The sequence below is a fragment of the Gastrolobium bilobum genome, unplaced genomic scaffold (genome assembly GCF_033153095.1).
Source record: "Gastrolobium bilobum isolate Gb01-03AN ecotype WA unplaced genomic scaffold, APGP_CSIRO_Gbil_v1 utg16124, whole genome shotgun sequence".
In the NCBI taxonomy this organism is placed as follows: Eukaryota; Viridiplantae; Streptophyta; class Magnoliopsida; order Fabales; family Fabaceae; genus Gastrolobium; species Gastrolobium bilobum.
In genome coordinates, this window is record NW_026896110.1 from 124,991 (window position 1) to 195,907 (window position 70,917).

The window sequence follows — 70,917 nt, forward strand, 5'->3', positions numbered from 1 at the left end:
ACCCTCAGCTAGCTTGAGGTTAGTATGATGACTTCACAGAGCTTTGGTATATACCACTGCCTCTCTTGTCTCCATCAGATCAACACCTTACGAGAAACAAGTTCATACCTCATACTTTGATTCAGTTCACCCTTGTACAACTGAAAACTTATTATATTTAAAAAATATTACCACATTTTAATCTTCCAAAGATACCAACGTCATTAGTTTCGTACTTGACATACTTTTGTCATCAATATAATTCCTCAATAACGCAAAGTGTCATTCCTTAAAGATTTTTTACATCAATTTAGTTCCTGAATAATGCAAAGTGTCACAATTTAATCCTTTAATCATGCAAAATATCATCAAATTAGTCTCTAAATTAGGACTCTGTTATACTCATTCTCTAAATCTAACAAAGTAGGACCAATTTACAGGCAGTTTGTATGATTGAGAGATTGATGACAATTTTTTGAGGACTAAAATGATAACACATATATATTTGGATTATGAAATTAGCGGTTTACTCAAATTCTAATTAAGTATCTAATTAATTCATTAATTTTAAAATCAATCTCAATTTCCCATTTACTTGTTAATGGAGGAAGAAACAAACCTTGAAAACTTTAAAAATTTAAAATTTACAAGTAAATTCCCTCGTAGCCAACAAACATGAAACATTTGAAACTTCGAAGATTTAACTTAGATATCCAAAATGGAAAAACAGATGGCAAGCATTGGCGCAATGGTAAGGCTGCTATCTTGTGCCCTACCGGTCATGGTTCCAGCTGAGTCTCGTGCACTGAGCCACTATGTTTTTTTTATCAAATAGCAAAAATCATCTTCAGAAAAATCATAAAGATAATAAAACATGTTAAGAGTTCTTCAATTTAGAACATATACACAAACGGTGATCCGAAAACACGATGCATACAACATCGAAATTAACTAAATTAAAAGATGGGTAGATAGGTATATAAAACCATACTTGATGATGAAGTTGAAGGCACGCCCTCAGAAAAAGTATATTGGTTGGCATCGTCTTCATCATTCCCTTGTCCCATTCCCTATTTTGCTTTCACCCACCACCTCTCCCTGCCTTTCTTTGTGCCTCAATGACTTAGCTCTAAACCCTCTTATAAAGAGGGCATATTTGACATTATTATAAAATACAAGGAAAACACGTAAAGTTGGTTTTCTATTGGTTCCAGATATCGAAAATTTCAAATTTGGAAACAAAAACACATTTGACAACGTCATAAAAGTGAGTATTGTTATGCAAAATCTTACACACCATTTGCACTGTGTTTGAATATTAACAAATTTTAAAATTTGGATATACCCAAGGTGAGGCACAAAGTTCCAAAAAAAGTATTGTTAAGAACCTTGAGGTACACCACCCCAAAAGCTAGCTCACAGGGTGGGAGTGCCCAAGGCCTTATAAACCTCACATTAGTTGCCCATACAACTAATGTGGGACTATATTTCTCAACACGCATCCTCACACGAGAGCCCACTGGGCTTGAAGGGTGGACAACATACAAGCCCACCTACATGTGGAAATTCCACTACAAAGAAAGTGGGAGGCGGTGAGATTTCGAACGCTCTGATACCATGTTAAGAACCTTGAGGTAATTTTTTTTTTTTATTGGAAAAATATTATTATAATTGTGTAATTAATCTGATACAAAGGGGTCTCTATTTATAGAGAATAACAGACCTAATTCTTGACCTAATGGGCTTGGCCCAATACAACAAATAATAATAATAATAAAAACCTAATATTTACAACACTCCCCCTCAAGTTGAGGAATATATATTTATCATTCTCAGCTTGCTAGTAAGTTCTTGAAATCTGTCTGAAGGAAGTCCCTTTGTCAATAGATCAGCTAATTGACGCCCAGTGAGAATGTATGGAGTGGTAATCAACCCGCTATCAAGTTTCTCTTTGATGAAATGGTGGTCAACCTCAATATGTTTAGTCCGATCATGTTGAACCAGATTATGAGCTATACAAATAGCGGACTTATTGTCACATAGCAGCTTCATAGGTCCCTCACAATTTATTTTGAGATCATCGAGTACAATTTTCAGCCACAGTAACTCACAAATGCCTTGAGCCATAGCTCGAAATTCAGCTTCTGCACTTGACCTGACAACCACATCTTGTTTCTTACTTCTCCATGTCACTAAGTTACCACAAAGAAACATGCAATAACCAGTGGCAGATCGACGGTCAGTCACGGATCCAGCATAATCAGCATCAGTGTAGACTTCTAAAGAGAGATTGTCATCACGTCGGAATAATAATCCTTTACCAGGAGTAGCTTTAAGATACTGAAGAATTCTCTCTACTACCTGCATGTGTTTCTCCTTTGGATCGTGTATAAACTGACTGACAACACTAACAACATAAGCTAGGTCTGGTCTAGTATGAGCTAGATATATCAATTTTCCAACTAGCCGTTGATATTGTCCTTTATCAACTGAAGGATTTTCCTCTTCATAGCCTATCTTGTGATTCTGCTCAATAAGAGTATTAGAGGGTTTACACCCGAGCTTTCCTACTTCTTTGAGAAGATCAAGGACATATTTCCTCTGGCTGATAAAAATTCCTTTGCTTGAATGAGCTACTTCTATCCCTAGGAAATATCTCAGTTTCCCAAGGTCTTTGACTTCAAACTCAGAGGCAAGCCGTGTTTGCAGAATCTTTCTCTCCACAAAATCATCACCTGTGATAATAATATCATCAACATATACAAGGAGCACAGTAAGCTTCCCATTTTGGGAGTGCTTGAAGAAAAGAGTGTGATCTCCTTGACTCTGTCTGTATCCTAAGGTCATCATAACCTTAGTAAACCTTCCAAACCAGGCACGAGGTGACTGCTTCAATCCATACAAGGTCTTTTCTAATCTACAAACTTTATTTTCTCCCTTCACAGAATCAAAACCAGGCGGGATTTTCATGTAGACTTCTTCCAACTCACCATTGAGGAAAGCATTTTTCACATCAAATTGATTTATATCCCAATTGTAATGGGCAGTAAGAGATAACAAGACTCTCACCGTATTCATCTTTGCAACTGGAGCAAAGGTTTCTTCATAATCAATGCCATAGGTTTGAGTGTTACCTTTGGCGACTAATCGAGCCTTGTATCTTTCAAGAGTTCCATCAGAATTATATTTCAGGGCATAAACCCATCTGCACCCCACTGCTTTCTTTCCGTTAGGTCTATCAATAACCTCCCATGTTTTATTTTTCTCCAACGCATTCATCTCCTCTTGCATGGCTTGAGCCCAATTCCCATCTTTCAAGGCTTCATGTACTGATTTTGGGATTGAAACAGAATCTAGTGCTGAAACAAAGCTGTTGTGCTGCACAGAAAGATTAGCAGAGGAAACAAAATGGGAGATAGGGTATTGAGTACAAGAGGGACAAGAAGAACAAGATTTCTTGGAACAAGATCTTTTTCCTTTTCTTAGAGCAATGAGTAAATCATCAGAAGCAGTAGAAATGGGTAAGTCATCAGAAGTATTAACATCGTGATCAGAAATATGAGATTCAGGACTTACCAGTGGTTCAGACGATTGAGGTTGCTGTTGAGGCAATGTGGGTTGTTTCCTTCTTTGATATACCAATTCAGGTGTCACAATCTTCCGTATCTCTGGTGTATTTGATGTATCAGTCACAGGAGGATCAGACATGGAAGGAACAGGAACAAGAGGAGGAGACACTGACACAGGTAAAGGAATAGACACTGGAGATTCAGACTCAAAGAAGGAATGTGATGAGTTTTCTGGTGAATTATTTTCCCCCTGAAGATGAGGACCTTGGAAAAAGGAATCAGATTCCTGAAAAATAACATCCATAGTAACAAAAAAAATTCGACTACCAGGGTGATAACACTTGTAGCCCTTCTTATCAGGAACATAACCAAGGAAGACACATTTAATAGCCCTAGGGTCCAACTTACTGTGATGATGTTTATGAACATGAACAAAAGAAACACACCCAAACACTCGTGGAGGAAGACTCATAGTTGGAATAGAAGGAAAAAAAGAAGTTATAGATTGAATAGGACTTACATGGTCAAGTACCCGAGTGGGTAAACAGTTGATCAAGAATGCTGCAGTAAGAATAGCATCTCCCCAATAGTATTTGGGTACATGTGTCTAAAACATTAATGCACGAGCCACTTCAAGAAGGTGACGATTTTTCCTTTCAGCAACCTCATTCTGTTGAGGGGTGTCAACACAAGTAAGTTCATGAATCATACCGTTATTTCGTATAAATTGGGAAAAAATTTGATTAACATATTCAGTACCATTATCTGTCCTTAGTCTCTTGAGTTTTTTTACCAAATTGGGTTTCAACCATTTTATAAAATTGAAAGAACAGTTGTGGTACCTCAGATTTTTCACGCATTAAGTAAACTCAAGTTACACGAGTGCAATCATCAATAAAAGAAACAAACCATTTATTTCCAGAAGAATGAGGGACCTTAGAAGGACCCCAAACATCAGAATGAATAAGATCAAAAGGTTCAACACTCTTAGTAATACTAGAAGGAAAAGTCACACGATGATGCTTAGCAAACTCACAAACATCACAATGAAAAGACTCAACAGACTTAGACAAAAACAATGACGGAAATAAAGACTTGAGTAGACTAAATGGAGGATGTCCCAAGCGCTTATGATGAAGCCAAATCAAAGAATCAGCAGTTGATTGACCATGAGACAGCAAGATGTGATTTGTGACTTTATTTGCGGGAGATTGTGACACCAGATAGTACAGCCCACCTTGCTCTTTAGCACTACCAATCGTCTTCCCCGTGGCGAGATCCTGAAAAACACAATGGGTAGGGAAGAAGGTTACAGTACAACTCAAATCTTTTGTAAATACAACCAATGTGGGACTATATATCTCATCACGCCCCCTCACACAAGAGCCCATTGGGCTTGAAGAGTGGATAATGCAACAGGCCCAACCTACCTGTGCTAAGAAATTCCACAAGAGAAAGTGGGGGGCGGCAAGGCTCTGATACCATGTTAAGAACCTTGAGGTCACCACCCCAAAAGCTAGCTCAAAGGGTGGGAGTGCCCAAGGCCTTATAAACTCCACATTAGTTGCTCATACAACCAATGTGGGACTATATATCGCAACACGTATATCTCAATAAAGAAAGGCATAAACATTAAAAAAAAAAAGAGGTAAAATATTTGACTATTTTGCATTAATTGGCAATATATATTAATTAATCAAGCATTCATAGTATAAAAAATATATTAAAATGTTCAACTTACAAACAGTAAGATGCTTTATACTAAGAATCTAAAAGACTGGACTCTAACTATTTTTTAAAAGTATGACAATGTAGGAAGCATGAATATCTTATTAACTATAAAATAGATGTATAATCAAACAAATAAAGGCATTAAAATGGATAATTTTTTCTGTAGTCAAGGATTTATACACACACACTTTTAGAGTAGTCAAGGATACACAGCACATGCACATTTTCCGAACAGTAGACTTCCATATACACATGGTGGTGTGTACAAGGCCCGAGAATGAATTCCCTACCATATGGCTGACCGGCAATACTAGCGATTTTGGCTTCATGCAATGCTGGCACAAGGACATGGCAAATTCTTAAAAAAAAGAAAGGACGCAACACAGTTAAAGCAAAACAAATAAAATTAATATATGATTAACATGACATAAATCTTAAAGATATATATTTATGATATAAATACAAATCCTAACACATTCAACTGTGTTTAAAATATAACCATTATAACGTAGTCATTACTCATTCAAGCACAAATTTTTCAGATTTAGCATAATATCTCTAACAATGATTCAAAAATAACATTAAAATACAGTAGTCTGTATCCAACGAGTGTCTGAGGAGGATCCAACATGACATGTCCAAGTCCAACACTAGTATGGCAACTATGTTGTGATTGTCCATGCTTCTTTGCTGACTATCATACCCTCTTCAACATCACTAGCAGGACAACTATTTTGAAATTGTGATTTTTGAGTTTTTTTAACAGTTACACAAAACAGAGTTAAAGGCATGCCTCACCTGAACCAGAAAGACGTGCCTAAAGTGCTAGAGGCAGCACTTCGTTGAATGGCTGAGCTACAATCAGCAAGAGGCATTGATCCATTCAGGTGCCTTGCCTCAGTGTCTTTGATTGCATTGAATTAAAATCAACATGTCAGCAGTCAATGAACCAATCTAAAAGCAAGAACAGATTAAGGAAAAACAAATAATAAATAAGAAAGAATAATACCGATACATACTCTAATGTATTTTCACTTCATTAAATCTTAATTTACTACTTTCTCCCAAGTAAGTTCCAGCCAACCTCTTCCTTTCTTTACGGCGCTATCTCAATAAAAAAACTTCTTTTCTTACTAGAGCATTTATTGGTCTTCGAACAACATGCTTAAACCCGATCACTGCACCATTGTATGAACACACAGCCTCTTTGTGAGTGAAAGGTCACGAATTCGAATCCAAGAAATAGTCTTTTTGCAAGTATATAAGGGTAAGGCCATGTACAAGGATTGAACTCCATATAACATTACAGAACCTACTGTTGTTCTATCATATTTTCTATCCAGCATAAGAGGGATTTTAATCACACAAAAATCCCAATCAGTGCACCATTTCATTCAACCTACTCTGATTCCATGGTTTACATCCTTATCAATTAGACTACACTAAGAATTTGATGCAAAAACAGAGTACTGTTAGTCAAACCACCCAATATTGTCTGACCATTCCTTCTTTGTTACTCTAATATTTCTGCCTTAACTTTGAAGTGCAACTCAACAATATATAACTGAATCCCATGAAAAAAAAAAATGATAACTTTAAGAAGCAAGATTTGAAATAACAAAAGGGTTGTTAGTAATTACCATTTACCAAGCTTGATTCCTTCTGGACTTTCCACAAACATAATGTAGGCAGCAAATTAAATCCCACATGAAATAAAAGGAAAATTGATCACTAAATAATATGCCAATTAAGGTATTTACCTTGTATTGCAATGCAGATTTTGAACTAAACAGAAAAAAAAAAAAAAAAAACCATTATGCTAAGGATTACAGGTACCGTCAGGGCTCTGTGTTTCTTCATTCACGGAAATTTCCCAAATGGTAGAAAAGTTCAGCGTAGTTTGTAAACTTAAACGAGAAGGAAAACCCCATTCTGGAGTAGAATCCATAACCAGGAGAATTCTCGGACAGGGTGGTGGAAAATAAAAAAATCAAAGAAAGATCACTTCTGCATGGCCTTTTTTAAAATATAAATTAAAAAAATAGAAAATCATTACCTAAAAAAAAATAATAATTCAGTTTAAGATCCCTTCTCGCTTGACTAACACAAACTTTGGGTGTGTTTGAATGTGTTTTTATTTTTTTGTTTTTAAAACAATGAAGTTTGAAAATTAATTTTGAGAGTAAAAAAACAATAAAATTTGTTTAAATATGATTAATTTTAAAGTTATAAAGAAGATGTAGTTATTTATTAAAATGTCATTAATGAATCCTCGTATTTACAAAATTGCCACTGCAAAATAATGTAAAATAAAATAAAAATCGATCTAATTACGAAAATGCCGTTAATGAATCCCCTTATTTACAAAAATGTCACCGCACTTTACCAAAAACCTTGGAAACACCCTGTAGTTGTTTTGCTTTTTCTATTTCTAAAACCAAAAAACAAAAACGGTTTTTAAAACACGATGAGTGAAAACAGTCTCTTCAATCAAGTTCTTTTATTTTTTTGTTTTTAAAAACAAAAAACTGTTTTACAAAACAGTTAACAAGCAGGCCCTTAATAACTTCTTTCTAATTGTAATTTAGGAAAAAAAAAATTAAAAATGTGGATCCCATCTTTTTGTGAGAGTGAAAGAATATAAAGTGTGTCATTTAAAATGACACTTTTTTCCCTTATGGAATATACAAAAAATTCATGAGTTGACTCATATATTTACCCATTAAAAATTCACTGTATATCACTTTAGTTCCTCATCACATTAACTGTGGATAGTTTAACTTTAACATGATAATTATGAAATTATAACATATACGTCTCATATGTTTTTGAAAACAGAAAATTAAAAACTTAACTTCTTTCTAATTGTAATTTAAAGAAAAAAAACATAATAGAAACAATAATGTTTTCGAGACACATGCCAAGTTCTTTATTCTTTTTATGTCTATTATTTACAGTATGAACTCATTTATGAAAAGTATGCTCTTTGAATTTCAGTCTACTAACATGAAAGAAAAAAAAATAAAACAAAATATGTCTACGTTAAATTAAAGTTACCTTTTTAAAGAATTTAAACACGATTATTAATGATATATGCCACATTCATTCACTCAATTGGTGGCGTTTGTATGCCTAAAAATAAAATAAAATCTTATACAAAGATATTAATATTTACTTTGATGATTAAAAAATAATAATAATAAAAAATAATAGAAAAAATTGAAACAAAAAATTTGGTGATAAAGTGCAATATCAGTGTCTTTTATCAGACCTACACTCCTACAGTTTACCTACAAAAACATGTAAACGATGTCTTCAATTACATGCTCAAATGACTTTAATACAGACATTTCAATTATATAAAATAATATCTAATTAAGACTTGAATGAAATTCATAAAGCATAATTTGTTGGCTTTTTCAAGCCTAAAAATTTCAGAGAATATAGAAGATAAACCAGGAAATTACCAGGGAAACAACCACCCAAAGTCAAATAAAAACCTAAGTTATTGAAACTAGATACCACATGTTTCTCCAGTTTTGTCAAAGTCAAACTACTAGTACACAAAAGGGAAATACAAGGAACAAGGTAAACACACAAGGTCACATGCTGCATGGTGTCAAGTAACAGGTTACTCAACCAGAGAATAATCAACCTCTTCTCGTACACGTCGAAAACACCAATCCAACCAGTAGAATCTTGATCTAGGAGGAGGTCGAAGTCCACTAGGTACAATGCAATTCTTCAGTTCATTATTCAGTGAATATACTTCGCATTCTCGTGATACAGGGGAAATGTAATACAGAGAGTTGCTTTCATATCCACACTTAGCTGGGTTGCTCAATGCATAGCAGCTTCTTCCCTTAGCATAAAACAATGCAAGGTCACCCAAAGTTTCCAACCTGATCCATTCCATGGTTGACAAGTCTATCTTGTACACATCAAATGTTTCCTTTGGTTCAAAATGAACCACTAAAAGCTGCCCATCACTACTAACCAACTTAAGACTTGTGGATTTTACACTGGGAGTATTCTTCAGTTCTAGAAATTTCACACATGCAGAGTTCAGGCCCAATACCCCTATCCTGGCCTTCTCAGTGATAGCATACACAGTATTATTAAAAACCACAAAGTCCACAACCTTCCATGGCTTTCCCCATACTGAATAAGTAACCCAACAAGAATGTCGAGACTGATAGATATGCAAACTCGAATAGTTTTTACAGAAAACCACTATGATGAATTCTTCAGAACCTTTGGCAAAAGCTAGCAAGGGATGGATATAATAATAATTTAAAATACCTTGAATGGCCAACGTACTGATTTCCTTCTTTCTTCTTGTAAAAGGATTCATTAGCAGAAGTTTATCATAACCCGCCATAATTAAATAACCACTGGATGTCCCCGAATAGGATAAACCCCAGAAGTAATCTAGCTTTGAGCGATAAACTTTTTGTTCAGATATGCTAACGAAAAAATAAGCTTTCTTAGCATATGAAGAAGTTAGAACAAGTAGTGGTGCTTCGGACAACATGAAATTTCTCCAGTAAACTTTATGAAATGTCCTCCAGTTCTTGCACACTCCAGCAAATTGAAAGAGGTCATCAAAATCTAGTTTCTTGGAAATGATATCAAGCACATCCCAAGGAAGTTGACTTTTCACTGCTTCCTTTTTCATTAGTTTGCCTGCGTATCACAAAAATAAGAATGATGGGTGATTTCCAATGTCTATAAAAGGAATTCATATACTTTTTTCATTTATATGATAATTTTAAGGGAGATAAGGAGATAAAGAAAAAAATTCTTTTCTCATTTTCACAAACAATATTTAAGTCCAAAATGTAATACAATTATGTACCATTGTCATTTTAAAAATGTGAAATTTTGTTTTCCCCTTTTCAAGTTGGTGCTCCTTAATAGTAAACAAGATCTATCTTTTTTCATCCTCACATGGAAAATAGTATTCTAACTGCAAGCATAAGATATTAACAATAGACATGGAATTTCATTGACTCCTACTCCCAAAGAAAAAGGAAAAAGAAAGGGAATAATAGAAATAGGAAAAGACAAGTAGTGGGGGATAAACATTTCCATGTGATTTTCTTGTTGTCATGTGGGAGAAAACAAATCTATCAGGAATACAATTTGAGTATAATGTAACTGAAATTGTCATGCGTGACACTAGAATACTAACAAAACTGAAAATTGCATTCAATAAGTTCCATTTTCCAGTAGTCATGTGTGACACTAGAATTCTAGTGAAACTGAAAAATGAAATAGTGGATAGGCAACTTCAAAAAGCAATGAGTGGAATTACTGAAGGGTTGAAGACAAACACATAACACCATTTATGCTATCAAAGAAAAAAAGGTATATGAATAACCTACAAGGTGAAAAAGTTTTAGTTGCATGTACATATGTAGTGCAGCAGGAAATATATTTACAAGATTATTCTTCACAGGATTAAAGACACTATTGAATATTTTTCCCTTATCACAGTTGCTTTTTCATTCTTTAATCTCACAATTGCATCAAGTAGCTTCTGATTGTTATTGGCTGTAAGAAAACATTCAAGTCAAACCGTTGTTGAAAGTACTTAACACAACATTGTAACTTACCACCAATAAAAAGTCATCCCTAATAGTTGAAAATTACTGAGTGCTCTTGAAAAGGTGAACCAGGTATAGAGAATGAGATCAACATGTGACGATTACAGAATAACTTTTCCCAAAGAACATTTAATAAATAAGATCAAACCCCTTCAAAAATGTTGATGACAAATTAATCAATAAGACAAAACCCCAGGCAAAACTAATCGGCCCTCCCAGTTCCCTCAACAGGAAGAGAGAGTAAATTAATGCAAGAAACCTGACTTCCTTAGTAGAAGGCAGACTGTTTAACTAGAAAGCATAAACAAAACGAAACACAATTAAGGTATTTCTGAAGCTTTTGATAAGTAGCAAGGATTTATAATGATTTCACATCCATAAATTTCTAGCATATAATTAGCAAACACAAACCACATTAAGCTCATAGACAAGTTATAGTGCATGGACTGGAAAGTATGCTATAGCTTCGAAACATCATACATTCTTAAGGAAACATAGAGCATGAAGGAAAAGAACAGAATGACAAGAGAACTAGAAATTGTTTGCAGTAGGAGTTAGCTACCAAAGCTTTAGAACTTGAGAGGAATATGGAGCCAAGAGCTGAGTATGTGAAGAAACCCAGTATGATCGTATTGCTTAGCAATCAATTTAAATAAGTTTTTGGTCCCAGTGCTGTATAATATGATGAGCAATCTTGACATTAACAGTATAGTGCTCAGATAGGATTCGAGTGAATTCAAGGAAAAAAGTGAAGAAAAGAAACAGAGTATTGTATAGCCATGGCTGATACCGATATGATATCAATATGAAAGGTACAAAAGTATCAGAAAGAAAAAGAAAATGTAATTCCAGAGCATTTGAGAGGCATTGTGTCTCTTGTTGTTCAAACAACAAAAACCCTCTCCAATAAACACCACTCTCCCGCTACATAACTCTTTCTCTCACTCTCGAGCAGTTAGTAACAGCTTCCCCCGATAAAGGGGAGTTATGGGAAGGGGCCAATCCTCTACGGCCCTTTGTAGTGTAAACCCGCATAATAGTTGTAGTCCTATCAATACTTTCCTCAAAGCTTTCACCTTGTCCTCAAGGTCAAAAGCTGGGTGTAGTCCTATCATACTCATACAAGAATTAAAAAAATCCTTCAAAATTGTACTACAATTAGAAACAGTTTGCTGATTGTGGAGGTAACTATAGTATGCCTTTTGCGGCCAAATTTAGTGCAAAGATCATAATATTGCTGCCGTCAATAGCCTTAAGACAGACTAAAAGAGAGTTCTACATTTATGATGGCTGCTATCACCAGCATAAATCAAGATGATGGAAAGAGTTTCGAACAGACACCAACCCCTATTACACCACCATAAAAGCTCAGGAAGGACTAGCATCTACCTGTTAAATACTCACACAAAACAAGAGATATTGTAAGGACATCATAGTTACAAAACATGTCAATCAAGGACAGATGCAAAGGGGCTAGCAGGTGGGGTAATGTCAGCTCCAAGCCTCAACACCTTCATTTTACTTTTTTTTTTCTCTGAAAATATTTCATGCAATTTAATGCTTAGCCATCCCAATTTGAAGTTCTTGGCTCCACCTTAACCCTCTACATGATCGTTTGGAAACACATCAAACTTTTAAACTATGACAAGAAAAAAAAATTAAGATGAGAAGTGATAGAAATAATTGAAAGGACTGTTAAAACAACATGAAGCTCCCACGGGCAATATTAGTCACAATTAGTTTCCCATGGACGTAATAAAATGGATGAACCTGAAAACTTATTCAATTTCAAAAATAAATCAACATTTTGTCCTCCAAAGATACGAGTATCATTAGTTTAGTACTTGACATATTTTTGTCATCAATTAGTTCCTTTATAAAGCAAAGTGTCATCACCTTGATCCCCTAAAGATTTTTCCAAGTCAAATTAGTTCCTGAATAAGCAATGTGTCACAGTTTAATCCCTTAATCATGAAAATTATCATCAAATTAGTCTCTATATTAGGATACTGTAACATTCATTTCTCTCAACCCAACAAAGAAGGACCATTTTAATGATGACACTAATTAAGGGACTAAATCGATGACAAATATTTTGAGGACTAACACGACGATGCTTATATCTTTGGAGGATGAGTTTCGGGGTTTACTCAAACTCTAATTAGGTAACTAAATAATTCGTGAATTTTAAAATCAATCTCAATCACTTGTTTCTTCATCTAAAAGAAACAACCTTTAAAACTTACAACATTTCAAATTTACAAGTAAATTCCCTCATTCCCAACAAGCATGAAACATTTGAAACTTACAAAATTGAACATTGATATCGAAAATGGAAAAACAGAGGGCAAGCATTGGCGCAATGGTAAGGTAATAAAAAAGCCATAGACCCCACAACAGCGGACTGAGCCACGATATCTTTTTATCAAAGAGTGAAAAAGTCTTCAGAAAAACCATAAAGATAATAATAGAAAAAAACAAGTTAAGAGTTCATATGCATCAATTTAGAACATATATACAGAAGTGATATGAAAACATGATGCATACAACATCAAAATTAACTAAATTAAAAGATTGGTAGATAGGCATATAAAACCATACTTGATGATGAAGTCGGAGGCAGGCCCTCAGAATGATTATATTGGTTGGCATCGTCTTCATTCCCTTCCTCCATACCCTACTTTCTTTTCACCCACCACCTCTCACTGCCTTTGTTTGTGCCTCTTCGAATGAGCACTAAACCCTTTTATAAAGGGGGCGAATTTGACACTCTTAATAAAATACAAAGAAAACACGACCACGGTGGGCTTCTATTGGTTCCAAATATCGAAAATTTAAAAATTTGGAAACAAAAGCACATTTGACAATGTGAAAAGCAAAGTTCCAAAAAGACATATATCTCAATAAAGAAAGGCATTGCCACTAAAATAAATAAATAAATAAATAATAATAATAAACTATTTGACTATTTTGCATTAATTATACAAATTACTTAATCAAGCATAACATTCATTGTAAAAATAAAATTTTCAAAACAGTAAAATGCTTAGTGCTAAGAATCTAAAAGACTGAACTCTAATTATTTTTAATAGTCTGACTATGCCCCAGCCTCGCTAATCAGGGGTATAATGGAGAGTGATTTTTATTTTTTTTTACTTTTTAGTCTGACTATGTAGGAAGCATGCATATAAAACAACACTGGCGCAGGAACATGGCAAATTCTAAACAAAAAGAGAAAGGACACAACACAGTTAAAGTACAACATACAAAATTCATATATGACCAACATAAAAACACAAATCTTAAAGATATATATTTATGATATAAATACAAATCCTAACACAGTCAACTTTGCTTAAAATATAAGCATCACAACATATTCATTACTCTTTACTAGCACAAGTCTTTCAGATTTAGTATAATAATTTTAACAATGATTCAAAAATAACATTAAAATACTGTAGTATGTAGACTAGAAGTATCCAACAAGTGTTTGTTTGAGGAGTATCCAACATCACATGTCCAAGTCCAACACCAGTATGGGAACTATGTTGTAATTGACATGCTTCCTTGCTGACTATCTTACCCTCTTCAGCTTCACTAGTAGGGCAACTATTTTGTAATTGTGATTTTTGAGTTTTTTTGACAGCTACAGAAGAAAGTTAAAGGGCATGCCTCGCCTGAACCAGCAAGCCGTGCCTAAAGTGTTTGAGGCGTGTACTTTGCTGCACGGCTGAGCAAGATGCATTCATCAATTAAGGTGCCTCACCTCAGTGACATTAATTGCCTTTTATTAACATCAATATCACATTTTTCTCAAACAAGCTCAGGATGGCAATCGATGAACCCATCTACAAGCAAGAACAAATTAAGGAAAAATAAATAATAAATAAGAAAGAATAATATCTAAACCCACTACAATGTATTTCCACTTCAATAAAACTTAGTTTATAACTTCCCCCAAAATAAGCTTCTGTCAATCTCTTCCTTTTTTATGTCACTATCACGGTAACAAAAATTCTTATACCAGAGCATCTAATGATCTTCAAAGAACATGCCCAAACAATCTCAATCTACGTTTTTTTCCCCCCACCAATACCACTCAAACTTTTCGTCAAATATCTCCATTTCTTATATTATTTAGCCTTGTATGATCACATATCCGTCTAAACATCTTCATTTCCGCTACTCCCATATTATGCTCATATTATTTCAGTGCTAGCAAACATTAAACTCTGTATAACATTGCAAACCATACTATTGTCATATTATCCTTCTAGCCTAGTGATCACACAAAAATCTCGATACGTTGTGCCATTTCATTCAACCCACTCTGATTCTATGGATTTCTTCCTTGTCAATCACTTTCCCCTTTCGAAAGATCGATCCTAGATACCTAAATGCACCTTTTTTTAGTTACCTCCTATCCTATTATATTCACAAATTCATGATCTCCTCCTTTTGGCGTGGCGAATGCACACTCCAAGTAGCCTTACTCCGACTTAACATAAGATCCTTTAGACTCTAATGCGCTTCACCATAATTCCAATTTAGAGTTAACACCAACCCTAGTCTCATCAATAAACACGATATCATTTGCAACTTTATTGCATTGAATATACCACCAAATTATATATGTTTTAAAAGTAAAAAATAATTAAATATATCACTAGGTCCTGTTTGGCTCAATTAAAAATTGGATTTAACAACATAAGAAAATTCAATTTTTAATTTGAAAGAATAATTCACACCCCTATGTTGAGTAAAACTCAATTTTGCCAAACTCCACAAGGGATTATTGATCTTCATTACTTCTACAATCCAACCCAAAAACACAAATATTACTCAACTCCCTTGGGTCCACACTTGTCTATCACAAGACGTGCAATGCCCCAACCAGCAATGCATGTTTATTTCTTGGAAATTAGAAAAAGAATTTAAATATCCATCAAACAAACGCGAAAATTTATTTCTGCGTGGAAATTTATCATGGAAAGTTAGATAAATAATATGTAACCAAATAAAAACACAATTATGAAATACTTGCTTAAAGACAAACAAAGCATTAAGTTTATAACATCTTTTAGAGAATGATAAGAAACTATATTTTTATAAAAGCTTTGAATACAATTTAGCTTGCAACGAAAAATCGGTGGCAAATATAGATTAGATTTGTAAGTATAAACATTAATGTAAATAAACAAATTCCATATGAAATTACCAGTAAGGTATTAATTACAAGATTTCATGAAAGTTAAAACACTGTTATATATCTGTACAAAAATTGAGTCAATGGAAGTTTTCTCTCAAACAAATTGCTCACATTTTAGAGTTTCTTAGGTAAACACAATACTAACAGAGACCTTGCAGCAAATCACTTGAAATTCACTTGTAAATCATAATTAATTCTTGTCAACCCAAATGGAATTACGTTTCAAGCATTAAACTGGTGATTGTATAAATAAAAAGGTATTTGCTAAAAATAAGCACTCAAGGTTTCTATCCTTCGATCAATGAAACGGCATTGAGATGAGGGTAACTTACAAATTTAAAAAGAAAAATTATTTAAAAAGGCTGTAAATGCTCCAACACTTTGTACTTGAGCTTACAGCAGCAAACCCTAAATAAGAGGGTTTTCACCAGCACCAGCCCCAGTCCCACTTGATAATCTGAAGCTACAACTTGGAAATTATTTTTCTTTTCCTTTTGAGGGGGTAGGGTATGAATAAAAACAATTTGGAAATATGAAATGGGCCAGAAATTCCTTGATTATAAGAGATTACTTCATGTATTCATACACCACCAATTTGATGCACTAACAGAGTACTGTTAATAAAACCACCGAATATTTTCTGACCATTCCTTCTTTGTTACTCTAATATTTCTGCCTTAACTTTGAAGTGCAACTTAACAATATATAGCTGAATCCTATGAAAAAAATATTATAACCTCAAGAAGCAAGATTTGTAATAACAAAAGGGTTGTTAGTAATTAACAAGCTTGATTCATTCTGGACTTTCCACAAACATAATGTAGGCAGCAAATGAAATCCCACATGCAATAAAAGAAAAATTGTTCACTGAATAATATGCCAATTAAGGTACATACCTTCTATTGTAATGCAGATTTTGAAACACCATCATGATGCTAAGGATTACAGGTACCGCCATGGTTTTGTGTTTCATTCACGGACATTTCTCAAATGGTAGAAAAGTTCAGTGTCGTTAGTGCACTTAAAGGAGAAGGAAAACCCCATTTTGGAGTAGAATCGAGAACCAGGAGAATTCTCAGACATGGTGGTGGAAAATCAAAAACCAAAGCAAGATCACTGAAATTTTAAGGTTTTTGTTCCTCTGCATGGCCATTTTTATTTTCTTCTTTCACAAACTCTAAAATAAATTTAAAAAAAAATAGAAAACTATTAACTTCAAAAAATAAAATCAGTTTACAAAGATTAGATTTTTTATTTTTATTTTAGAAAAACTTAGAATAATTTATTAAACGATAATAGATGTTAACATAATTTTCAGTTTCAATTACTGAAAATAAAAAGAAGATTAGAAATATGTAAAAACACTATATATTGGGGGTGGAGCTTGAAAGTGCTAGAAAGGTTTCTTAAATCTCACCTATTGTTAATAGATAGGTTGTATAATATAAATTTAGGGTCTAATTATTTTTTTTTGTTATAGTAGATAAAACTTATTTTCAATACATATATAAAGTGTGTGAAATTATATTATCTTTTTCGCTCATTTTTTCGTACATACATTTTTATATATATAAAATATAATTTTATCTATATAATATAAAAAATATTAAACTCGTAAATTTATCACAGCCTTAGGAGAAGAATTTTAATGGGCGTGGACTACCATTTATTCAATGGTCTAGACTAATCAAAATCATACTACCAATAAAGAGAGAAGAAATAAAAAATAACTTTTTGTCCAAATGTCACTTCTTGAATGAAAGGACCACATGAGATATGAGACCTGGAGCACCAAAAAAAAAATTCCCCCGTGAAGGCATAAAATTGGAGAGTTTTTCAAATATTTACATATGAATAAAGTGTGTGTCATTTCAAAAGATATAAAGTTATGTCCTTTTAAGATAGAAAAATAGATAGATAAAGGAGGTGAGAGAGTTAACAAAAAAAAAATAAAGGCGTCAGTCTCATATCTTTATGAGAGTGAAAAAATATAAATTGTGTAATTTAAAAGGATAAATATTTTTCCCTTACATAGATCTATTATCGTATTATTCATGTCTACGTTAGTTTGAATTTTGATTTCTTCTTCCCATTTCATTAACTAATAAGTGTCTCCTTGTCCTAGAACAAAACTGTGAGGACTGACGTGTCATAGGAATGGATCTGCAAAATACTGGAAAAGATGCAAGCGTCAGAGAAGGGCACATATGCAAAAATAGTTTACCAATGTTTATTTATCCAGAAAAAAAAAAGGGGGGCTTTCAAATGTTTATTGATGGGGATTGTTTTAGAATCGCGAACCCACTTATGAAGTTCAAATTTATTAACCAAATATTTCTATCAACAAAAAATCATGTTTTGATAGCTTGAATTGAATGAGAACTGTCCCTGGACTCACAAGTCACAAGCAGACATCCCAAGTACATGTTGTTTGTAGAAGACTTTAGAACTTATTTGAATAAACAATATTTGTGGATCCAAATTTGAGTTATTCACTTCTCTCATGACTTACTCGAGCATATCACCCATCTAATATTTTAAAGGAAACCATTCTTTGGCAAATAAAAAGAATAAAAAGAAAAGAAACTCATTCTTTGACAAGTATGCTGACGTGTCGTTTTCTCCTTCAATTTCAGCTTTGTGTTCACGCTACAAAATATTTAAAACCTTTCCTTCTTTGGTAAAAAGAATAAAAAGAAAATATTAAATAAAATCAAATTTGTAATTAAATTCAATTAAGAAAATATGTTAACAATTGTTGGTGGCAGATAACTCATTTAATGTCCCTCTACTTTCTGCATTGAAATTTCCAAATTAATAATATCTCACTGTTTTCTGAAATCTTGATTTTCAATTTTTAATTTTTAATTTTTAATTTGAATTTTTTAATTTTTAATTTAAATTTTAAAGGGTGGGAAAACATTTGAACAATTGTTGGTGGCAGACAGCTCATTTACTATTCTCTTTCTTTTTTTTTGTAGACATTATCCCATTACTTTCTACATGGGTAATTGTTAATCCTATTAATGCTGCATAAAAAAATATTATTTTGTTAAAAAATAATCCTTAAAAAAACAAAAATATTTTGTAAAAAACGCAAATATTTTGTGTATAAATAGGATATGTGTTATTGGGTTTTTTTCATTTGGTAATTAGCTTCTATGCACATATTTCTTCTCTTATTTATCTTCTTCATCTTCTCAAATTTGATAATTAGCTTATGTGCATATATTTCTTCTCTTATCTATCTGTTTATCTTCTTCATCTTCTCAAATTGTTGTTCTATTACATGAACATGTAATATATTTTTTTTGTTTTTTTTCGCAGCTTTGTTGGAGAACAAAACTGACGGGATGATTTGGAATCACTGGGATATGTGCTTTTATACTTCCTCAGAGGAAGGTACGACATTCTTCTTTATCTGCTTTTCTTCTATAAGTATTTTCTCCATAATCTAATATCATGAATGAATGAGATGATATAATAAAATGTCTTAACTTTTAAATGACTAAATATTTGACTTTAGCCTTCTTTGGAAAGATCTACAAGCTGCAATAAAGAAACAAAAGTATACAACAAGCAATGAGCAATGGCATAATGCGTGGATCATCTCGGCCTTTTAGGAAGTTCTCTCTTCTTCTCTCATGTGTGTTATATGTGCACTTTGGGCACCATCTCAAAATTCAACACCGTAAAAATTTCTCTTTTATCTTAAAGTTCTTCTATTTTCTATCTTTAATTTCTGAAAGAGCAAGATGAGTTTTCCCTTCTATTTTTCCTGTCCATACATAATTTGTTTCGCATTATTGTTGTTGTTCTTTAATTTATGTTTGCTCTTGACAAATATTCTTACCGTGATGATGGGAGTGATGAGTTGGATAGGGATGATACTAATTTGACCCTCATAAAACCATCTTCTATTTCTTCAAAGAATGTTGGAAGTGTGCCAAATGCTAGACCAGTGCAACCCAGCAACATAGTTTCAAAGCAATTTTTCTTTTAGGAATTTTTTGCTTTAATTATCACTATTAATTTATCTTTCTACTTTTTTAAATTTTGTTTGTGTCTATTGTATAAGTGTCTAGCTTAATTCAATGTAATTAGGCATTGAAAAGCTCTGTTTTGCATGCTCATATTCAGAATATGAACTAGCAAAGAAATTGATGGCTCTTCAATTTCAAAATATAATACAGGCATATGAAGCTTTTTATCTTATAATTAAATTTATCATAATTAGCCTTGAAACCAACCTCCTCTACAAAAAAATAAATATTCCAGATTTTTTTAAAAAAATTCAAAAACATAATACAAAAAGAGAAAAGAATTTCGTACAAGTAATTTTTTAAAAAATATATATTCATTTTTTTATGATTAATATATTAATTTTTTAAATTTTGAAATTCAAACTTGATATATGTGGAAAAAGAGTTCAGCATTAATTGGTTGCAAATATTTTTATTTATATCCCACTACTTTTTTGAAAGTCGAATTTTAAATTGATATAGGTGAAAAAAAAGTTCAACATTTTTTAGTGATAGACAACTGTATTATTATATATTTATTTGAAAATATATTCTTATGGTTAGGTTTAATAAATTTTATTATTATGTTATTTGGGCTAATTTTTTCGATCAATTAAAAACAATCATATATTATAATAATGAAATTTCACCTATATATAATAATAAATTTAAATTTAAATTTAATTTTTAGCATTTATTCAACATTTAATGTTTCTGAAGTGCAAAGATATATATATATATATATATATATAATAAATTTAATTTAATATAAAATTATAGATCTTATGAAAAAATATTTAAAAATATATGCATAGTTGTTAAAAAATATAAATTATAAAATTTAAATGCAAAAAATAAATAAGAAATACCACATTTATACTATAACAAAAATAAAAAAATTAACTTAAAAAATTATTACCAAAAGAGAGAAAAATCTGTACAAGTATTTTCTTAAAAAACAATTAACATAAATATTTTAAATATATATGTGTATATCTAATCTAAAAATTATAAATTAAAAGATAAAAAAATTAATTTTTCAAATAATATGTGTAATTAATAAACAAAATTACATTTATCATTATGTATAAAATAAAATATAAAAATTTAATCCCTATAATAACAAATGACCATTCAGTGACCACTGACCATCCAACTCTTGTATCGTAAAAATATGTTTGTCATTAAGTATTTTACAGACTATTTTAATGTTTCTCATTACTTTTTGCATGAAAAATTGTAAAGCCAATTAATAATATATATTTTTGGTAATCAATTAATAATATTATTTATTATATCTATTGGGGGAAAAGTATTTAATTTTTATAATTTAAACTTTTTAAATTTTAATTTTGAACTTGATAGGTGGGAAAAGAGTATAAAGCATAAACTGAAATTATCAAAAATTGAAATTTGATTAAAGAGAGTATTCTAATTACGTTTTTTCTTATGACCGTGTTTCTAATATATATATATATATAAATATAAATATATATATATATATATATATACACTTTTTAATTATGTTTTTGTTTAAATAATAAAATATTTGATTATATTAAATGCAGTTCAATTAAATTCACCAAATATTCGATTTAGTAGAATACTTTTTTGTATCAACTCATATTTGTTCATTATATGTTATAAATATAAAAGAATACACACAATGAAAATAAATGAATATAAATTTATTTACCAAAAAAAATGAATATAAATTTTAAAATTAAATATAAAATAAAAAATGACATGTATCGTTCTGCAAAAATAAATATTAAAATTTAATTATTAGAAAAAAAATTAAATTAATATATAACAAACACATTAAACTTTCCTTCTTCTCATGTAAGAGTATAAATAACACAATTTCATATGCCATAAATGAAAACAAGAAATGTTATAAAAACAGTTATCGAACCGGTCAGAGTATTAGGTCACTGGGTCATTGGTTCAACCAGTGGGTCACTGGTTCAACCGCATGACCCGGATATATATATATATATATATATATATGGGGTTTGATTTTCTCATGTTGCATGACTCAACTAGTGGTGGGCCCTACATTTATTAGAAAAAGAAAAAAAGAAAAGCTTTGCACGAAAATCGAAGGAGTCATACCATGAGAATTAAATTCTTATGCAACATGAGAAAATATTTTCCCTATATATATATATATATAAGAAAAAATAATAAAGGAAGAAAATATGAAAATATAAAACTCATTTAAAAATTATTAAATTTTCTTCTTTTTTTAAATCAACCCTTTCAGTTTCCATTCATGTACTAATAAATGGACTAATTAAATTGACGTTACCGAGGGGCACTCTTCCATCATGTACTAAATACTAACAGTAAATATCATTTTTGGTCCCTAACAAAAAACACGGTCCCCACTTTAGTCCCTTACAAAAAAAATTAGTCAGGTTGTCCCTAACAAATTCAAAATAGATCCATTTAGTTGAAATTGTGGTCCCTCACAAATTCAAAAAAGAGCCATATTAGTCCCTCAAAAGGACTTAAATGGGTCCACTTTGAATTTGTTAGGGACCAACTGACTAATTTATTTTTGTAAGGGACTAAAGTGGGAATCGTATTTTTTGTTAGGGACCCAAAAGGGACTTTACTCAAATACTAATAAATAAATAATTTATTTATAGAAAATTAAAAAACTCATCCAGCTGTAATTAACTTTGGGGGAAAATCAAAAGACTCAATCTTTGTTCACATCAGCGCAAAAAGCACAGTGCTTTCCCCTCTCTCCCTTTTTCCATTCTTCCTTGTTTCTTTTTCTTCTATGGTTAGAACAAAGAAATGGTGAACAGCTCAATCCAGATCTGATTGGTGATGGTAGTACCGTTGAAATGGCGAACAGCTCCTTCTTGACACATCTTTTGCAATGCATGTCCAATTTAAAAACGACAGGGATGGGTCTGTCGTCTTTCTTGGCTCCTCCGTCGGGGTTTTTCTCAGTCTCATTCTTCCCCTGTTCTTTTTTGCTGCCATGGATCTAAATTTGTTACTTTTCTGCTTCTTCACCTATCACATCGATGGAGTATTCTTCTTCTTTGTCTATCACAGATCTTGAAGATGTCCAGAAGAAATTTAGGAAAGTTCACCACGGTTGATTTGTTTGACCCCCCGAGTCACTGGTTTAACCACTAACCGGCCGGTTCAACCCGATTCACACCAGTTCACACCGGTTCACTTGCATATATGATCCTTGTTGTTAACCGGACCGGTCACACCACCGGATTACCGATTTTCGGTTCGAACCGGCCTATAACACTGCAAGAAACTGTTACTTGGAGAATGTGCACATTCTTTTATCCATGTTTTCCACTACTTTCTATATGAAAAATTATTAAGCTTATTAATAATATCAATTATTATGTCTATTGGTTGGAAAAATATTTAATATTGAAAATTTAAATTTTTTAAATTTGAATTTTGAATTTAAGAAGTGAAAAAATAGTTTAGCATTTAATATTTCTATAATGGTAAAAAGATATCTATATAAGAAATTTGAATTTAATATAAAATTATAGATTAAACAAAATTATTAAAAATTATAAAATATATGTATAGTTGATAAAAAAATAATTTAAATTTTAAAATTAAATAAAAAATAAGAAATGACGAATTTATACTTTAAAAGAATATTTATTAAAATTTAAACGTAAAAAAGTAGTACAAAAAGAGAAAAAAATTCCATACAAATATTGTTTTTAGAAAATATTTAACATAAACATTTTGAATATATATGTATAACCAATTTAAAAAAAAATATGAAAATCATAAATTAATACAAAAGAATTTAAATTTTAAATTTAAATAAAAAATAAAATGACATCAATCATTCTGTAAAAAAAATTATAAAAAATTATAAAAATTTAATAACTATAAAAATGAAAATTTTAATCTATTATATAAGAAAGAAATTGAACTTTCATTTTTTTATTGCAAGAGTATAATTAACACAATTTTCTATGTCGTGAATGAACAACTAAAAGCTATTACATGGAAAAAGTGCACAACTTTCCATAGATGTTTTTCACTAGTTTTGGTATGAAAAATTATTAAGTCTATTAATAAAATTTATTATTATATATATTGGGTGAGAAAATATTTAATATTTAAAATTTAAACTTTTTAAATTAGAATTTTGAACTTGATAGGTGGGGAAAGAGTTCAGCATTCAATGTTTCTGCAGTGGAAAAAGGACATATATAATAAAAATATAGATTAACCAAAAAATCTACTTAAAATTATAAAAATATATTTATAGTTTATAAAAAAAAAATTAAATTTGAAATCTAAACTTCATAGGTGGGGAAAAAAGTTTGAAATTTTGTTTGTCAAATAGCTATATTAATATCATACTACTTTTTGCATAGATGATTATTAAACCTATTAATAATACCACAACTTTCTGCGTCAAAAATTGTTAAACCTATTAATAATATTTTGGTAAGCCTATTAATAATATTTATTATTATGTAATTAAACTAACAAATGGTCTTTTAATATTACCTTATTCAACTATAAAGTGTTTGATAGAATATTAAACGTACGAACTCAATTTTTTTTCAACTCTTTATCTCTTATATATGTCACAAATACATAGACTACGAAGAGTCGTTTTAAAGGCAATTGTAAAAAATATAGATATGTAATAATGTAGATGCAAATATAAGAACAATTTTGTGCTGATAATTATAAAAACATATTACATGCATACTGATAGTTAGAGGTGACAAACTGGGTCAGGCCCGGAGGGTCAGCCCACCAACTTATTTTTATAATTAAATTAAAACTTCATCATTATTCATTTATAATTAAATTACTAAATCGATTACCAAAAAAAAAAATTTACTAAATCTGATTTCAATTTTAGTAAATATAAATTATTAAAATTCAAAATACTAAGGACACAAATCCTTGCAAAAAAATTATTATTTACATAAAATGTTGATAGTTAAAGGTTGCAAACTGGGGTTGGCCCGAGGGCCTGCTCGCCCCGCCTGCCAACAAGTTTTTATAATTAAATTAAAATTTCACTATAATTATAAAAAAAATTCATATTCTTCTTTTATAATTAAATTCTTAAATCTTATTTCAATTTTTGTAAATATAAATTTGTAAAATTTTAAATACTAAAGACACAAATCCTTACAAAAAATAATTATTTCTTATTATTTTGTGAATCTAATTATAATAAATGAAAGTTTATCTCTGAGATAAAATATAAAAACCTAGACGCAGCTATAAGAGCCTTATTTGTGGATAAATATAAAAATCTATTACATGCTGATAGTTAGAGGTAGCAAACCAAGCTCGGCTCGGAGGGCCGACCCTCCAACTTATTTTTATTATGAAATTAAAATTTCATACTTCTTCATTTATAATTAAATTCTTAAATCTGATTTCAATTTTTGTAAATACAAATTTGTAAAATTCAAAATACGGAGGACACAAATCCTTGCAAAAAAATAATTATTTATTGTTATTTTATAAATCTGATTGTAATAAATGAATGTCCATATCTGAGATAAAATATAAAAAATTATATGCAACTATAAGAATTTAAAGTTTGGATAAATATAAAAACGTATTACATGTTGGTATATAATGCAGACAATTAGAGGTTGCAAACTGCACTCGGTCCGGAGGACCAGCCCGCCAACATATTTTTATAATTAAATTAAATTTTCGCTCTTCGTCTTTTATAATTAAATTCCTAATTCTGATTTTAATTTTTGTAAATACGAATTTGAAAAATTCCAAATACTAACAACACAAATCTTTGCAAAAAAATATTTATGTATTATTATTTTGTAAATTTGATCTTTCTAAATGAAAGTTCATCTCTGAGAAATACTGAAAGAAGTTGACTCAAACTTTGTAATTTTTGAATAACCACATGACAAGGTAAAAAACAGCAATATACTTTTATGTGTTGCTTTAATTTTTACGAGAGAAACAAATTGATTTTTTTTTCGTGCAACGCACGGATAATACACTAGTATTTACTCAAGTAAATCAAATACTTAAGAAATTGTGAATCAAACGTGATTAAATAAGGACAAATTAATATAATTTTGATAAAGAAAAATATATTTCTCATTTTGCATGAGACAAAATTATCTCATACACACATAAAATGTCATTAATATCCACTTTTTTTATGTGTTACATGAAACAAAATTATCTTATGTAACATGAGACACAGATTCCCCCTTCGTAAAATGTTAAAATTAATATATAATTTACAAAGAGGAGCAAAATGGTAATTCTTTTTAAAACGGGCAATTGTCAATCAGCCTAAAAAGAAATACAAAAAAAAAAAAAAATTGTCTACACTAAATCAAAGTTTCATTTTTATAGAGTTAAAACACGATTATTAATGATAAACACATTTATTCACTTAATTGGTGGATATGCATGCCAAGTATTTTCTTCTTTTTTGGACTAAAAAAAAAATTTACACAAAGATATTAATATTTACTTTGATAATTAGAAAAATAAAGTGGAAATTAAAAAAAAAAACAACGGAAATTGAAAAAAAAAAAGAGTAAAAAAAAGTTGATAAAGTGCAATGTCAATGTCTTTTATCAGACCTACAGTTTACATACATAAACATGTAAACGATGTCTTAAATTAAATTCTGAAATGACTTTAATACAGATATTTTAATTAAATAACATAATATCGAATCAAGACTTTTCAATCAAAGTTAAAAAACATAAAAATTTGGCCTTTTCAAGCCTAAAAACTTCAGAGTATATAGAAGATAAACCAGGAAATTACCAAGTAAACAGCAATCCAAAATCAAATAACAACCTGAGAAAAGTTATTGAAACTAGATACCATCACAAGTTTTTTCCAGTCTAGTCGAATTATGAGCACACAAAAATGAAATACAAAGAACAAGGTACAAACACAAGGTCACTAGCTGCATGGTGTCAAGTAACAGGTTACTCAACCAGAGAATAATCAACCTCCTCATGTACATGTTGAAAACACCAATCCAACCAATAGAATCTTGATCTAGGAGGAGCACGAAGTCCACTAGGTACAATGCATCTTTTCAGTTTACTATTCAGTGAATATACTTGGCATTTCTCTAATGAAGGTGAAATGCAATACAGAGAGTTTCTTTCATAACCCCACCTACAAGGGTAGCTCAATGCATAGCAGCTTCTGCCATTAGCATAAAACAATGCAAGGTCACCCAAAGTTTCCAACTTGATCCATTCCATGGCTGACAAGTCTATCTTGTACACATGCAATATTACCTTAGGTACAAAATGAACCACTAAAAGCTGACCATTATTACTAACCAAGTTAAGCCTTGAGGATGTTACATTGGGAGTATTCTTCAGTTCTAGAAATCTCAAACTTGCAGAATTCAGGCTCAATACCCCTATCTTGGCCTCCTCAGTGATAGCATACAGAGTATTATTCAAAACCACAAAGTCTACAACCTTCCATGGATATCCCATTGTTGAATAAGTAACCCAACAAGAATGTCGAGATTGATAGATATGCAAACTATTATAATGTTTACACAAAACCACTATGATAAATTCTTCAGAACCTTTGGCAAAAGCAAGTAAGGGCTGGCAACACATATAACCTAAATTATGTCGAATGGCCAATGTATTGATTACCTTCTTCTTTCTTCTTGTAAAAGGATTCATTAGCAGAAGTTTATAAGCACCTGCCATAACTAAATAACCACTAGATGACCCTGAATAGGATAAGCCCCTGAAGCAATCTAGCTTCGGGTGATAAACTTTTTGTTCAGATATGCTAAAGAAAAAATAAGCTTTCTTAGTATATGAAGAAGTTAGAACAAGTAATGGTGCTTGGGACGATTTAAAATTTCTCAAGTAAAATTTATGAAATGTCCTCCAGTTCTTGCACACTCCAGCAATTTGAAAGATGTCATCAAAATCTAGTTTCTTGGAAATGAAATCAAGCACATCCCAAGGAAGTTGACCATTCTCTGCTTCAATTTTCATTAGTTTGCCTGCGTATCACAAAAATGAATTCCAACGTCTATAAAAGGCATATGTAAACTTTTTTTTTTCATTTATCTGATAATGGAGATAAAGAAAGATTTCTTCCTCCATTTTCCTAAACAATATTCAAGTCCAAAATGTAATACAACTATGTACCATTCTCATTTTAAAAATGTGAATATTTTGTTTTCCACTTTTCAAGATGATGCTCCTAAATAGAAAACAAGATATATATATATATATATATATATATATATATATATATATATATATATTCATCCTCACATGGAAAATAGCATTATAACTGAAAGCATAAGATATTAACAATAGACATGGAATTTCATTGACCCCTACTCCCAAAGAAAATAGGAAGAGACAAGTAGTGGGGAATAAACATTTCCATGTGATTTTCCTGTACTCAAGGTGAAAAAGGTTTTAGTTGCAAGAGCAAATTTAGTGCAGCAGGAAATATATTTACAAGATTAATCTTCACTGGATCAACGACACTATTGAATATTTTTCCCTTAACACATTTCTTTTTCATTCTTTAATGTTAAAATCGCCCTCATAGCTTGAGTGTTGCTGGCTGTACTAAAACATTCAAGTCAAACTAATGATGAATCTTCTTAACACAACATTGCCACTTACCAACAATAAAAAGTCATTCCTAATAGTTAAAAAAATACCGAGTGCTCTTGCAAAGGTGCAACTTGGTATAGAGAATGAGATCAACATGTGACAGTTTCAGAATAACTTTACCCAAAGAACATTTGATAAATAAGATCAAATCCCTTAAAAAAAATGTTGATGACAATTTAATAAATAAGACAAAACCCCCAAGCACAACTAATTGGCCCTCCCAACAAGTATATGAACCAATTTAATAAACATAATGAAACACATGGAGGAAGGATATGAACCTTGAAAACTTGCAAAATTTCAAATTTACAAGTAAATTCCCTCATACCCTTAACAAACAAGATGAAACATTTGAAACTTCCAAAATTTAACTTAGATATTGAAAATGGATAAACAGATGACAAGCATTGGCACAATGATAAGGCTGCTATCTTGTGACCTACCCGGTCATGGTTCCAGCTGCGGAAAAAGCCTTAGACCCCACAACAGTGGAAGTCTCATGCAATGAGCTACAATAATTTTTTTTATCAAATAGCTAAAAATGTCTTCATAAAAATCATAAAGATAATAAAACAACATGTTAAAAGATGTGTATATAGGCATATAAAAACATACTTGATGATGAAGTTGGAGGCAGGCCCTCAGAACCATTACATTGGTTGGCATCGTCTTCATCATTCCCTTGCCCCATTCCCTACTTTCCTTTCACCCACCACCTCTCTATGACTGAGCCCTAAACCCTCTTATAAAGAGGACATATTTGACATTATCATAAAAGAATAAATTCCATTAAAACTTCTTTCCTTAGTATAGCATTTATTGGTTTGGTCTTCAAACAACATGCTCAAACCTTCTCCATCTATGTTCTTTTATTTTTTTCTTCCACGGTTCCACCAATACTATTACAACTCTTCCTCAAAAAAATTTATTTCTTATATTATTTAATATTTTATGATTACACATCAACCCTAACATCTTCATTTTGGCTACTCTCATCGTATTATTTTCGTGCTAGCCAACATTGAACTCCATGTAACATTGGGAAATCTACTTCTCATTTCCCTGCCGAAGAAATTTTGTGCAGTAATCAATTACAATCATGTATTATGGATAATACATAGCTGTAATTTTAAAAAATATTTTCTCTCTCCTCATTAGGCTGTCGACTGACATGGCGGAGAGAGAAAAACAACTTCAATATTATAATTATATACTACCCATAATATATAATTATAATTAATTGCTGCACAAAATGTCTTCTGCAGTAAAAGAAGAAGTTAGGGACCCTGTAATATTACATACTTTATATCATATTTTCATTCTAGCCTAAGAGGGATTCCACAATCACACAAAATTCCCAATGTAGTGCACTGTTTCATCCAACCTACTCTGATTACATGGCTTACATGCTTAGCAATCAGACTGCATTAAGAATTTGATGCGAAATCAGAGTATTGTTATTGTCTGGCCATTCCTTCTATGCTGCTCTAATATTTCTGCCTTAATTATGAAGTGCAACTTAACAATATATAACTGAATCCCATGAAAAAAAGATTATAACTTTAAAAAGCAAGATTTGTAAAACAAAAGGGTTGTTAGTAATTACCAAGCATGATTCATTCTGGACTTTCCACAAACATAATGTAGGCGGCAAATTAAATCACACATGAAATAAAAGAAAAATTGTTCACAGAATCAACATCAATGACGATTTTATCCCAAACTAATTAGGGTCGGAAGTAGATGAATCCAAATAAAATATATGAAAAGATTGAAAAAAAAGATAAATTAAAATTATCCATAAAATACTGTAAAAAATTAAAATAAATTAAAGATAAGGATGTATAAGAGGACAAAAAAAGATAAATAAAGTAAGAAATAAAAAATAAAAAAGAGAAAAAGAAAAGCACATAGATTAATAAGTAAGAGAAAAAAAATGAAAAAAAAAAAAAACAAAAGAGAGGAAGATAAAAAGGAAAAGGACATATATCAAAAAAAGAAGAAGGAAAAAGATCAAAAAAAGACCATATAAAATATAGGAATAAAAAAAAGGGTCTAATCATCCACCATGCTTATAGCTTTTCTCCATTCCGTCCTAAAGCACAATTCACGAGCCTATATCTCACTCCATTAAGTCTTACTTAACTGTCTTCCCCTAAGTAAGTTTCGGTCTACCTCTACCTTTCTTTGTGTCAAGCTATTGCTAACAAACTTTTATTCTTACAGTAACATCCAGGGACCTTCTCATTACGTCCAAACCATCTCAATCTATGTTCTCTCATCTTTTCAGCCACCGGTATTACTCCCATCTTTCGTCAAATATCTTCATTTCTTATCTTATCCATCCTCGTATAACAACGCATCCACATTAACATCTTCATTTCCTCTACTCTCATTCTATGCTCATGTTGCCTTTGTACTGACCAATATTCAGCTTCATATAACATTGTAGACATTATTCCTATTCTATATAATTTTTCTTTAAGCCTAAGGAAAATTGGGTGGTAACACTAAAACCCGATGTACTATGTCATTTCATCCACCTGCTTTGATTCTATTATTTACATCCTCATCAATCTCTCAATTTCTTTGCAAAATTGATCTCACATATCAAAATGCATATTTCTTGAGTACCTCGTGCCCAAGCAAATGCTCTAGAGGAAACACACACTTCATATACTTAGTCTTGCTCCAACTTAACATGAATCCTTTAGACTCCAATGTGCTTCTCCACAATTCTAGTTTTCTATTAACAATGACCTTAGTCTCATCAATAAGCACAATATCATATGCACAAAGCATACACCATGACACTTCCTATTGAATATCTTTTGCTAGTTCATCTATAACTAAGGCAAAGAAATAAGGACTTAGCATAATCTTGGTGTAAACCTATCGTGATAGGAAAATAACTCGATGTTCCATTACAGGCTTTCACACATATAGGAAAACTATCATACATATCCTTGATTGCATCTACATACTTTGATGGTACTTTTTTTTTCCTCAAGAACCCACCATAAAACTTTTCTTGGAACCCTACCCTATGTCTTCTCATCTGCGTGTTGAGATCCTGACATACTTGTCACCAAATCCAGATGAAGATGTGGCACCTTACCTTGGGGCAAAGACCCTAGCTCATTTATCACTACACCCTACGATGCAACGTTTTGCCTTGTGGCAAGGCCGTAGCCCATTTTTTGCTACACTTGGGGTACGATGCAACATGTCATTATGAAGGGTATGCCCCAACGAAAAATTATAAGGGTTCATCTCATAAATATAACTACCCTTTATGTCCGACTTGTTACACCTGACCTCAACCCTCAATTTCTATCCTAGCTTAGGACAAGCCATCCATGCAAACACACATAGGCGAAATTTAAAGAGAGGTGCAACACAAGAACTTTCCAAGAGGTCACCCATCCTAGTACTACTCTCACCCAAACATGCTTGACTGCGGAATTGTGATGGGATCCGGTGCATTAGTGCTAGTATGATTGCACCTTATATTGCAATACAGATGTAAAACTTAAAGAGGAAAAAAAACACAGTGATGCTAAGGATTACAGATACCGCCATGGCTATGTGTTTCATTCACGAACATTTCTCAAATGGTAGAAAAGTTCAGTGTCGTATGTGCACTCAGAGGAGAAGGAAAAACCCATTTTGGAGTTGAATCGAGAACCAGGAGAATTCTCGGACATGGCAAACATAAGGTTTTATTTGCTTTTGCATATTAGGGGTTTGTGGTTATGGTCACGTTTTGTGATAGAATTTATGTTTTGGAGTTTTTTTTTTTTTTTTTTAATCAAGTATAGGTTGTCGAATTATATTTGAGATTTTTCATTAGTAATTTTTTTTTATATTTCGGTTTGATCTGATTCGAGTACTGTGGGATCCTCCTATGTATGGACACGTTCTTTGAAAAAAAAAAATGTGTGTCAGTGTCCGACACGCGATCAATATTTTCTCATACGCGGTCAATGTTTTTTGACACATTTTTTTATATCCAAGTTTTATTTTAATTTTATCTTTTTAACTAAACATGAAAAATTAATTTATAAATAAGATATTTTTAGTTATCAAATGTGACCTAAAAAATTAATAAGGCATGAAAAATTATTTTTTCTTTATACTTATGTTATGGAATTTGAATATTTGATTGATTATATGATTTATTATCTATATTATATATTAAAAATATTATTTAATATCAAAATATCTCCTAAGTGTCAAAATTTAATATTTTTTAGAATTAAAATATCGGCGTGTCGTATCGTGTCCCGTATCGGTGCAACATAGGTGAGATCCATATTATTGATACTTCTCCCAAGAGGCCAAGATCATTTTCTTCATTTTTCATAAACCATATTAATAAATTTTTTTGAAATACACTTGATTTGAGACTGTAACAGCCCCAAACCCTGTAGCAGGATATTGTCCGCTTTGCCCCGCGCACAAGCACTGTCGAGCTCACGGTTTTACGTTTCTGGTTACCCCAAAAGGCCTCCTACAAGGAAAGGTATCCACACCCTTATTTAAGGCATGCTTCGTTCCCCTCTCCAACCGATGTGGGACATTACAGAGACTAAGAGCCTGCTTGGATGAGCTTTCCCCCCTGCAAAAGTTACTTTTTCTAAGAAAAAAAAAAGCACTTCTCGAAAAAAATCTGTTTGGATGCATGCTTTTAGAAAAAGCAGAAGTCATAAAAAAGTCAAAAACTTACTTTTTTCGGAAGCTAAAAATTTCAGCTTCTAAAAAAAACAGAAGTCAAAAGTCAAATATTTTTTTAAAAATCTAAATAACTATAACTTTTATAAAAAATACTTTTAAAATAAGGAAGTCATAAAAAGAACTTTTTTATAAGCCAATGCAAACGGGCTCTTAAGGCCTGTTTGGTAGAGGAATATTAGAAATTTGACCAGGAAAGTGAACTGAGTTTTTGTGAAAGACCACGTTTGGTAAGAGATTTGGTAGGTAATGACCGGGTATCGAGTTTTTCATGGTTTTTCAGTTATGAACAAAATATAGACAAGATCACCTCCTCAGATGTCCTCCAAATGGGTGGTATTTGTGAGATCCCCGATTCGAGGAAATCTTATCTAATTTTTTGGGACAAATTTAACCTTCGTGTTACAGCTGGTCTTCATATAGGTCTCACTTTCTTCATCAGTAATGAAGCGCTTCGGAGTGAAAACGAAGGGGGGTTTAGATCTGATTTGTTTATTCCACTGGAAAAACAAAAAATGACAAAGAAACACACAATCACTCTCTATTCATGAAAGAACATTGCAAACGAAAGAGACCCCAATAAATGGGGTTATGTCAATGCACAGCAAACTTACTAGGAGGATGAAGTCTAGTACATAAATCACAAGCTATGAATATTCAACACGAATGCTTACATGAATGGTGGAAGAGTTTGTCAACTAGGAGATATTTTCATTTTCGCGGAAGGCTGTTTTTGTTTTTTAATCTGGAAATACATAGTTAAGTTATGAGGTCATTTTGGTAAAATTACACCATATTTCCATCAATATTTTATTATCAACCAAATATCATCTCAGTAAAATTAATTATAATTTCCGGTAATATTTTCGCCTACCAAACACTTTTTTCATAACATTACCAGAAAACAAGTTTTCTAACTATATTCCCATTAATCATGATTCCAGAGTAAATAAAAATTTCTCCTCTACAAAATGTCCCCTTAATGTTACACACAGTTTTGTGTGTATTTGTAATGAATAAAAGCAAATGTTCATATAAAATAAAGCAAACAAATAGATTTTAAGAGTATAAGAGTATCACTCAACCATTTCCGAATATAGATAAATATCACGAGTCGTTTATAAAAAAAAAAAAAATCATGAGTTGACCCTTTTTTTTTAATCGTTAAAAATTCACTTTACAACACCTCAGTGAATGAGTATTTTTTTTTTCAAAAATGAAATTATAACATGTATAAGTTTCTATGTTTTTGAAAACAGAAAATGAAGAACATAACGACTACTTTATAATTACAATAAAGGCTATATCAACTATATATGTTTTAAAAAAATAATACGAATATACTAAAAACAATAACATTTTGAAGATACATGCCAAGTTCTTTTTTCTCTCACGTCTAATATTTACCATATGAATTCATTTCTGAAAATTAAGCTTTTTGAATTTCAGTCCAACATAAACGAAAAAACGAATACAAACAAAATTTGTCTATAGTAAAGCAAAGCTACTTTTTATAGAATTTAAACACAATTATTAATAATAAACACATTCATTCACGTAATTGGTGGTATATGTATGCCAAATATTTTTCATCTTTGGCCTGAAAATAAAATAAAATTTTATAAAAAAAATTACTATTTACTTTGATAGTTAGAAAAATAAAGTGGAACTTGTAAAATAATAGAAGAAATTGAAACAAAAAATTTGGTGATAAAGTGCAATATCACTGTCTTTTATCAGACCCACGGTTTACATACATAAAAACGTAAACATGTCTTCAATTAAATTCTCAAATGACTTTAATACAGATATTTCAATTAAATAACAGAATATCAAGACTTTGAATGAATTTATAAAACACAATTAATTGGCTTTTTCAAGCCTAAAAATTTCAGAGAATATAGAAAGATAAACCGGGAAATTACCAGGTAAACAATAATCCAAAGTCAAATAAAAATCTGAGCAGAGTCATGGAAACTAGATACCATGATAAGTCTATCCAGTCTAGTTAAATTATTAGGAAACAAAAGGGAAACACAAGGAACAAGGTCACAAGCTGCATGGTGTCAAGAAACGAGGTTACTCGACCATGGAATAATCTACCTCATTATGTTGATGTCGAAAACACCAATCCAACCAGTAGAAGCTTGACCTAGAAGGAGCTCGAAGACCACTAGGTACAATGCAATATTTCAGTTTATTATCCCCTGAATATACTTGGCATTCTGGTAATGCAGCCACAATGTAATACACAGAGTTGCTATCATAACCCCACTTACCAGGGTTGCTCAAAGCATAGCAGTTTGTCCGCGTAGCATAAAACAATGCAAGGTCACCCAAAGTTTCCAACCTGATCCATTCCATGGCTGACAAGTCTATCTTGTACACATCAAATGTTTCCTTTGGTTCAAAATGAACCACTAAAAGCTGCCCATCATTACTAACCAACTTAAGGTATGAGGAAGTTACACTGGGAGTATTCTTCAGTGCTAGAAATTTCAGACATGCAGAATTCAGGCTCAATACCCCTATCTTGGCCTCGTCAGTGAGAGCATACAGAGTATTATTCAAAACCACAAAGTCCACAACCTTCCATGGATTTCCTCTTGTTGAATAAGTAACCCAACAAGAATGTCGAGATTGATAAATATGCAAACTGTAAGATCTTTTACATAAAACCACCAAGATAAATTCTTCAGAACCTTTGACAAAAGCAAGTAAGGGCTGGCAAGATATATATTGCAAATTACCTTCAAGGGCCAACGTACTGATTAACTTCTTTCTTCTTGTAAAAGGATTCATTAGTAGAAGTGTATTATCAGCTCCCGCATGGATTAAATATCCACAAGAAGACCCCGAATAGGCTAACCCCCAGAAGTAATCCACGTTTGCGCGGTAAACTTTTCGTTCAGATATGCTAATGAAAAAATAAGCTTTCTTAGCGTATGAAGAAGATTGAACAAGCAACGGTGCTTGTGAAGACATGAAATTTTTCCAGAAAAATTTATGAAATGTCCTCCAGTTCTTGCACACTCCAGCAAATTGAAAGAGGTCATCAAAATCTAGTTTGTTGGAAATGATATCAAGTGCATCCCAAGGAAGCTGACTGCTCTCTGTTTCCTTTTTCATTAATTTGCCTGCATATCACAAAATTGACAAGGATGGGTAATTTTAACGTCAATAAAAGGAACCCATATACTTTTTTTCATTTATCAGATAATATTATAGGAAATGAGGAAACAAAGAAAGATTTCTATCCCCGTTTTCCCAAACAATATTCAAGTCCAAAATCTAATACAACTATGTACCATTCTAATTTGAAAATGTGAATATCTTGTTTTCCCTTTTCATGATATGCCCCTATATAGTAAACAATAATTATTTATTTTCATCCTCACATGGAAATAAGCTTTCTAATTGAAAGCATAAGATATTAACAATAGACATGGAATTTCATTGACCCCTACTCCCGTAGAAAAAGGAAAAAAAAGAAGGGAATAATTGAAATAAGAAAAGGCAAGTAGTGGGGGAAAAACATTTCCATGTGGTTTTCCTAAAGTCATGTGGGAGAAAAGAAATCTATCAGGAATACAATTTCAGAATGATGTAACTAAAATTGTTAGGCGTGACACTAGAATACTAATGAAACCGGAAATTGCGTTCAATAACTTTCATTTTCCAGTAAACTAGAATAATACTAATGAAACTGAAAAGTGAAATAATGGACAGGCAACTTCAAAAAACAATTGAGTAGAATTATTGAAGGGTTAAAGACAAACACACAAAACCATTTATGCTATCAAAGAAAAAAAGGTATACGAATAACCTGCAAGGTGAAATTGTGAAAAAGGTTTTAGTTGCAAGAACATATGCAGTGCAGCAGTAAACATATTTACAAGATTACTCTTCACTAGATTAAAGACAATATTGAACATTTTTCCCTTGACACATTTATTTTTCATTCTTTAAACTTGCAATTGCCTCTAGTAGCTCCCGAGTGAGGTTGGCTGTGAGAATACATTCAAGTCAAACCAATGTTGAATATTCTTAACACAACATTGCCACTTACCAACAACAAAAGGTCATCCCTAATAGTAAAAAGAATAAAAAAAAAATATATCGAGTGTTCTCAAAATGGTAAAACTAGGAATAGAGAATGAGCTCACATGTGACAGTTTCAGATTAATTTTCCCAAGGAACATTTAATAAATAAGATCAACCCCCTCTAAATATGTTGATGACAATTTAATAAATAAAACCAAACCCCAAGCTCAATTAATTGGCCCTCCCAGTTCACTCAATGGTCAGAGTAAAATAATGCAAGAAACCTGCCTTCCTTAAGAGAAGACAAGCTGTTTAACAAGAAAGAATAAACATATCGAAACACAATTCAACATTTCTGAATCTTTTGATAAGTAGCAAGGATTTATGATGATTTCTCATCCATATTTCTAGCATATAATTAGTATATACAAACCACATTAACTTGCAGACATGCTCTAGTGCATGGACTGGAATGTGCGGCATAGATTGGATGCATCATGCATTCTTATCATATGATTCTAACTCCAAAATTGAAGCATTAAGCATCATGGAAAAGAACAGAGTGATAGGAGAACTATAAATTGTTTGCTGTAGGAGTTAGCTTCCAAAGCTCTAGAACTTCAAGAAAATGGATCCAAGAGATGATTATGTGAAGAAACCCGTTATGATTGCATTCCTTAACAATCTATTTAAATAAGTTTTTGGTCCCCATGCTCTTTTCTAAGATGAACAATCATGACATTAACAGCATAGTACTCTGATATGATTCGAGTGAATTTAGGGAAGAAAGTGAAGAAAAGAAACTGGTTATTGTATGAAACAGGTACAATGTTTCAGACAGAAGAAGGAAATGTAATTCCAGAGCATTCGAGAGGCATATAGAAAGTCATGATTGATCAACATGAGAAGGGCCCAATCCCTTACGGCCCTCCATAGTGTACAACTACATAATGGTTGTAGTCCTATCAATACATCCCTCCAAAACCTTCACCTTGTCCTCAAGAAAAAGGTGGATACAGTCCTATCATACTCATACAGGAATAAAATAATCCTTCAAAAATGTACTGCAATTATAAACAATTTGCTGATTGTGAAGATAACTATAGTTTTCCTTTTGGGGCCAAATTTGGTGGAAACATCATAATTTTTATGCCTGCTGTCAATAGCCTTAGTCAGACTAAAAGAGAGTTCTACATTTATGTTGGCTGTTATAACCAGCATAAATCAAGATGATGGCAAGGGTTTGGGACAGACATCAACCCCTATTACACAATCATAAAAGTACAGGAAGGATTAGCATCTACCCCTTTTAAGACTCACTAAACAAGAGATATTGTGAGGACACCATAGTTACAAAATAAGTCAATCAAGGACATATGCAAAGGGACTAGCAGGTTGGGTAATGCCATTACCAAGCCTCAACACCTTCATTTTAGAATATATATTTTTTTTCTTTGAAAGTCTTTCATGCAATTTAATGTTTAGCAACCCCAATTTGAAGTTCTTGGCTCCACCTCTACCCTATACATGATGGTATGGACAAGCATCAAACTTGTAAACTATGTAGAGAAAAAATCTTTTAAGACGAGAACAGATAGAAATACTAGAAAAGACTGTTTAAGCAACATGAAGCTTCCATGGCCAATATTAGTCGGCAGTAGTGTCCCATGGGTATAAAAAGGAAGATGCTGAAAACTTATTAAATTTCAAGAATAAATCCCGATTTTCATCATCCAAAGATACAATCATCATCAGTTTAATACTTTAAATACTTTTGTCATCAATTTAATTCTTCAATAACGCAAAGTGTCATCATCACCTTGATCCTGTAGAGATCTTTTAATTCAATTTAGTTCTGGAATCATGCAAAATACCATCAAATTAGTCTCTAAATTAGGACTCCAATACACTCAGTCTCTCAATCCGACAAAGAAGGACCAATTAACAGGCACTTTGTATTATTAAGAGACTAAATTGATGACAAAAATTTTGAGGACTAAAATGATGACGCTTATATATTTGGAGGATGAATTCGGAGGTTTACTCGAATTCTAATTAATTCGTTCGATTGTAAAATCAAGCCCAAATTCTCATACACTTGTTTCTTTATCTAAAAGAATAAACCAACAGAGGCAGAACATGAACCTTGAAAGCTTATACCATCTCAAATTTACAAGTGAATTCCCTCATACCAACAAAACATGAAACATTTGAAACTTACAAAATTTAACTGAGATATCAAAAGGGGAAAAACAGAGGACAAACATTGACGCAACGGTATCAGTCATGGTTCCCTTAGTCTCGTGCACTGAGCCATTATTTTTTTATCGAACAGCGAAAAACAGTCTTCAATTAAAAACATATATGCAGCTGGCAATATGACAAGACGACGAATACAACATCAAAATGAACTAAATTAAACAATCGGTAGATAGGCATATAGATCCATACCGGATGATGATGATGGAGGCAGGCCCTTTGGACAATGTTGGTTTGCATCGCCGTCATCATTCCCTTTCGCCATTCCCGATTTCCTTTGCGCCGACATTCTCTCTCGCCTCTCTTTGTGCCTCTATGATTGAGCTTAAAACCCTCTTATAAGGAAGAAGGCATATTCGACACACTAATAAAATACAAGAAAAACACATTAAAGCTTGTTTCCCATTGGTTCCAAATATTGAAAATTTCAAAATTTGGAAACAAAAACGCATTTGACAATATCATAAATGTGAATGATGACTAACCATTTGACAATATCACAAAAATGCATTTTACTCACCATTTGTCACTATAAGTCAGAATATTGATAAATTTTAAAATTTGGATATACCGAAGAAGGGGACTATAGCTGAAGCGCCAAAAAACATATATCGCAATAAAGAAAGGTATTACCTTTAAAAAAAAAACAATAGTAAATTATTTGACTATTTTGCATAAATTGGGCATACAAATTAACTAATCAAGCATAACATTCATAGTAAAAACGGAATATTTGAATGTTCAATTTACAAAACAGTAAGATGCTTTCTGCTAAGGATCTAAAATACTGACAACTAATTATTTTTTAATAGACTGACTAAGTAGGAAGCATGGATATGACATAACATCGGCACAAGGACATAGAAAATTCTATAAAAAGAAATGACACGACACGGTTAAAGTAAAACATATAAAATTAATATATGATTAACAAAAAAGCACAAATCTTAAAAATCATAGTAGTTAATTGCGCCGCGAGCCGCGCCGTATGAGCGTTGCGGTGCCTCACCGCAAGAAACCGCTCCGCGCCGCATCGGAACGCAACAGCGGCCATTGCGATCGCAAATCGCGGCCATATTACTGTCATAAGGCAAAATGTTAATGTTGTCCTAAATTTAAATGTGTAACAGAAAATTTTTAAGGGTTTTTTAGTCTATCTGCATCTCTCTAGGTCACTTCTGCTATCTCTGCCTTTAAAAAATGTTTCTTTTTGTCATTATTTCTGTCCTATATCTATTCCGCTATTTCTGCAATTGCAACCCGCTATAGCATTTTTTGGGGTTGGCCGCGACATACCGCAATCCGCATTTGATAACTTTGTTAAAGATATATATTTAATATATAAATACAAATCCTAACATGGTCAACTGTGTTTAAATTATAAGCATTACAATGTGGTCATTACTCATTCCTAGCATAAATCGTACAAAATTAGTAAAATTATCTCTAACAATAATTCAAAATTAACATTAAGAACTGTAGTACATAGACTACAAGCATCCAATGGGTGTTTGAGGAGTATCCCACATGACACTGTCCAAGTCCAACACTTGTATGACAACTATGTTTTAATTACCCTCTTTAGCATCACTAGGATGACAACTATTTGTAATTGTGATTTTTGAATTTTTTAACAGTTACTCAATAAAGAGTTAAAGGCATGCCTCACATAAACCAGAAAGGTGTGCCAAAAATGTTAGAGGTGTGCATTTCAATGAAGGGGTGAACTTCATTCAGCAAGAGGCATTGATCCCTTCAGGTGCATTGCCTCAGTGACTTTGATTACACTGAATTGACATCAACATCACATTTATCCCACACTAGTTAGGGTTGGCAATTGATGAACTAATCTAAAAACAAGAACAAAGTAAGGGACAATAAATATTAAATAGGAAAGAATAATATATAAACTACACTTCTATGTATTTCCACTTCATTAAGCCTTGTTTTACTAATTTTCCGTAGTAAGTTTTGGTCGACCTCTTCATTTCTTCATTTCATGCCCTCTGTACGAAACTTCTTTTATTAAGAGAGCATCTAATGTTTTTCGAATAACATCCCAACCATCTCAATCTATGTTCTCTAATTTTTCTTCAACCAATACTATTCCAACTTTTCGTCTAATATCTTCATTTCTTATGTTATCCATCCACATAAGACCAAATATCAGCCATAAGATTTTCATTTCCGCTACTCCTATATTATGCTCATGTCATTTATGTACTAGCCAACATTAAACTCCATATAACATTTTAACAGGTCTTCATATTGTTTTATGAGACTTTCCTTTTAGCCTAAAAAGGATTTTACAGTCATACAAAAATCCTGATGCACTGTGTCGTTTCATCCAACCACCTTTGATTTTATAGCTTACGTCCTCATCAATCTCTCCCCCCTTTTGCAAGATTAATTTCAGATATTTGAATGCACCTTTCTTGGATACCTTTTGTCCTAGCATATTCACAAATTCATGATCTCCTCCTCTTGTCGTGGTGAACTCACACTCCATGTATTCAGTTTTATTCCAACTTAAGACTCCAATATGCTTCTCCATAATTCCAATTTAGTGTTAACACCAACCTTGGTCTCATCAAAAATTACACTATCATCTGCAATTTGCTTGCGTTGCATATACCCACCAACAATGGCAGAGCCAGAAATTTTGACCAAGGGGAGCCAAATTATACATTGATTTTAGAAGGATTCTCTGAAGTGACAATAAGAAAAATCATCACTGCTAAAAAAAACGCCATCCAAGTAGATAGTTTCAAGTCACCGTATAAACAGAATCAAAGCCTCCAACTTTTCATTGCCACCACAACTTTTGTATAGTTAAATACTTTTAAAACACGTTACTTCTTTAAATCATCGTCAAGATCTTTGATGCCAGAGAATCCATCCGAAGCTGCTAAATCTAGCATTTCAGTCTCCATTCTTTTCTTTTCTTCTCTGTTTAGATGGAAACGTAATGTTAAAGATTATGAATAATTTTCAGTTAAGTATCTAGTGCAATGTTTTTGACGTATTTAGCTAACCTTCAAGCACATATTTTCTTTTCTTCGAGGCCAAGCAGAATGAAAGAGAAGAACATGAGTACTTTAGTTGCTATTGCATTTATCCATATCTATTTCTTTGTAGCTGCATAAAGTATTCAAATGAGGAATGAATATGAGTTAGTTACATTAACAATCACTTTTACAGTTTAATTTTTCAACACAGTGCAAAATGCAGTAACAGATCATGGCTTTCTATATGGAGATAAGTCTATAGAAAAAAGGAGAGATAAATAGTTATCCTATACATGACAAATATTTAAATGTGATTCCCTGTTTGTCATATACTATACACGATTAAAGTAACACATTAATAATCCATTTGTGTACTATAAAAGAAGTTAAAAAATAAATTAAAAAGTGCAGTTGGAAGTTGTGAAATCATTGGGTGCTCTTTACTAGCACATGAAAATTAAAATTATATGGAAAGAAAATACAGCCAGTTCCATCACTATGATATTCTTTGAATCCAACACAGCTAAGCTGCTCCCGCAAATAGCCTGGCAATCATTTATGCCATAACTTGTATTTGTTTGACAACTTGTACTCGCATAATTGAGATAACCTACCCCAGATGTAAATAATCATCGGGATCCCTACAGATGGTATATCCTCCCATTCTTGGCACATTCCCTTTACCTCCACCCCTGCATATAAATAGTTTTTTTCTGAAATTCCAGTGGAGCCATGGCCACCCCTAGCCCCCTCCCTCCACCAATGCCCACCAAGTTATAATAGTTTATGAAAGTTAAGAAAAAAAAAATTATACATATATCACTAGGTCATGTTTGGCTCAATTAGAAATTTGACTTAACAACATATAAAAATTAAATTTTTAATTTGAAAGAATAATTTACACCCTCATGTTGAGTAAAAGTCAGTTTTGCCAAACCCCATAACTGATTATTGGTTTTAATTACTTTTGCAATCCAACCCAAAAACATGAATATTACTGGTGCACACATGCCTGTCATAAGACTTGCAATGCCCCAACCAGCAATTGCATGTTTCTTGCTAGGCAATTAGAAAAAGACATCAAATTTCCATTAAGCAATTGTGAAATTTTATTTCTGCATGGAAATTTATCATGGGAAGTTAGATACATAATATGTAATCAACTAAAATCCAATAATGAAATTTAGTCTTTCTTTCAACTGTTTGTTTAAAGACAAACAGAGCATTAATTTTAAAACATCTTTTAGAGAATGATAATAACTACTTTTTTTTTATAAAATCTTTGAATAAAAGTTAGCTTACAATGAAAATTGGTGGCAAATATAGATTAGATTTGTGATTATAAACATTAATGGAAGTTTTCTCTCAAACAAACTGCTCAAATTTTTAAGCCATTAAGTAAACACAATACCAGAAGAGACCTTGAAGCAAATCACTTTAAGTTCACTAGCAAATCATAATTAATTCTAGTCAACACAAATGGGATTGCGTCTCAAGCATTAAATTGTATAAATAAATGGAATTTTCTAAAGAAACACTCAAGGTTTCTAACCTATAGATCAATGAAACGGCAGTGAGATGAGGGTAACTTACAAATTTAAAAAGGGGAAAAAAAAAAAAAACTAACTAACTGAGTTGTAAATGCTCGCTTGATTATCTGAAGATACAATTCGGAAATCTTTTCCTCTTATTTTTTAGGGGTTAGGGTAAGAATAAAAACAATTTCGAGACATTCCTTGATTATAAGACATTACTTCATGTATTCAAACACCACCAAATCACAAAAGGGGAGAAACAACTACAGTTAGACTGCACTAAGAAATTGATGCACAAACAGAGTACTCTTAATGAAAACACCCAACATTGTCTAACTATTCCTACTTTGTTACTCTAAATTTCTGACATGATTTTCAAGTGCAACTTAACAATATATAACTGAATCCCATGAAAAAAAGATTACAACTTTAAGAAGCAAGATTTTTAATAACACAATGGATGTTAGTAATAAACAAGCTTGACTCGTTCAGGACTTTCCACAAACATAATGTATGCAGCAAATTAAATACCACATGAAATAAAAGAAAAAGTATTCATCGCATAATATGTCAATTAAGGTACATACCTTCTGTTGTAATGCAACATTTGAACTTTAGAAAGAAAAAAAAAACACAAGAACATGATGCTAAGGATTACAGGTGCCGCCATGATTTTGTGTTTCACTCACGACCTTTCTCAAATGGTAGAAAATTTCAATGTTGTTTGTGCACTTGAAAGAGAAAGAAAACCCCATTTTGAAGTTGAATCGAGAACCAGGAGAATTCTCGTGCATGGTTTTGGAATCAGAAGAAACAAAGGAAGAACAGTGAAATTTTGTGGTCTATGCTCTTCCGCACAACAGAGAACATTGTGTTACTCTTTTTGGTGACCTTTTTACTCAAACAACCGAGTAAAACAATAAATTTTTAAAAATATTACTTGCATAAAGCTAATATGATTTATGGGTTTCAATATTTTGATAGGAGAAAAAAAATTTCATGCTATAGATGCATCTTGTGTGGGGTTACATCTATTAAAAAAACATAAAATCAAAAAAAAAATTATTACACAAAAATTGAAGGATCACTATAGAAAAAAATATTTCTCCTATGACATGAGAAAATATTTTCTCATGATTTATATTAGGTTATGGGTGTATTCTTACCCTGTATAAAAAAAATTATTAGTTACATAAAAAAGAGTTCGAATAATTCATCAATGATCGATCCATATTATAAGCAGGGGTGGACCTACATGGGGGGCGAGGGAGGGCTCCCGCCTCCCTCTAAAATATGAAAATAGGTTCTACTATATGATATGCAACATAGTATGTAAAAACAAAATTTTAAAAGTTCTTTTAACAAGTGAAAGACAAGCAATGCTATTTATAAAAAAAATATTCCACCCATTCATTGCACCCAATTAGAGATAATTATTATTTACCAGATTCAACTTGTCAGTATATATGGCAGATTCTGTTCTTGGTCTGCTACCCTCCCCAATCAATGTGGAAAGCTGACTTTTCCGTTGTATACAAAGAAGAGTTCAGTTAGTAATGCATATTCACTTTACCTATCAAATTTGTCTAGAATTTGATTTTATATTGATTGATTATCTAATTTTCTTTTTATAATCATTAAAAATTTGTACAGATTGTCATGTCAGAACTCAGGAGAAGAATATTTAAGTTTTGATTTGGTTGGGAAAGAAAAAAGGTCAATAATAGTTATCAATTATTAGTTGGGACCAAATGCTAAAGATAAATAACACATTAATTAATTTACTGTGTCTTGTGCTAAAAAAATAAATAAATGAGAAAATAAGATTCTAAAGAAATCAAAGAAAGTGCAATTATAACACCAGAAGGCATGGAGGTAAATAATAAAAAATTGATCTTACAAAAAAAATATAGGGTTTTAAGGCTAGTTCCTCATTGAAATAGAGGGTGTATTAGACCATTGTCACCGGAAGCAAAAAATTGACATTCCAACTAAAAAATTGGCAAAAAATTATATAATTTTATTAGGTTCTTCTTAACAGGTATTTTTATATTCTTTGTGTGATTATCCAACCAAAATTGGCATTGTCTTTTTATAATAGTAATTTAAATTTTCGTCCCCCTTCATATAATTTCCTGAGTCCGCCACGGATTATAGGAGTGATCACAGGTTTGGCTAAACTCTCATAAGACTCGAAGCAAATGAAGAAAAAAAAAATTAATTTAGTATATGAAGTTTAAAGATATAATATTATGTTTACATTGTCTTAGGCCTATTTTATTTATTCTTTTCAATACTGTTAGATCACAATTTTAAAAGAATAGAAAAAATGTAAAGGTCAACTGAGATATAAGATTGTGATCTTACGATATTTGTAGAGTAGGCTTAAAAAAATATGTAGCCATGATATTCTATTTCCAAGTTAAATTGGATAAAAATGCATGTAAACTAAGAATATTGGTAAGTATTTTTAAATCTCATATATTCAGTTTGAAAATAGATTTTTCATGTATTTTTTATTATCATCATATTATGCGATGGTTTTAATTATTTATAGATAAATTAACCGTTACTTTTATTATTATTTTCCATTTGAATGTCTTTTCTTTTTTATTATTGTTAATTTATCCATAAAAAAAAAGTAAATTATATAAAACCACCTTGTACTTTGACATTTTTTCGAAAGACTGCCTTCTACTTTTTTTTATTAGAGTAATTAACTCCTTTGTATTATGACATTCTGACAATTAAATATATTTAATAATTTTAATATAAAATTATCCTTACCCCTAGAGCTAGCAAAACGGGTTCGGTTCGGCTGGCCGACCCGCCCCACCCATGCCTTAAATGGGACGAGGCGGGACGAACTCATTTTTTGACAGGTTGATGATAGGGAGGAATGGGCTGAAGCGGGTCAGTATAAAACAGATTCGAGCCGGTGGGATAGATCGAGTTTTTTAGCCCACTTTCAAAAACGAAGCGGGACGGGCTGCCCACTTTGTCACCTCTACTTAACCACCACCACCACCCCACTATTGGCCGTGTATACATAGAGAATACTAGCTATTAGGGAAATAAAAGTAAGTGTAAATCCACTTGTTAATATTGTTATTAATTTCCTATTTATTTTCATCCCAAGCAATCTCATATCGATTTTTCAATGCTTGTTGGAAAAAGAAAAAAATTAGTTCTCCCCATTGTTGTTTGTGTTGTCCTAAACAAACGGGTCCATATGTTTCCCCCCGTTACATTCTTGTCTTAAATCATCGGCAGATCTACACTTGCGCCTTTGTACGCAAGTGCAGACATAAATTTGTGGGAAAAAAAAATTTTACAATTGCACGTGCACCGTACATGTTAGTTCAAATTGCTAAAGGATTTCGGGATAGCGTAGCTTTAGCCTCAACCACCTTACTGACTGTTGGGTTGCAGAGGAGAATAAGGACTGAGAAACTTATCACCCGGTCATGCATCTCAACCTCCATGGCATCAGAAACTTGCATAAGCTTCCCAATCGGGGCACCACACTGTTCTTCAAACTCCTTCTCCATGCCACCGCACGACCGCACTTCTCTAAACTCCTCATGCGGTGGTGCACCACCAGAGCCGTCGCAGCGCCGCTCCCACCGCCACCTTCCCCATTACAAGGCGAAAAACTTAGTCACTCACTGAAACAACAAAAACATCTTAAAGTCACAAATTTTTGGTTTAGTTGAGCAAATCCCAAGAAGCAAATCTTAATCAAAAACCTCTTTGTCTTTAGAAGCTGCAAGATTCGTATTCAAGTAGCCATGGCCAATATAAGACACTAAGACTGAGACAGCAAAGAGAGGGAAGAAAAATAAAAATAAAAATAAATAATAAAATAATACTATTTTAGTGGATGTTTGGTGATGATTTAATTGGGTGTATATTTAGATTAGTTTAATCTGTATTAAAAAAAATCATTACTAAACATACATTATTTATTTTCAAGGAACGAGTGTAATTGTTTTATTGTAATAGTTTAGTTCACTATTGACTACTATTTTTTTATGTTAAATTAAAATTTTCTTTTTTTCTTATTTATATTCTTTTATTTTTAATATATTTAAAATTATCTTTAAAAAATATTTTTCGGGGACACTGCCTCAAACGTCCGCCACTAAATGTGCAGACATAAATCAAATCTTCTCGGTCCACCACTGTCTTAAATAACATATTCGAGTATATATTTTCAATTTATTGAAACATGTAACGAATAAAATGGATGTTCAAGTACAATTGGTATCAGAATATATATTTTCTTTTTATACAATTGGTATCAGAGTCAGATTGTGTATTTAGATGTGGATCTAGTTTTAATTTATAATCTTCATGTAATTAGTTTTGCTTCATTAAATATGACACCTAGAGTTCATCAACATCAACATCAACAACACATTTATCCCAAATTAATTGGGGTCGATGGTAGATGAACCCAAATAAAAGATACAAAAAGGTTGAAAAATAAAAATAAAAATAAAAATAAATAAAATAGTAAATATATATATATATATATATATATATATATATATATATATATATATATATATATATAAAAGAAAGGGAAAAGAAGAAAAGGGGGAAATGAAGAGAAAAATGATTAAAAAGGGACCATCTGGAACATAGAAATAACAACGGGTTTAACCCTCCACCATGCTTATAGCTTTTCTCCATTCCGTTCTAAGGCATACCGTCCGTCAAACTATATCCCACTCCATTAAATCTTGTTTTACTACCTTCCCCCAAGTAAGTTTCGGTCTACCTCTACATTTTTTGTGTTGAGCTCTTGGTAACAAACTTTTGTTCTTACGGGAGCATCCAGGGGCCTTTTCATTACATGCCCAAACCACCTCAATCTATGTTCTCTCATCTTTTCAGCCACCGGCAGTACTCCTACCTTTCGTCGAATATCTTCATTTCTTATCTTATCCATCCTCGTATAACCACACATCCACCTTAACATCTTCATCTCTGCTACTCCCACTTTATGCTCATGTTGCCTATGTTCTGGCCAACATTCAGCTCCATATAGCATTGCAGGTCTTACTGCTGTTCTATAGAATTTTCCTTTTAACTTAAGGGAAATTTTGCGGTCACACAAAAACCCAGATGCACTACGTCATTTCATCCACCCTGCTTTGATTCTATGATTTACATCCTCATCAATCTCTCCACCTTTTTGTAAAATGGATCCCAGGTATCTAAAAACATCTTTCTTGCGTACCTCTTGACCACTTAGATGCACGGGATCTTCGTCTACATCTCTTACCAGAGAAAACTCACACTTCAGATACTCAGTCTTGCTCCGACTTAATGTGAATCCTTTAGATTCCAACGTGCTTCTCCACAATTCAAGTTTTCTATTAACACCATCTTTTTTCTCATCAATAAGCACAATATTATCTACAAAAAGCATACACCATGGCACTTCCTCTTAAATATCTTTTGTTAGTTCATCCATAACTAAGGCAAAGAGATAAGGACTTAGAGCCGACCCTTGGTGTACACCTACCGTGATAGGAAAATAACTTGATGTTCCGTTACAAGCTTTCTATAATAACCCTAATTATATGACTTTTAAACTAGAGGGTTATAATGAGGACCTTATAGTCATAAATGGAATGAGCATAAAATTATAAGAATTTTGATACCCATATTGAGGTATTATGCACAGATGAATTTGTATCTGTTAAATTTGACTGCTGACGTAATAACAGTTAGTAGAATAGCTCCAAGTTAGAAAATTATAGTTACAGAGCTAATCTAATGATATAAACATGAGTGAGGTTAGGATATGATTTGGTGAAGATTGATACCCATATTGGGGTATTTTTGAAAAGTCACTTCTGCCGGGTATTTTGTACTGCTGTAGCAGCATCCGGTAGAATCCCGGAACAGGAAAAAGATAAGAAAATAGAAATAAAGACCAATATATGCCTAACAAGTCATAATTAGACCAAAAATGTTAAAGTTAAGAAGATTATGAAATCCGGGTACAGTTAAGAACACCGGTAAAGACTACAGTGCAATTAAACAACTGTTAGTGGATCTGTGATCTACTAATCAAATTTTTAAATTATGAACATGATAATTAGACAAAATTAATGTTAAGTACTTAAAGTTAGAGTCTTGAGAGTTTTCGGGTAAAAATTTGACGACGGATCAGTTAAAAATTACACCGGGTCTCACTAAAGGACGAATATCACTTAAGTGACATGGCACCCCTCATTAGGGCACCCTCCTCTCCTTCCCTTCCATTTTTGATCAGCAGACCCTTCACCTCCTTCTCTCTCTAAGTTTCAAATTTTGAAAACTCTCTCACTTCTCTCTAAGATTTCTTCACCTAAATCTCTCTAAACCACCAAACTTCCTTCACAAAGATTGTTCCCCTCACTCGCCTCTTCACAACCATACCATTTTCATGGTGTGAATCAAAAATTTCGTGTCCCTTATCATCCCAAACAGCCATGGTTTTGTGGAGAGCAAAGGCTATGGAGTTGTGTTCTTGAGCTCTCTTGAAGAATCACACTTGCTTGCTTGTTTCCTTTGATTTTTGGATAAGTGTTCTGAAATTTTTTTCATGAAAAATATCATCTTTTCTTCTTACGTTCTTGAGCCTAACTCATGAGCATGTTCGTGAAGGTGTGTGCTTGCCTAAAGATGTGTTCTTGGTGGAAAAAGGTGGAGACTTGAGCTAAAGGAGAAACCTTGAAGATGTAAGCTCCCACTTGGGAAATATGAACCAAAAAGCCTCCCTTTTTATTGTTGAGTGCCTTGGTTTTGATATGTTCATGAGGAGAATGTTGTTTAAAATTTCGTAATGTCATGGTTTGATGATGATTCTTAAGTGTGTGTGTGTGTGTGTTTGGAACCATGGAATGATGGATTGGATGACTAAAGGTGCCACCTTTGGACCTTTGAGTGATGTTCATGTAAAAAGATGACTATGAACTCAAAAATGGACCATGAACATTTCAGCCATATCATGTAAGGATAGGGTTTGATGACAAAAAAATGTGATTAAGTTGTTAAGTGTGGAAAAATGATTAGAAAGATTAACTAGGTGGGTTAACTCTAAGTAAAACTCACTAATCATGATTAATAATGGCTAAAAATCCTAATTAATATAGCTTAGCAAATCTGCCCCATAAAGTACATAAGGGTTTAGTTGTGTTAAAATTAAGGAGATGATGAATTAGGTGATTAATTAAGGGTAGAGATTAATTAACAAAAGTAATCAAAGATTTAACTCTAAAATTGGACTAAAGTAAGGTTTAGGTACACTAATTAAATAATTAGTAAAATTTAAGTATCATGACATAATGGGACTAAGGATATTTCATAATGTGACTTAATAATAGAAAAATCCAATAATTAATGTGAATTAGGATTTATAATCAAAAGTAATTAAGGTTTGTTAAGTAAACACATTTAAGGCTAAGTAACCAGTTTTTAGGAAAAATTGGGGAGAGCATATCTTCCTCCACAGAGATCATATAAGGATGTGCCTTATATCAAATTGAAGATTGAGATGTTATCTACGTGGTGTCAAAATTTGGTATCAATTGAAGATATATTTCATTCTGTATGTTTGTTTGAGTGAGGACTGCACAGGGAGGCATGTGCAGGGGCGCTGTACATGGCTGACACTTCCATGAATTTTTTCTCCCTCAATTATTACTCAAATTAGGCTCATAATATGTCTAATTAAATATAAAGGTGTCTAGTTGTCTACATAAAAATTTTAGAGCAATTGATTTAGTAGAATTTCCATAATCGTAGAAATGGTAAAGGATGTTTAGGGCCCTGTTCGGAGTTGGCAAACAGCTTTGTTTGTCCAACTTCAAATGGTGATAACCGGAGCTAGGAAACTTCAAATGAGGCATATGATACCTTGTTGGAAAGGTAATTGAGTCTAGATTAACATACTAAAATATGAGAATTTTATAACAAGTGAGTCACGCCCGGTAACTAGAAAACTGAAGCATATACAGTTATGGAAAAACCGTAAAAGTGATATTTAAGCTAAGTGGGCTTAGGGGAACCCTTAGTAACTTATAATAATCATAAATATGACTTGGATGAGTTGAAAATAATCTAAGTAAGCCTTGCATGTGATTCTAAGCTATGTAAGTAATTGAAGATTAAAGTGGCTTGTAATAATGCACTAAAATATGTAATAAGTAATAATTGGTCTAGGCTTGTAATGGGCATATTATTGGCATATGAGTATGAAAAGTGGAATCATTAAATGATTAAGTCGTGGATATGACTTGATTAATTAATATGTAATTAATGATGTGAATGGTTCCTACTCTAGGTGTGCCTAGAGAACCGTGCACTTGAGGATTTTGTTGGAGCATACGTATTATATTGGAGTGTGGGCTTGTGCTAAGCTCCCTAAGGTAAGCTCCTAGTTCTAGTTGACTCCTCTCTCTTGTGGCCCCACCATGATGGTGGGCATTATGGTTATATTGTATGGAAGTATATGGTATGATGTATATGTGCATTCATTCACATTCATATAGATGTTATATGATCTTGATGTTATGATGATGCACTGATGATATATGTTATGAGAATCCTGGCCAGTGATCATGGTATGTAGGCTGCCTATGACTTGACTCTGGGAGCTATTTCATACTGAGGTTGTGTTGACTGTCTATGGCTTGACCCTGGAAGTCACACATGTGTAACCGTCTATGGCTTTGACCCTGGGGTTACACAAGGATGATATGATGATGCTATGTTTATGCTGTATGTCTGTATTATATGCTTTATATCTGACTTGTTATGCAGGAAGTGGGCTCAGGGGTTAGAGGATCCTCTATGAACCTTGAGCTTACTGAGATGTTGTTATCTTACCCCGTGTGGGGACATCATTTCAGGTACCCAGAGTAGTGGTGATGCTTCTAGGGGCAAGGCCCCCGCATTGGAGTAGTTGATAATGCAGCTGGTGATTTTATATTATGTTTAGACTTGATGTTGGCATGTAGACTTGTTAACATGCTTAATTATTTTATGGAGATTATTGTATGTATTTATTTAGGCTCATGATAGTATTCTTAGAGCCATGGATTATTTACTGATACTTTTATACTTCGAATTAATATAGACTTGATGCATGTATTCAGTTAATTTGGGCATGGAGCCTTATTAGTTGTATTGACCCATTAAGGGGATTGCAGTCCATGTGGGACTTGCAAGCTATCTGTTTAAATTGTTGTATTAATTAGGTTATCTGTATGTGTAGAATCATGTTTCTAGTTATCCGAAATACAGCCGTTATGCTGTCCGTGATACTCCGTCAGGAATGACACTTGATGTCATATCTTGATGGTCAATGGCCACTAATACTGGCTCATGGGATTAATTAGTAGATGTATATTTAGATTTACGCTTTCGCAGTATCTGACGTGAACGTTTTTAGAAATGTTTTTATGAAATGTTTTGGAAAAAGTTTACTCGTATTTTTATAAGATGCTTTATTCCTTTTCAAATAAAGTCTTCCGCTGTGAATGTTAAATATCATGTATGTTAACAACCGGAGTACTACGGGGTGTTACACTTTCACACATGTAGTAGCCCCATTATACATATCCTTGATTGCCTTTACATACTTTGATGGTACTTTTATCTTCTCCAGAACCCACCATAAAACTTTCCTTGGAACCCTATCGTATGCTTTCTCAAGATCTATGAACACCATATGTAAGTCCTTCTTCTTTTCTCGATATCTTTCCATTAATCAACGCATCAGGAAAATGGCTTTCATGGTACGTCTTCCTGGCATAAATCCAAATTGATTCACAGAAACCTTGGTATCTCTCCTCAAGCGATGTTCAATAACCCTCTCCCATTTCATCGTATGGCTTATTAGCTTAATGCCTCTATAATTAGAACAACTCTGTATATCTCCCTTGTTTTTTTAAATAGGCACAATCATACTTTTCCTCCATGCATCAGACATCTTATTTGTCTGAAGAATCTTATTGAAAAGATTGGTCAACCATTTTATCGCCACATCCCCTAGGCCTTTCCACACTTCAACAGGGACACCATCAGGTCCCAAGGCTTTATTAGTCTTCATCCTCTTTAAAGCCTCCTTAACTTCATGTGTATTAATTCTGCGAACAAATTTTCTATTCAAATCATCATAAGCATCCTCCAAGTCCACCTAGCTTATATCGCCATCCCCATTAAACAGCTTGTTGAAGTAGTTCTTCCATCTTTCATTTACATCTTTATCTCTCACCAAAAGTTTTTGATTTTCATTCTTGATGCATCTAACTTGGGTGAGGTCTTTACTTTTCTTATCCCTTATTTTTGCAAGTTTATATATACCTTTTTCACCATCCTTGGTCCCAAGATTTTTATACAAATCGGCGAAAACTTTGCCTCTAGCTTTTCGCACTGCTTTCTTTGGTATGTGTATCAAAAGGAAGGAGCAGATCTGAGAAGTTTTATTTTGTAATTTTTTTTTATTTTTTTAGGGAACCATGTATTAAAGTCTAATTTATAATTGTTTTATTTTGAATGAATTAATTATATGATGTGATAACATGCCATATAAAATAGGTGATGTCGTATTGTTGCGTAACTTGTTATTTACATGAGCATAGTAGCTATTATATCTTCAGCGACTAGTATGATAGTTATTATGAGATTATTTTGATTTTAGATTATCCTCAAAAATTAATTAATAATTATTAGGATTTTTTCTAAAAAAATCTAGATTAATAATTGAATTAATTAATTTTGGATAATAACAATTAAGACAAATAATCCAAAAAATTTCCTAAGAGAACAGTCTATTTTTGTTAGTAAATTTGTTTGTCTTCTAAAATGGTCATGTGTTAAACACACGTTGCCGCCTATCATGACCGAATTTTAGGATCTTAATAATTTAAAAAAATTTAATAAATCATTGTACGACCCATTGTCGACAATGATTGGATGCTAAGGATAATTTTTGAAATCAAACAATGGTTACTCTCAATTGAACAATTCTAGGAAATTGAAAAATTGCTTATAACGAATGAGAGGAGAATTCAATTAATTTAACCTCCAAGGGCACTATAAGATCATTAATAAAATAATCATGTGAAGCCCCATCGGATAAGTATGATTGGATTTTATTAGATTGAACCTAAATAATCATGGGAGGAGATTTAAATTAAGAAATTAATTTAACCTCCAGGCGCATTGTGGGCTTGTTAATAAAATAATCATGTAAAACCTCATTGGATAAGCATAATTGGATTTTATTAGAACCTTAATAATTTCAAATTTTTGATAAGGTATTGTACAGCCCATCACTCGACAATACTAAGTTATTAAAGATAATTTTTAAATTAAAAAATGAATTCGACTAAGCTTATAAAAATTATCAAATAAAATACTAAATGGACTCTTCTTACACAGTAGGCCCTATTGGGCTTTAGTGAAAGAGTAAAACCCAACATCATATTAGTGAGAAACACATCATTATCTATCCACTAAGAGCTTGTTTGGACCAACAAGGCCTGACATAATTGATAGATAGTTGGGTCCCTTAAGCATGCTGACACAAGTTCGATCTCTAGCAGTGTGCATTAAAAAAATTGTTGGGAAAGATATGTCCACTTCGGTGATCTCTCGCCTCGAAATGATTAGTCTTTGGCTGTTGTCTGGAGGATACCTTGAAAAACAAAACAAAAAAGCCTGTTTGGCATTTTTTGTTTAAAGCTAAAAGCTATTTTTAAACTTAAGTTTTAAAAAAGAGTTTAAAAAATAAAACTAAAAGCTATTTGGTGATTATATAAAGTTGCTCCCATGATTTTGAAGGAGGAAAGATAAAAAATTTATTATTAGAATGAATTATTAGAATAAAAAGTAAAATTTATATATATATATTAGTTTAAAATAAGGGTAAAATATTAAAATAAATATGAGAAGTCAAAAAAACTTATATACATCTTAAAAAATATTTCCTATTGAAAGCTTTTAGCTTTTAATTTTCGCAAAATTTCTACTTTTAAAGAGAAGAGAAGTTAAAATTAAAACATGTGAAATAGTCAAATAGATACTAAATCCACTTCACCTCAAAGTGCGACCTTGAAATCATGGTTAGTAATAGCATAATTCAAATTTCTTATAAAAAAAAATAAAAAAAATAAAACAAACCAAACCTATTTATTGATTTGAACCTAAATTTTCCAATTATAACTCCACCCTACTCAACTTGTTGTCATCACTAATTAAGTCTTACTCATACATGCATAGTGAAAGTAACAAAATTTAGCTACCCATAAATTTTCAACTTTTTATTAATATTACTAAAAAAAATTCGATAATATATTATACTTAAACACAATTTGGATAAACAGCTTAAACAAGTATTTCTTTGTGAAAAACTCATTAAGTATAATATCCTAGGTTTCTTAATATGAAAAAAGGATAAGTTGAATGGCATTTTGACAGAAACTATGATTAGCGTTCATGTAAACATTAAATTTTTATAATTGGTTAAGCTTAATTTAATCCAATCAAAATTATTACGAAAATCTTATTTTGAAAAAAAATAGCTTTAGCAAAGGTTTATTTTCATGAAAGTAATTCTCTCGTATAACATGAGGTCACATGAGAGAATCTCAATCATTTAAATATAAATAAAAAAATTATTTATCTGTTTAAAAGACATAATTTCGTGTTATTTTAAGTGAAATTATAATATTTCACTATAATATTTAATCAATTATATTTTTTCATTCCTTAAAAATTATTTTTTAATTCGCTAAATATTATAGTGGAACATAGTGTTTCATTTAAAATGATATAATATTATTTATATTAAAATGATATATATTTTTCCAATATAAATGAACGATAATGAAAGAATACATTAAAATAAATGCTAAAAAAATCAGTAATTTATATTTAAATTATTAAAGTAGTTTGACATGATCTCATATAATATACAACATGGGAACATGCATACATTCCCTTATTTTCATAGAGTTAATTCGTTCCTTATTTCCCGTCAACACAACTCTTCACTAAAGTAGTGATACTTGTATATGTACGTACTGATATATAAATGAGAAAAAAATTTATCATTTTAAATGATATAATTTTGTGCATTTTTAGATCCTAATCGTTAATTTTCGTCAATCAACAGTTAGGATTTATTGGATCAAACTTATTAATTAATTATTAATTTGCAATAAAACCCAATAAATTCTAACCGTTGTGTAAAACAAATTTAAGCACATAAGTAATGAATTTTATAACTTAATTATTAGTATAAAAAATGCAAATAACATTTCTGCATCTGTGGCAAGAAAAAAAATTATGCCACAGAGAGTAAATCAAGAGTGAGTTTATTATTTAATCAGATTTCTCTCTTCTTAAGGTTTTTTCTCTCCTTGATTTACTTTCTGTGGAAGAATTTTTTTTCTGCCACAGATACAGAAATGTTATTCCCTACAAAAATTATGCAAAAGGAACATTTCTAACATTATTATAATGGCTTTTTGACCCTTTTGCCCCTAATTAAATAATTAATAACCAATTTGCCCATCCCCCAGAACTATCCACCATCCTGCCCTCATTTAGTCGATTAAGTTGCACTTTTAATCGACTAAATGGGCTAAACTCATAAATCATGAAACGCGAATTTTAGTCGACTAAAAACTCACTTTAATCGACTACATTGTTTGCACTTTTAGTCGACTAAGCACATTATTTAGTCGACTAAATGTCGCAGATCAAGTTTTTTAAAAAACCCCCCATTTCGCAAAGGGGGTTATTTTCAAACCCTAATCGACTAAATCGCTCCATTTCGTCCCCTCTCTCCAACCAAGTCCGAATCTCAACCCTTGAAGGTGCGATTGAAGCTTCCTTGGTTCACACTTGCGAAATCGACATTTGGGTAACGTATTCTGACTTGCATTTTGTTTTAAGTTTAGTTTTTTTTTTTTTTTTTCTCCATGCATTTGATTTCTGTTTGCGGTTTTGTGGATTTAGGTTAGGGGTAGAGTGCTAAGTTTGATGTGAGGGTGAGGGTTAGGGTTGATGTGGTGCCTTAGGCTTAGGGTTAGGGTTATGTTAGGGTTAGGGTTTATGTTGCTGTTTTGTTTGGGTTGTAGTGTTAGGGCAAGGAATGGGTTTTTGTGATGTGCTAGGGTTAGGGTTAGGGGTAGGGTTAGGGTTTCTGTTTTATTTTAGGATTAGGTTTTGTTTTTTATATTGAATTTTAAATTTTTTGATATTGTTATTGTTCATTGATTTTTGTTTCCACTTGCATTGTAGGTACAGTTGTTCCATGGCTGGCTGTAGAAGATCGTCTAGCACTGAAAATGAGAGACGACAGAAGCTACGACAAGACCGTCCGTCTTCGTCAAGGCCACAAGAGGAAGACCCCGCTGCTGTCGACCTCCCATTCGGATACTTGTTCGAGAATGACCCGGTGGTTCATGAATCTTTTGTCCGTGACTTTGTTAATCGTCTTCCGTCTCATCATTAGGGTGAGCCCAATTAATGAACGAATAGTGTGGGCTGTCGTTCCAAAATGGCTCAATCTCAGAACCTACGTCCAAATTTAAACTTATCCGTCAGTACGAAAGAAAACACAAATGTATATATATGCAAAATTAAAACTTTAATTTACAATCTTACCACTGCTAACAGGGTCAACACGGAGCGGTGGCATAACCTGGGAACTCAAGTTTCCTGAACTAGTATCAGCGTCAAAATTCCCCTCTACGTCCGTATCTGAGGTGTCACCCAGCGGAATAACACTCTCGGGTTCACCATCGTCTTCACTATCCATATCCTCGTCATGCTCATCCTCATCCTCGTCTATTTCCCACAGTGGTATCTGACTTAAGACAGGTGCAGGTGCAGATAAACCGACCACTCTGTCTTCTTGACTTTGACTTCTTCCATGCACAGGTGCAGATGAAGATTGACCACAGTCTATTTCAACATATATCTCAATAAAGTTTTGAAATTTTCGGTCCACAATTGCATCTATGACACAGTCCACATCTTCATCGTCACATATATCATTACCAATGTAGAATATAGCATCCTTACCAACTGTAGACTCTACCCTGGCGATCATCCGTTGAACGCCATGGCTGCCGTGTAGCCCCAATTTTTGGTGAATCCTCCCCTTCAACTCATTGTACGTAGTGCCCCGTTTGATTTTCAACATTTTCGTTTTTCCTTCAAATTGAACATTGTTGGGGCCTTCATAATGTTTTCCATCATAGTAAATCATGGTAACATACATGTTTGGACTTGAACTCATCTTTCACACGAATTTTGGGGGTAGGAATCGGATTTTAGGGTTTTGGGTTCGGATTTGGGGGAAACAATTGAGAAATAAAGGAAAATGACAATGATTTCACAATTACTATGCCTTAGAGGTGGTGGGATGAAATGGAAGGGTGATTGGAAGGTTCACAGCTGACAAACAAGAGAAAGAGACCAAGAGAGGAGTTTTGATTTCGAATATAATGAAAATGAGACCAAGAGAGGTCTGGATATAGGGTTTTTCGCGACATTTAGTCGACTAAATAATGTGCTTAGTCGACTAAAAGTGCAAACAATGTAGTCGATTAAGGTGAGTTTTTAGTCGACTAAAATTCGCGTTTCATGATTTCTGAGTTTAGCCCATTTAGTCGATTAAAAGTGCAACTTAATCGACTAAATGAGGGCAGGATGGTGGATAGTTCTGGGGGAGGGGCAAATTGGTTATTAATTATTTAATTAGGGGCAAAATGGTCAAAAAGCCTTATTATAATAGCATTTTTAAATGGAGACAAACTTGGGTAAATATGCTTTTTTTATTGAAAGACTTAAATTTAAAAAATAATACATTCACAAAAATATAAGGTAAAATTGTATAAAAAGGTTTTTCACTCTATCTTTTCCATGTTAGGAATTCATTTGGAAGGATAAAAGTTGCATGTAAGAATTTCCTCGCCACTATTTTTGAATTTCCTAGCCACTATTTTTGGAAGTCCTAATTTCATGTGCAAGTTCGTTACCACTTTTATCTCATCGTGTTGGTTATATAAGAAAATAAAAAGAGACAAAAATATACTTTGTGAGTTTCTGGCTTTGTGTCCACATTTTAGAGTCAATTTAGTATATTTTTAAGAATAAATAGAGGGACTAAAAACTTTCATATGAAAAATCGATATAAAAATAAAATCATATGGAAAAGTTCATCATTAAATTTTGGACCCTAATTCTAAAATCATTCAATCCGTTTCTTTTTATTTGTCGCTTTAAATTTTTTTTTTATATATAATTTGGCATTTTAGAAAAATAAGGAAATATTATTATTATTTTTTAAACTTTGCTTTTGGTATTAATAAGTGAAATAAATGGTTAATATGTAAATTATAATATTATTTATGTATTTGAATAAAACATAATTCAGTCAAATCTAATTAATTTTTACTTGTAATAAAATTAATTTAATTTCTTTTTTAATTCTTATACAATTAAATAACAAATAAAAAGAATAGAGGGAATTCAAAAAATAAAAATAGAGGGATAACAGTTCAAAACTATACATGGTAAGGCCCCGTTTGAATATTGTTTCTAAGTTTACTGAAAAAAAAATACTTTTTCTAAAAATATTTTTTTAATTTTTAGAAAAAAATAAAAAAACTCGTTTGATGAGACGTATTTTATAAATTAAAATTAAAATTTGTAACTGTTTTTTATTTTACTTTTTAAAATCAAATTTAAAAAATATGTGTGCCTTATTTTTGTTTTGTATTTAGATTTTGAGAAAAGTTATACTTACAACCTATTTTTATTTACAACCTTTTACAATCATAATCTTAACCATTAATTTCCGTCAATCAACGATTATTATTTTCATAAATTAAATTTATTAATTAATTATTAATTCACAATAAATGATAACCGTTGATTGACGGAAATCAACGGTTAAGATTATGGTTGTAAAAGGTTGTAAAAAAAAAAATAGTTTGTAAGTATAACCTTCCTTTTGATTTTTACTTTTTAAAAAAATACATATTTTTATAACTATTTTATAAAATAATTTTAAGAAAAAATAAACGGAATCATCAAACATACTAGGGATGTTCGCGGTCTGGATTGGATCGGTTTTGGAAGCAAAACTCATCCGATTCAATCCCTTCGGTTTGATCATGTAATCATCCATTCGGTTTAGATTTTTTTTCAAATCCGATCCGATCCAATCCAATTTTTTTCGGTTTGGATTGGATCGGTTTTCGGTTTTTTGAATATCCTAAAATTAGTTTCATGATTATTGTACAAATAACATCTTTTGTACATATTGGCTTTGTAAAAAAAAAATTGAAATACAAAAATATCACTAAACAATACTATAGTTGATGAGACGTGACTAAGTTTTTTTTTTGGTTTAGTTGATGAGTTAATGGGTCTTGAGTTTAGAAATTTTTGGGCTATGATTGGAGAAATGACAAGTAGGTAGAGGATAATTAATATATTGGATCGGTTTTCATCAACCCATCCGAAAACCGATCCAATCCAATTATAATTTGCGGTTTTCTTTCGATTTCCGATTTTTCGATTTATTCGGTTATCGGTTTTTCGATTCGATTTTCGCAGTTTGAATCAGTTTGGATCGGTTAATGAACACCCCTAAAACATCCACTTTCGTACCCATTAAGGATGGCTTCACGTGCTATAACTTGCGATTTTCCAATTTATAGTAGCAGATTGGGAATCGATTTCACCAATTAGACAAATGCACGTGTATAAGATTTTTATCTATGAAATTGAAAATTGGGTAATGCGAAATTTTATATCTATTTTTTTTCCTTTAAATTCGTGTCCACGTGTTGCCCAACTCACGTTTAAACTATTGAAAGCTGTAATTATATACCTCTTAATCATTCAACCGAAGATTAGTGGCAAAAAGTGGTTCAAAAGTAATCATGAAGTTCAAGAATATTGATCCGCTCCCTTTAGCCTATTGCAAGAAAAAAAAAAAAAAGTGTTATTTTAAACGATATAATCTTAAATTTTTTTAAGAAAGATAGATATAAAAAAATGGAATTCATATTTTTATTTTTTATCTTTATTTTTTCAGCAGAACTCATATCTCTTTATATTTATCTCTTTTAAAAGAACCGAAATTTATATCATTTAAAAAGACACGTACTTTTTCTATTGTAAAAGTATAGATAGGTCTGTGTCATGTTAACGTCTAACTTGCACATCAAATAATTTAAGCCGAACATATTTTGTTTTTTCACGGGTCAAAAATCAAAACCGGACACTAGGGGTGAAACTGGGCCGGGCCGGCCTACAAGGGCCTATGGCTTGGCCTGTGTCAGGTCAGACCTGATCTAGTATATTTCGTAAAATAGGCTGGGTTTGGGCTATGAAAAAGCTTGTTTAATAAATAGGCCGTAGGCCGACTTTCACAAGGCCTGGCCTATAAGCCTACAGGCTGGCCTATATTGTACTATTTGTTTTAAATAAAATAAAATAGAATAAGTATGCCTTGAAAATAACAAGAGATATAAATTTAATCAATTGCAATTATTTATAACTTAATTATATTCGATTATATATTAATAGAAATCTGACTTTATTTCTTATGTAGGAGGAAACAATATCTCAACATGTTAGATTGTGTATATGAATATATTAAAAGATTTTTGGGAGAGCTTATACTTACTACAAGCATCATGCATGATGTGTTTGTTGGATTCATGTAGTTATTTTAATTTGCATAGTATGGATTTGTTTGTTGGAGCTGATGAAATATATGTTATTTAGCTTAAGCATTTTGCTTTTGAAAGTGACTTAAATGCAGATTATGATGAATTTTGTTGTGATTCATGATTCTATTTGGACGTTGAAATTGTGATTTTTGGTTTAGCAACAAAATTTGAGTATTTTGTGAAGTTGATTCATGGTTCTGCTTGGAAGTTAAAAATTAACAGGCTAATGGGCCAGGCCAGGCCATTTGTTTTTTTATAAACGGGTCAAGTCAGGCTAACAGTTAGACTTGTACTAGGCTTGGATCAGGCTAAATTGAAAGTTTTTTGCATAGGCTTGGGCTTTTCAGGGCAAAGCTTGGCCCAGCCCAGCCCACTTTCACCCCTACCGGACACTACTTGCCGGGAGTTGCAAGTCACAAGTATTGACATATAAAAAATGAAAATTTGATTTTTTTTTAAAAAATAAAAATAAAAGGAAAAATTGAATAAAGTACGCAAATTGACCTGTAACTCGCAATCAGTTGTGTCAAAATCACAGGAATTTTAACTTTTTAATTTCTTTTTTGACCAAATTTTTTTTGTAAGTTGACATGCAAGTTATGAAACATTGACATTTCAAAAATCCTGACGTGTCGTATCTGACACTTTTTGACACTCGACACTCCGACACTCCAACACGCATTGTAGAAACTCAAAAAATGGTTCAAAGGTTACATTGCGTTGCATTTTTAGTTCCAACTACTAGATTCATTGGATTACGATTACCATTTTATTGAGTTTAATATAAATATTTGGGATATCTTATGTTTCTTTGCAAAATTGATGGGTATTATAAGTTTAACTTTATTTTTTGTTAAATTATTGAATATTAAATATATTATACACTACATAAATTAAAAATGTTATTTAATATTAAAACGTGTCCTAATATATCGAAATCTAATATTTTTTAGAATTAACGTGTCAGAATGTCGTATCGTGTCATGTCACGTGTCCAGTGTCGGTATCGGTGCTACATAGTACGCAGGTCAACCCATGACACGACATAACAATAATTCGTGTCATTTATCCAAACTTGTACATGAACCGTTTTATTCCCACTACTTGCATTTTGACATGTCATTTCATGGGTCATGACACTTTTTACCATCCGTATTTTACACCATTGAATATGTTAGATTATATGGAAATGAATTCTCTTATGTGTTAGCTAACATAACCAAATATCCTAACTATTTATGGGCAAATCAATGGTGATAGGGAATGAGAGAAAAAAATACTAGAATAGGAAATGACAAGATCATCACCATTGATTTATCCATAAATAGTTAGGATCCTCTCACATAATATTTTCATGTTAACTAACACATGGGAGGATCCATTCCCTAGATTATATATATATATAGGGATAGGATATTGTGACACCCAAGTTATGTTACACCCATGTGACACCCAGTCAATCTCACCGTTAGATCGCTTATGTTGATCAACGGTTATATTTATTTCCATCTTTGTAAGGTCATGATTTCCCAAATTTAAAGTGAAAGCATTAAATATGGGAAATCATAACCATACAAAGGTAGAAATAAATATAAAATATTAAATTTGGGAAATCATGACCATACAAAGATGGAAATAAATATAACCGTTGGATCAACACAAGCGATCTAACGGTGAGATTGACTGGGTGTCACATGGGTGTAACATAACTTGAGTGTCACAATATCCTATCCCATATATATATATATATATATATATATGTATGTATGTATGTATGTATGTATGTATGTATGTATGTATATATAGGTTAAAGCATTTAATGTAGGGAATCATAACTATACAAAAGGTGAAAACATTAAGAGCCCGTTTGGATGAGCTTTTTTTTCTTCAAAAGCTGCTTTTTTAAAGAAAAAAAAGCACTTCTCGAAAAAAAGTCTGTTTGGATGCCTGCTTTTAAAAAAAGCAGAAGTCATAAAAAAAGCCAAAAACTTACTTTTTTCGGAAGCTAAAAATTTTAGCTTCTCAAAAAAGCAGAAGTCAAAAGTCAAATATTTTTTTCAAAAATCAAATATTTTTTTTAAAATCTAAATAGCTGTAACTTTTATAAAAAGTACTTTTAAAATAAGGAAGTGATAAAAAGGACTTTTAAAAAAAGTGAATACAAACGGGCCCTAAATGTAGAGGATCATAACAATACACGTGTCATAGCTACACGTACAACAATTTTAGATATGATTTTACCTCTCTTATATATATATATATATATATATATATATATATATATATATATATATATATATATATATATATATATATATATATATATATATATATATATATTAAAGTTGTAGGAAATCTTAGATTTATGCGGAAGCGGTTTAGGACCTTAGTACATTGGTATGCTTACCGAATCATCCTTGTTTCACAATTACCTCTCGGTGCGCAGGTTTCGTGTAGAATCTTCCCTTGTAGGATTCCTCTTCACGAACAGCTCACCTCAGCGCCGCAACACGAACAACCTCCTTGAAGCTGGACTGTGACAGATCTTCCAAACTATCTCTCGAGGAGGAAGGAGAAGTGTGTGGGCACTGATTAGATTCAGAGCTTGCCTCTTTCTCACAAAAAAGATTTTTTTTGGCTGATGACTTAAGAGGTACTATTTATATGGGTTCCAAGAAACCCTAGCTCATTGGGCTCTAGGTTCCTTGGGCTCTTCTCATACTAATAACCCATTTGGGCTTTAGTAAAAGAGCAAACCCAACAATCTCCCACTTGCTCTTTTGGATACAAACTTGAGTCGTAAAACCCAAGATCATGTAACCCATAAGTCATCATCTATCCGAAAAATACGCCATCCCTTGTCTCAAGCTAGCTTGGGGATCTACCATCTGTTATTAATCAAGGCTCCTGATAATCAACGAATGATTATCTAATTCGGTGCTACTCCACTAAAAGCCCGAACTTGAACTCCAAGATTAACAACACTTATAACATGAATATGCATCGCCCCTTTGTAGAATGTCTATAATTGATTGACAAGTTTTCTGTAACTCAATCAATTATTTATTCCCTTGACTATGATAGTTTCTTTAATGGATTACATGCACTGGCCAGTGTCTTTAATATCCAAGTACCGAAACATATCAAGGGGACATATCCTACAAATTCCATGTTGTTTATCTCATAAATACCGATAATCAAATAATCTCACTCCCAAAATACCGAGTTATTGGCCGTCAATAGATCGAACCTCACCCGTTGGTAAATCAAAGAATGAAAACTATTTGATTACCTATTTATAATAAACTCAGGATTAAGAGCAATCACATAACTATAGTTAACTGGAGATTTGATACCTTATGACAGAAAAACAACCTTAATCAAATCTCTCCTTGATCCTTTCAATGTGAATGTTAATTCACACCAATATTTTACAATAATTCAGACAAAATCATTTCATAAAATATTGCAGCCTGAATAAAGTGCCCAACTTTATTTAACGGCTGTGACTCCATTCATCAATTGTGAGATCCTATGATCATGTCCTCCATGAACGTATTCATATGATCATATACTCCACAATTTGATCCGGACCTTTATGTTTGTAAATAGTGCGCAAAATAAATAAATAAAACCTTATTTATGAAATTCAGAAAATTATTTTATTGTTTCATCGTCTTACTCCAAGAGCACAATGAAACCAATAACTCCCACTTGCTTAATGCAAGTCTGGGATCCTCCTAAGACCCAAAGAAGTAACATGCCTCTCGAACACAAGTTCAGGCAAACTCTTAGTAACTGGGTCTGCAAGATCCACCTCTAATGCTATCTAAGTTTAGTGAAAAACTCATAGCTCGAGGTTGATTTTCTTGAGTCAATATCCACTTGAAATAACTGAATTTTTTGAAAACTCAACTTTTCAAGACTCCCACTAGAATATACCAGCATATAATCTCTCGTTCTCCAAAGATACTTGAGTACATGCTTAACAATAATCTAGTATTCCTCTAGGTTCAAAATGGTACTATCTCACTACTCCCACTGCGTGACAGATGTCTGGTTTAACGCCCAACATGATATGCATGAATCTACCTTTGCCAAAGCATAAGATATCTTGCTCATGCATTCTTCCTTCTTAGAAGTCTTTGGTCACTCCTTAGGAAGATGAATTCCACATATGAGAATTATAATTCTTCTCTTAGAATTCTCATGTTGAATTTTGGGTTTTGTCAATGTAAGTAGCAAGAGGTGATGCCAACAACTTATTCTTCCGGCTTCATAAGAGTTTTATACCAAGAATATAATTGGCTTCCCCGGTACTTCCATACCAAAACACTAACTTAGCCAACTCTTTATGCTTGATATTACCTCCACATTGTTTCTAATAAGGAGCATATCATCTACATAAAGTACCAGAAAAGCTATTGTCTTCCGTTGTATCCTTTACATACAAATACACATCATTCATCAAGGTTCTCTCAAAATCAAAATTTTGATAACCTGATCAAAACTGATGTTTCAAGACCTGGATGCTTGCTTAAGTCTATGAAATAGACTTTCACAACTTGCATACCTTGTGTTCCTACTCATTTGCTATAAACCCTTTTGGTTGTTGTATGTAGATATCCTGACATCCAACTCCCAAAATGAAATCTCATAATTGAGACTTATAGCAACTAAGAGAATCTGGATAGACTCAAGCATGGCGTCTGGCAAAAAATGCCTCCAAGCTAGCTTTGAAGGTTTTCACCTTTCTGTCCATCCTCTCTTTGCCTTTTATGTCCACATGCACCTTGTGGATTTTACCCCTCTTGGTGTCTTTACTAGGACCGAACAGAGTTGAAATACAAGTATTTCATCTCATTGTTCATAGCCTGAGCAACACTTGATCAACAATATCTTCTAGTGCATTATCGTAACTAGTAGGATCAATATCACTCAACAAGAGACAACTTGAGAGTTAACAAGGTTTTCTCCCACTACGAATGTACTGCACTAGACCTTGTGTATTTATAGGTAAAACAAATAGTTGGTCAAATGATGGATCTTCAATTTCTTGAGGATCCGCTTATCCATGATATTGTTCCTTTACATGTGATACTAATATTTCTACTAGTTTCACTTATATATTATCATGTTGAATTTCCAATCATGGTTCTCTTGTTTGTTCACTTAGAGATATATATATCCCCTCTTGAACAATCAAGGGAACAGTGGATGAAGCTTCTAGAGATTCTGGAAATTCTTGATCTGAGATAAATCTCATCAAGAATAACCTAACTTAAGAGCTTATAATTTCTCATCTAGTCCTCCTTTAAGAAAATCATGTGAGTGCTCACTTAGATTATCTTGTCCTTAAGACTAAATAAGAAATCATCTCTAGTTCTCTTAGGGTAGCCAAAACATATGCACTCTTCCATACAAGATTCCATCTCATTTGACTGCTGTTGTAGGACGTGTGCCGTAGCACCCTAAATCCGAATATGGTTTGATCTGGGCTTACACCCTTTCCATAATTCTTTAGGTGTCTTTACAACAAATTTTGACGGAATCAAGTTAAGAAGGTACATTTCCTTCTCTTATGCATCTCCCTTGAACAACATTGACAAAGATGAATAACTGAACATGATCTTTACCAAGTCTAGAAATGTTTGATTTTCACATACTGCAACTTCATTCAACTAACGCATTCTTAGAGTTGACAGTTACAAAAACTATCCCCTCTTAAATCAGGTAAGACCTGAACTTACCAGACAGGTAGCCAACACTTTAGTCAGACCAAAGTGTTTTTGATTTGAACACCTACATGCTTTTCTGCCTCAGACTAAACCTCTTGGAATTTCCAAAAGCTTTAGACTTATGGCGCACTTGGTTCATCTGTCCAAATCCAGAGTAAACATTCATATAATGAAGTACTCATCACCTCTTCTGGTCTGAACACTAATTGGTCCACATACATTAGTATGTACCAGTTCCAGTTGAATAGTTGCGCAAACCTTTTTGGCCCTTGTAGGATTGCTTGGCCATTTTACCTTCCAAATAGGACTAACATGTAGCTGTTAGTTAAAAGATTCTTGAACTTTCAGTCCCTCTTTTAACTAAAACATGTTTCCTACTTGAGATAATGTGACTCAGTCACAAAGGCCAAAGTTATGTTTCATTTGAAACTTTTATTTCTTTGGTGAAAATCCTTGTTCATCATCTTTTCCATTCAACATAACAAATTTAAAAAGGGTATAGGACATATGTAATAAAGACTATTCAAACAATGTATCAGAAAAAACAAGACGAAGATGAACTTCGAAATGTAACTGAGGAATCAATTGCATTGTCAACCCATGTTTTAACCAAAACAACTAACAAAAATTGAATTCCTCTTGAAATCTGGAACAAATAAACAGTCACCCAAAACCATAGTCTTATAAATAACTTGTCCTACTGCAAATGCAGACACAAGTTCCCATTTTCAAGCTTAAAATATCTATGTCCATTGCTGACATGTATGCCATGTTTGAACTACTACAAAGAGTAACAAACATAATCAGTGATTCCTGAATCAATGATTCATTCACTGATCAGACCTCAATATACCCATGTCTGGTTCTTTTCATCACCTCTGGGCAATTTTTCTTTCAGTGTCCCTTCAGTCTGCACTTGAAGAACTTGCCTTGCGGCTTCTTCATAGCAACTGGTTTGACAACTGATAACCAAGTTATTTTGTTCTTGTTACCACCCTTGGGTTTCCCTTTGGATTTAACAAGACTCTTAGCAAAGCCTGCACCGACTGCATTCTGTCTAGCAGAACTGCTAGACGCAGCAAACATGTCATTAAGAGCCTGAAGCATTTCTACTCCACTCTTAATCATGTAGACTTGCTTCTGCAAGTATTTGAAAAGACTGACAAGAACATAGCAGCGAACTACCATATCTGCCATTTCCCAATCTGAGAAATGCATCTTAGTTTCCTAAGACGCATCCTCTGCAGGTTGCTATGGCCCTCGCATTGTCAGAACAAATTTTAGCTTCCATGTTTTAGAACAATATCAAAAAATTTGCTTTTCACTTATTCATAGTTGGTACCATCTAGAGGTTTTCGACTCAAAATCATTTCTAAGATATTTTCTGAAAAACATATAAAGCACACAATTACAAACAAATAATGCAATAAACAAACGAAGTGCAAGTAGATTCTCATAACTACTCTTGTTTATTGTTAACAATCCTTCAGTTTATCTTTACAAGGCTTACGATGGGCAAGTCACTTGTAAAAACCAAAATTGTTATTTGGGCCTTCAGTGCCATTGCCAGAGCCTCGATGGGAGGGTTAACAATTTTACCAAAGTTGAATGTAATTAACCATTGTTTAATTTCAAAATTACCCTTAGTGTCTAAGCATTGCCGACGATGGGCCGTACAATACTTTACTAAAATTTTCCACAATGCGCCTGGAGGTTAAATTAATTTCTTAATTTAAATCTCCTCCCATAGATATTTAAGTCCAATCTAATAAAATCCAATCATGCTTATTCGATGGGACTTCACATGATTATTTTATTAATGGTCCTATAATACGCTTGAAGGTTAAATTAATCTCTTAATTTAAATCTCCTTCCATTCAACATAAGCAACATTTTCTAATTTCCAAGAATTATTTAATTGAGAGTATCTCTCTTAGGAAATTTTCTCGATTATTTTATATTTAAATCATCCAAATAGCTGCCCCTTTAGGGTTTCATGGGCCCAAGAACAATACACCAACTTGAACCAAGTAAGTATACATAACAT

At 32.3% G+C, this 70,917-nt stretch overlaps 4 protein-coding genes and 1 pseudogene across 8 annotated transcripts in view; all 5 read right to left on the minus strand.

The window, feature by feature from the left end:
• Positions 1-1,080, minus strand: part of LOC133297834 (uncharacterized) — a 5,709-nt gene extending 4,629 nt beyond the window's left edge. The window contains exon 1 of the mRNA XM_061497041.1: positions 971-1,080. Coding sequence (XP_061353025.1) covers positions 971-1,046 — 76 coding nt within the window. The 5' untranslated portion in view covers positions 1,047-1,080. The remainder of the gene's footprint in view (positions 1-970) is intronic.
• Positions 1,081-8,722: 7,642 nt separating this feature from the next.
• LOC133297840 (uncharacterized) lies at positions 8,723-17,238 on the minus strand. 3 transcript variants are annotated; one of them, XM_061497052.1, is made up of 3 exons: positions 16,997-17,238; positions 13,490-13,631; positions 8,723-9,965 (listed from the first exon to the last, which is right to left on the minus strand). In XM_061497052.1, exons 2-3 carry the CDS (start codon positions 13,560-13,562, stop codon positions 8,911-8,913), a joined length of 1,128 nt encoding a protein of 375 aa, XP_061353036.1. In that variant the 5' UTR covers positions 13,563-13,631; positions 16,997-17,238; the 3' UTR covers positions 8,723-8,910. The 3 variants fall into 3 exon arrangements, 2 of the variants coding, with proteins under 2 accessions (XP_061353036.1, XP_061353037.1); XM_061497053.1 differs by lacking the exon at positions 13,490-13,631; XR_009749684.1 differs by lacking the exons at positions 8,723-9,965; positions 13,490-13,631 and adding an exon at positions 14,107-14,739.
• A 9,855-nt stretch (positions 17,239-27,093) lies between these two features.
• On the minus strand, positions 27,094-29,473 carry LOC133297835 (uncharacterized). The gene is made up of 2 exons (XM_061497042.1): positions 29,398-29,473; positions 27,094-28,151 (listed from the first exon to the last, which is right to left on the minus strand). The coding sequence occupies exons 1-2, from the start codon at positions 29,471-29,473 to the stop codon at positions 27,094-27,096; spliced, it is 1,134 nt and encodes a 377-aa protein (XP_061353026.1).
• Positions 29,474-32,171: 2,698 nt separating this feature from the next.
• On the minus strand, positions 32,172-32,290 carry LOC133297850 (5S ribosomal RNA; annotated as a pseudogene).
• A 3,127-nt stretch (positions 32,291-35,417) lies between these two features.
• On the minus strand, positions 35,418-45,228 carry LOC133297844 (uncharacterized). 3 transcript variants are annotated; one of them, XM_061497059.1, is made up of 3 exons: positions 44,950-45,228; positions 40,012-40,183; positions 35,418-36,653 (listed from the first exon to the last, which is right to left on the minus strand). In XM_061497059.1, the coding sequence occupies exons 2-3, from the start codon at positions 40,106-40,108 to the stop codon at positions 35,596-35,598; spliced, it is 1,155 nt and encodes a 384-aa protein (XP_061353043.1). In that variant the 5' UTR covers positions 40,109-40,183; positions 44,950-45,228; the 3' UTR covers positions 35,418-35,595. The 3 variants fall into 3 exon arrangements, with proteins under 3 accessions (XP_061353043.1, XP_061353047.1, XP_061353046.1); XM_061497063.1 differs by lacking the exon at positions 44,950-45,228 and adding an exon at positions 42,263-42,342; XM_061497062.1 differs by lacking the exon at positions 44,950-45,228 and having other exon boundaries at positions 40,012-40,237.
• Positions 45,229-70,917: the final 25,689 nt, after the last annotated feature.

Excerpts from the sequence above, each read along its gene's own strand:
- LOC133297844 (XM_061497059.1), bottom strand. The coding sequence starts at position 40,108 with ATGTCGGCGCAAAGGAAATCGGGAATGGCGAAAGGGAATGATGACGGC. Across the intron at positions 36,654-40,011 it reads GCCTCCATCATCATCATCCG|GCAAATTAATGAAAAAGGAA; the intron begins GTATGGATCTAT and ends TGTGATATGCAG.
- LOC133297835 (XM_061497042.1), bottom strand. The coding sequence starts at position 29,473 with ATGGGGCAAGGGAATGATGAAGACGATGCCAACCAATGTAATGGTTCT. Across the intron at positions 28,152-29,397 it reads GCCTCCAACTTCATCATCAA|GCAAACTAATGAAAATTGAA; the intron begins GTATGTTTTTAT and ends TGTGATACGCAG.
- LOC133297840 (XM_061497052.1), bottom strand. The coding sequence starts at position 13,562 with ATGGAGGAAGGGAATGAAGACGATGCCAACCAATATAATCATTCTGAG. Across the intron at positions 9,966-13,489 it reads GCCTCCGACTTCATCATCAA|GCAAACTAATGAAAAAGGAA; the intron begins GTATGGTTTTAT and ends TGTGATACGCAG.